This window comes from Hirundo rustica, chromosome 5, assembly GCF_015227805.2.
Source record: "Hirundo rustica isolate bHirRus1 chromosome 5, bHirRus1.pri.v3, whole genome shotgun sequence".
NCBI lineage: Eukaryota > Metazoa > Chordata > Aves > Passeriformes > Hirundinidae > Hirundo > Hirundo rustica.
In genome coordinates, this window is record NC_053454.1 from 4,427,808 (window position 1) to 4,493,735 (window position 65,928).

The 65,928-nt window shown below is 41.3% G+C and overlaps 1 long non-coding RNA gene across 1 annotated transcript; it reads right to left on the reverse strand.

Moving 5' to 3' along the window:
- Window positions 1-40,430: 40,430 nt before the first annotated feature.
- Window positions 40,431-45,678, reverse strand: LOC120753413 (uncharacterized). Its single transcript, XR_005701094.2, has 3 exons — window positions 45,640-45,678; window positions 41,079-41,233; window positions 40,431-40,979 (listed from the first exon to the last, which is right to left on the reverse strand). It is a non-coding gene; the product is annotated as an uncharacterized LOC120753413 (long non-coding RNA).
- Between the last annotated feature and the right edge of the window lie 20,250 nt (window positions 45,679-65,928).

Below are 65,928 nucleotides of genomic sequence, written 5' to 3' on the forward strand. Positions count from 1 at the left end.
GCAGCTTGTTAAAATGAATGACTTGTGATAAACAGAAGAATGAGACAAATGAACCATTTTATCAGCTCCCAGTGCAGTCAAGTCTGCTCCCATCTTCAAAGGCATTCAACATAATTGCTCACTGTTGTGTGAAATTTGTCCAATGAAATAACTTTAGTATTGTCTGCCCTCTATTACTGGTACAGAGTGTTATCCCACAGACAGGACATCAAAATGTGTGAAACCAGGAAATGAGCAAGAGATCCCTGTGGGCTCCTAAGTCAAGTGAGAGTTGCCCTTGATCGCTGTGGAGCAGAACAGCAGACAAAACCAGACACAGGTCCTGTGTGGCTTTGTGAGCAGAAGTGAAAGGTGGTGATGCAGACATCCAGCATTTCATTAATGGCTTTCTCCACCAGTCTAATGACTGCTCTGAACTAAAGATCTTCTCAAAGATTGCCAATCCAATGAGGCAGTTAATACCTTGCACTGAACAAGTCTGGAGTTTGATTCCTTCTGAATCCTTTCTGTCTGGACCTGTAGCAACATTTGAACTTTGGGAACACCAGGAATTCTGTGTCTGGTGAAGAGAATGGCAGCAACGCCACTGACCTCAGCCAGTAAACACACAGAGAAGCTCTGATTTCCCTGTTTGGCTGATGCACAGTCTGAACTCCAGTAAAGTACCAAGCAATGGGGAGTTTAAGGCACAACAGCAGACATGAAATCCATAAACCTGCTTGCATTTATAATAATATGAATGTTGCTGTAATGTCCTTGTATTGGGTCTGGCTGGGACAGTGTTAACTCTTCTCCTAAGAGCCCATGTGGTTCTCTGCTTTGGATTTGTGACTGAAACAGTGCTGGTCACACACCTGTGGTTTAACTATTGCCAAACAGTGCTCACACAGCTTCCAGATCTTCTCTGTTTCTCAGTCTGTCCCCTTAGCAAGTGGACTGGGGGTGTGCAGGAGGCTGGGAGGGGACACAGAGGGACAGCTGATCCACACTGATCAAGGGCTGTTCCATGCCATAAAACTTGATGCTCAGCAGTAGCACTGGGGAAATCTTTCCAAAAGAGCCACTGTTCAGAGACCTGCTGGTGGGAAGTAAGTGTCTGGTTTTGCATCACCTCTTCTTTTTGTCTTTATTTCAACCCCCAAGTTGTGTTTTTCCTCTTCTAATTCTCTCCCCCACCTGCTGCAGAGGGCAATGAGCAAGGAGCTGATGGGTGCTTGGTTGTGTGACAGAACCCACCACAGTTCTACAACCCCAAACTCAGCTCCTCTAATAGTATTTCAAGAATAATAAAAATGGAAAAATCCATCCCAGGCAATTCTATACCCAACTGACTGCTGACAGAAAAAGTAGCAAAGCTTGAGTGATTACAGAAAGTGCATTTTAGGGCAGAACTGGAGCTCTGTAAGATCAGTGACCCAGTCCTCAACATTACTTCTCAGTAGGTGCAGATAACAGGATACAAGAAATCCATACATGGGTGGGAGAGTCCCCAGAAATATCCTCTCTCTTTAAAATGTCTCAGCACAAAGAACAGAAAGTCAATACAAGGAACAATCTGTTTTTGTTCCCTTCCTGGCAGAAGCTAAAACACAATCTTCAAAGTACAGAAATGCCAACACAATCTTTATGCTTGTACACAGTTATTTTAGAGAGTGATTTTTAGGAGCATGTAGTGGATGCAGGTGTGCAGCTCCTGTCAGATTTTTGCCCCTTAATGCTCCAAATTGCAGCACTCAGAAGGTGCACTCAATAAACATCACAAAATACCTGTTACTGTGCCTTATAGAAGAGTGCTCTCTCGTGACCTGGCTGTTCATTGTGGCAGCTGGATGAGACAGAGGAAATAGTTTCATATTTCAAAGCTTTTCTTTCTTCATGTCAAAAATACATGCATAAAGAAAAATATCTCCTCTGGGTACTACAGAAGCCAAGCAGATCTTGAAAGTTGGGAATATAGCAGTCAGTTCTCTTCCCTGGGCCAGAGGATGAGAAGATTCCAACCATTGTTCCAACCAGACATCACAGCACTCTTGCCTTGGGCTCTCTGTGAGCAGCATCTCCTCCCCTGGGCTGCTGCAAGTGCTGGAGAGCCCAGCCCGTGTATCCAGCCCATGGAGACCTCACAGCATCAGCAACAGTTCCTCAGCAGTGCTCTGGTGACAGCCAGGCCTGGGAGTTTGGCTCACACTGACCAACAGCACCTTTTGAAGGACCTGGTTAAAGCCAGGGGTAACTCAGGGTCACTGGGACCTGTGAGGGCACTGGCATCTGTCCTGCCACCTATGGGCTCCTCACAAAAAAGTGATGCCAAAGATAATTCTTCCCTCCGTAATATAAATATCAGGCAGCTGGAAAGCCAACAGAAAAATGAGATTGCTTTTGGTGAGTAGTACAAAGCTGAGAGGCCATAAAACTGAGTTGGCTGAGCTGGTACGTTTCAGTTTTCATTGCAATCACAAAATCGTTTCTTTTAAAAATTTCTTTACTTTTTAGCAGCAAATACTAAGTCCCTGAACTGTGGTTGGTTCTGCAACTCTCGTCTCCATCTCTCATCCTGAGTTTCTGCCTAGCAACTTTCTTGGCATTTAGCTACACAGCAAAATCAGATGCCATATGAAAAAACACTTCCTTTTGCCAGTGTTGAACATGCTATTTTTCAGTTTTATTCAATATCATCTCTCTCATGTTGTGAATCACAGAGGGCCTAAATTCCAAATTTCTTTCTTGGATTATTCATTATTTTATATGTTGTTATCAGAGCCTTTTTTATTCAGTCTAAAGAACAAACAAATCTCATCTGTTCTGTTTCTCTACACATTCATCATTTCAGAGTTTGCGCTGTTAAACTTTATAGGAAGAAAAGTCTTTTTTTCTACCTCCTGTCTGGAAGAATGGGAAGCACCATACAGATTTTCAGCTCTGGAGAATGATCCAAAGAAATAATTTTTTAGGATTTTCTTTACTGTTAAAATGGATGCCATTAACCCCTTGTGATATGGCAGACTAAGAAATGCCCACTGCATCTGTCGGAATTCTCACAGAGGTCTTCTGTTTGTAAAAAATACATCTGGGTGGGGATTGGGTTTTTGCCTCTGTTTGGTTTGTTGGTTTTTGGTAGGGTTTTTTGAGATTTTTGGGGAGGGTTTTTTGTTTGTGTTTTTTTGTTGTTTGGGCTTTTTGTTTATTTGTTTGTTGTGGGGAGGTTTTTTTTGGGGGGGAGGTGTTTGTGTGTATTTTTTTACTCTTTCTCAGCTTTCCCAAAATTTCTTCCTTGAGTGTTTTATTTACATTCTATAAAAATGAATCAGCTGATGAACACAAGGCAATGTGAAATATCTTATTCTGCATCATCTGAGGATTGTGTCATTCCCTTGAGCCCAAACTCAGAATAATATTTAGAAGATTCTGGCTCTTGAATCCAGATCAGACCCCATTTTGGTGGCCCTGCTGAATTTCTGGGATTAAAAACTATTCAAATTAAGGTTTCAAAGTACTTTTTCACTATCTGACCAAGATTTTAATTCCTTTTAAAGTCAAAGCACTCAGACAAACAGCAGCTTCTGAAACCAGAGCAATGCATGTTTCTTCCTTCATATCCTTATCCTGGCAAGGTAAGGAACACAACCACTGGAACTTTGGAAATTGGCAGTTCTATGCCAAAATTCAGGTGCCCTGCCCAGCTGTTGCTCCATGAATGTCACAGATTTTTGAATTCTGAAGCTCTGCCTCTAAATGCCTAAGTGAAATTAAACAAGAATGTTGAATCTCAGTATCTCTTCATCCCTTATGTGTGACACAGTTTAGCCTAGATTGGAATATCATCCTTTTATCACCGTTCCAAAGGCACCATCTGAAGAGTCATGAGACAATCACAGCAGTGTTGACAGCAGAGAGCTGAGGAGAGAGGAATCCCTGGGAGCTGCTTCAGTTTGGGGATGACTGTGGATTCCCAAAAGTCCGCCAGCAGCCCTTTGGAGGGGGGATAGGGCCAGATATGGAATGAGATTCCTGAGGTATTTCTGTCACAGATATGACATGATCAGCTCTGGCAGTTTACCTGCTTTAGAGTCCTGGGTTGTGCTTAAATAGTGTCTCAGCTCTCACAGGCTGACTGCTCCATTCTGCACGAGTGAAGGACTAATTACACTGATATCTGGAAATGGAAGGGTAATTCAGAGTGGAGAACAGTAGAGGGGCTGATACAAAGTCTGTGTGAATTAAAACCTGGACATTTACCTAACAAATTCTCTGAACAGAGCTGGAGTATCCTGTGCAGCAGTGATAAAGATAAAACCTTCTTCTTCCTAAGTGTGTGCACTTGTTCCCCACTGGAGTGGCATGACCTGTATGAATAATTCCAGCTGAAAGCCTAAAACACAACTTTCAGTTTTGCAGAGATGCTTTTGTAAACTCCATTTAGATCAAAGAATATTTTCATACTGGGTTTTTCCTTTAATTGAGCAGACAAATCATATACTAATTAGCTGATCTAACATAATAAAAATGATCCTAATCTTCTGATATTTTCACAGCTGAATGTCTCTTAGCAAACCCAACAGGGCAGTAGAGGAAAATTATATAGAGGAGGCTAGAATGGGATGTCTTTGGTATGTACAAATACACAAGACAAAATAAAAATGCTTGTAACCTCATGTACCTGTGCCTTTAGAGTTTCAAATGCATAAATATATAGGGAGAGCATATGGCTGTTCCTGACCAATACAAAGGAGAAAAAAATGTGCTGTTCCTGTAGAATATTTACCACCTATTCCGAAGATTTCACTGTTTCCAAAAACAGTGTAAAAATAGCATTTACTATTTAATGTGTCTATTTATTTGCTATGTTTGTACATAGAGAATTTTAGCTAATAAATTTGATATATCTGTGAGTGTAAATTGCGAACACTTCAAATTAGTTTGATCAAAGATCAGACATTAGGCTGATAAAAATCCTATGGCTTCTGGAAGAGGCTGGGGAAGCAAAGATAATAATGTCCTCAGAGACCAGCACCTTGCAGCCTTTTTTAGGGCCATTTACATGTAAATAAGGTATTTATAAGCTCACACAGACGTTAGCAGAATCTGTATTTGGAATATTGTTCTCAAATAAATAGTAGGATTTGCATTTCTGCCTCGGCTTTTTCAAACTGTTTATTTAATATTGTTTGCATTGCACCTCCTGCTGAGATCAATATCTTGTTATGCTTAGACCCTGTACGACTGCACAGACCAAGGAGGCTGATTACACAGAGTCTATAATCTAAATTGCAAACGTCCATGCCATTATTGCGTACTGTGGAAAAGGCAAAAACTATTTTTGCTCTCTGGTGACACTGCAGGAATCAGATTTATCCCTTTGCCAAGTTTTAAAAGCAAAGGAATGCTAATGGATGGTTTGCATTTCTGGATTGGTTCTGCTCAAAACTTGCTAGCACAGGTAGGTGCTGAGTTTGCTTAACTATAACATTTTTGCTTCATAAAAATAGAGTTTATATATATATGAAAGGAAACATAGAAAAGAGCCTGGGTCAAATGGATTCAGCAGGTAAGTGGTGGGGTCAGTTAGGCTCTGCCCGGGTAATGTCTTGACAGAATTCTTATCTTCACAGCTCCCTCCAGAATTTTACTTAATCTGCCAGGCATCCCCTCTCCTCCCCACTCCCAGCATCTCCCTCCCACCTGTGCTGGGATAAAGCACCCTTGGGAGTGACCCCTCAGTCCCAGGGAGAAGAGTGAAAGCCACAACTGCAATGATGCCTGTTTTGGACAATCAATAGCCAATTTAACATAAAATAATTTTATTTTAACATTTTAAAAATAATAACAATCTGAAACAGCCACAGTGAAAGAGACAACCTCAATCCCGGGTTATCGAAGTTGGGTGAGCGTAGAGACGGTCACGAATGAACCAGTGTTCCTTGTTCACGATCACCTGGATTCAGTGGGCAGGTTTTATACAGTTTTTCTTCCCTGAGGCAGTTTCATTGTTAGTTTGTATCTGCTGCACATATTCATGTGTTTTCTTTCTCTGGCTGCTTGGTTCTGAATGCTTCTTCCCGGCAGAATCAGGCGCCTGAATGGAGTTCCGAGAAGTCGGCATTGGGATGCTGATAGTGACATCTCTGGGTCTTCCTCTTCTAGATTGGTATCATGTGTTAATCACCGGAGGAGGCAGGTGGCTCTTCCGTGATGGATGGGACATCTCCTGTTTGGCCATTCCTTTTGGTTGTTAATTTGGGCTTCGCCCCCCTATTGTCTGGAATCTCTATGATTGCAAATCAGTCTCGGCAAGCAGGAGAGTTTCCACAGTTTTGTGGAAACCCTCTGCTTGTAATACAGTTTATAGTTTATAACATATAAAACACAAATTTATCTCAAAACATATATCACAATGCCCTTGGCTTTCACCCTGCATTTAATGTTGGTATTTTGTGGGTTTTTTGTTTTTGTTTTTGTTTTTTTTTTTTCTTTCTGAACAATGACTTCATGATCACTTCAGTTGCATCATCAAGCTCCAAAGGGGTGAGTTGGATTCTTGTCTCTGATCCACCTTTGGAAAAGTTAGCAGAGCATAGGTTTTTAAAACTCTTTGAAAGACATTTAATTTCCTAAATTCAACTGGAGTGAGAAGAAATAAGGACCTAACCATGTTTTAAGGTTCTAAGTCCAAACGACACACACAGTGCAAGGGGTTTGGAGGGTACTCAGGAACTGTTTCTAAGTTTCCTTTGAAAGAGGAAGTTATTAGTCTCTCTTAATTAAAAGTGAATCTTTTTCAGGTTATTCAGGATGAAACAAAGCCTTCTGAAATTTCAGTCCTGGGTGAATTATAACACAAATAAATTTTTCAGATCAGTAATCAAATTTGCCAGTATCAATGCTAACCACACTCTTCAAAAATTGGAGAGACATTGCTTTTTTTGGAAAAGAAGCTGAGACAAAAGGTTTTTTATTTACAGGAGAATCAAGAAGAGCAAGAGGGAGAAAGTGAGGTTTTTCACAACTCTGATTGTGTTTCCGCCAGGTATAATCACCTGGAGTGAAAGGCTGTTTTTCAGCACGCTAATGGGTACCCGGGGAGCAGCACAAGATTTTTATTATGTTCTTTCTCCTCTCAATCCTGCTTTGTTTCCTCTACAACAAGGATATCTTTGAGGGAAGTTGCAGTTTTTGGGAGGCAGAGGGGAAATTTAGAAGGTTTTGGGTTGGTTTGGGTTGTTTTTTTTCTGGTTGGGTTTTTTTTTTTTTTTTTTGGGGGGGGTGCAGTTTCTTTGGGGTTTATTGGTATTTGTTTGGGTATTTGTTTTCTTTTGTTTTTTTCAAAGGCTCACTCTGGAACATGACTGAACAGTGTATCAAATTGCAAATGGGACACGGGAATGGGCTGCAAACCTCAGTGCTTGCCAAAGTAAAGGGATATAGATGGGTACAGAGAATTCATCAATACTCCCGCCCTACGCCCACACAAACTGTCATCACAGATCCAACCAGAAAGGGACCAAGTTCACAATTCTTGCTGCTCCATCTTTTTCAGAAACTAAGCTGAGAATGTTTAAGTAACAATGAGCGAGGAAACTGCAGTCGAGCAAATAATTTGAGCCACTGACTTTCAACTGGAGTTTCAGCTGAGTTTTGGCAACTTATCCTTTGGCAGAGCTTGCAAATCCAGCACACAGCCAAGCACAAGCACCCCTGGGACTAACTCTAAGCATCAGTTTAGCATTGCTTTTTTGTTGTTGGAGCTATTTTCCTACTTTATACTTTGCCTTTAACCTGTTTATTTCCCAAGATGTGTTTGGTTGTAAATTAGCAGGATATAAATCCCCTCCCACAAGCACAAAGGAATGCCCAGGCAGAAACACCCAGGAAAAGTGTTTCAAATGATGCAGGAGTAGTGAAACATTTCATAATTTCAGCTGCATTGTTCTTTCCAATACAGTGCATGCACACATCTCTTTTTATCACACATTTTTCAAGTGCTGTGTATAAAATAATCAGAACATTCCCACAGGTGAGGTAGGGTGAGGCAGCCAGGCTGAAATCCCAAAAGGGTACATTTCACTCAGTTCACTCAGCACCAGTAACATTTCTGAGAGGAAAATGTTCCCAGCCACTTCACAAGCTGCTTTTAGAGCTGTCAGTAGTCCCATTTGCACCTTTCTGAAGGGAAAGCCAGGATGCTGCACGACCAATCTGATACAAAAGCCTGTTAAAGTGTGTGATGAAAAGACTTTGTACTCACTCTAAAAAATTATCAATTACAGTTCTGAAAAGTTAATTAACTGACCTGCAATTGCTTATCAAAGTGGCTTAAGTTAGCTATATAATTTAAGTAATTAATGTGTGAGAAATCTAACAAGAGAATTGCTTTTATCAATACTTTTACATGTTTCTGCTTTCTTTTCTGTAGTATTCCCCATGTATACGACACTGACTGCTCAGTTGAAAGGCCCATCTATGCCAGCAACTTGTGTCTAATAGTTTTTACCATTGGTCACTGAGGGGAAAAAAAAAAAAATACATATACACATGCCAAGTAGATACTATATTCTCCCCATTACTTCTGCTGTCTCAGCCCACAAATATTTGTAGCTCAGAGCCAGTGTTGTACTTTATACATGTAATAGTTCTCAATGTTTTTCCTTTAACTAATTTGTCTACTTTCCACTTGAACATTTTACTTTTTAAACCTGATTGGCTACATTTTCTTATAAGGAGGTCTCCAGCTTATCTTCACAATATATCTTAATAATTTCTGCCTTACTTAAATCTGATTTCTAAATAGCTTTCCATCATCTTAGCCCCCAGGATTAAATTGGAGGTGGGTACCAAGTTCTCCAGTTGAACATAAACCATCGCCTACTCACAAAGGAAGAAGATATTCTTACTTCTTAAAAGGTTTTGATTTGTGGAAATAAATAGCTACTTTACAAGAGAGAAAAAGCTAATTTTCAGAAATTACCTGAGCTTTTACAGATCCAAAAATGCAGGAATTTCACTTCATTTCAACCTGCCTTCCTGTCTCACAGAGGACTAACCACTGCTAGGAGATTCTCTTTATCCTCTCCAATCTCCATGTGCAGAGGTCCCACACCCTCCTCAGTATATCCCAAGGCTTCTCTCTCCTCATAGCTACAAAAATTCCCCAAATTTTGGCTGCTCTTGGAATTCAGAATGGGTGAAAGAAAGTCAACAGGCTCAAGCCTTCGAGCTTGAGGGCAGCAACGACTGAGGAGTTTGGATAAATTCACTGGATGCATTGGCCACTGTGGGCTGCACCCATCACCTCTTCAAAATAAGGTAATGAAGATGGGAGTCGAGCTGTAAGAGGGGGGTTACCCAGTTTGCCACATGTAATGGGCAAAGTGTGAATAAACTCTTTACACAAGCGGCGTTTGCAAGCTCACGGTGCAACCTGCTGATGTTTCCCACTGGTGTCCAAAGTGTCTGGACTGGGTGGAGTCAGGGGGACTTGGAGCACAGGAGCACCCACCCAAGGGATCCCTCTGTGTATTTTTGCCTCCAAGAAAATTGGGTCCATCTTTCTCCAGCAACAAAAGAGAGGCACGTAAATTCAGAATTATGTCAGGATTATCATACTACAGAAGCAAGTCTGAAAGACCATTAAAGAAAAAATATTTCACTAGGGATCCATCCCTGTGGAAACATTTTCTCTTACCTCTGGAATATCCTTCTGAAAACATATGTGTTTGAGTCCAAACCAGAAAGATGATGTTGGTCACTGTGACAGCCAAAATCTACCGTCATCTATATCAACACCTGGCAGGTTGATTTTGGGATGAACCACACAGTTTTGGAATTGAGTGTACATCCTCTAGAATAAGGAGAACCTCAAGAATAGTGTCAGATTTGACCAGAACCACCAGGAAAACACCTGCTGGCACTTCAGGAGGTCTGCTGGACCTGTCAGAGGGAGCGGTGGGAGAAGCAAATAGAGAGAACACATGCTTGTGGTGACAATAGAGTAGTGTGTGGAAATGTGGACATTCTCTATTTTCAGATAAAGGATAAGTCACAGAATAGACAGAGTCACATTGGGAAAACAAAGACTGACATCTCACGCAGGTGGCAAGAAAGGGATCAAGTCCACAAGGTACATATTGCAACAGAAAAACTGAAGGACTAAGAAATAGAAGGGAGCGGCAGAGGAGCCTCACTTGGTTTCATTTAAAATTTTCCCTTAAATAGTTTCAATATCCTAGGCATGATGGAAATTTGGGAGCAGAAAGGCATTCCAATGCCAGGTTACAAATTTCAGCAAGGAGCAAGGAGACTTTGCCAGGGTTGGGGTGAGGGAATAAAGTCCTGTGCTAAAGCAACCTTGGATGGAAAACAATGTTAACCGCGCAAGCAGCATCGATAACACTTAATAAAATGTGTTCAGTGAGAAATCACACAGAAAATGACAGCTGGAAATGCAGCTGGAACTTTAATAACCCATCTTCAGGTGAGGAAAAACCTTATCAGGACATAACCCAAGCAATCCATGATTAACACAAAGGGGTGGCTAGGGAACCCAAAAGAGAGGATAACAACCCTTTAGTTTTACAAGATTTAGCCCAGGAGTATTCAGCTGAAGGAACTGTACCACAGTTTGGTCTCAGTAAAGTCCTTTGTTACAGCAACACACTCCCAGGGGAGTACACAAAGTACAACAAATCCACAGGACTTAAATTCATCTTCAAGAACAGGAGCCGCAGAAAGAAACAAAAAGCCCTTAAAAAGTGGTTCAGGCTATATAAGGGAATAAAAACCTTAGAGGGGACACTTAACAGAATCAGCCCATGGGTCTGAACATAAGGTCTGGCCTAGAAACAAAGCAAAAGTGCTATTATACATGAAAGATTATCTGTGAAAAGCAAAGGGATCTAAAGAAGAAACAAACAGCAGTCAAATTCTAGCAGATTAAATGTGAAAATGCAATAATGGAGGGTCCCAGAAGGAGCCAGTGCAACAAATGAAAGGAGTATTAAAGAAAAAATAAAAGTATGTTTTTTAAATAACGTATTTCCTCAAATATATCATAAAGAGCACTACTGCCACAAAGTCCACAGCATCAAGTGGTGAGAGGACTTTTCATAGTTTAACCCCAGCTGGCAACTAAGAACCACAGAGCTGCTCATTCACCCTCCCTTGCAGCAGGGTGGGGAAAAGGAACAATGAGAAAACTCTGATGTAAAAACCATTTAATAATTTTAAACAAACAAACAAACAAACAAAAACCAAAATAAAAATATAACAATATTTTTTTAAATTTTAAAATATATAAAATAAAATAAAATAATTTAAAGTAAAATTGAAAAATAAATTTAAAAAATAAAGTAAAATAAAACAAAATACATGGCAATTAACAGGAAAATAACAAAAAGAGAGAAAAATAAATGAAAAAAAACCAAAACCACCTCAGTGTTACCAAGAAGGTTCACAGTACAAATCCAAACCACAGATCCTAAGGTAAAGAAAATGAATTCTATCCCAGCCATAACCAGCACAGGACCAAAAATGTAAAATTCAAGAAAGGACATGAAAATAAAGCAAAACTTTTTATTAATATTCCCTGCAGGACAAGGTGCAAAGATTTCAATGTTCTCACTCTTATCTTTCTGAAACTTTTGAAGTGGCTTTAAAAGAGGTAACGAATAGATTGGCAACATGAATGGTAACAAATCTCTAGAACTGTTAGAGGTAATCATCATGAAATGCACAAAAAATTATTGCTATCCATCAAGAAGTCCTCAAAAACATCAAGGATGAACAAGGTGTTTTGCTGCAATTACCAGAGTGTAGTTTCTTTCTTTTTACTAGAGGACTAAAAAAGAGAGAAAATAAGAACACCAAAGAAAAACAAATCTGAAAAAGTTTTGAAGTGACACTTAAGGAATAAGCGAAATTAGTGGAAACTGTAGGAAGGAATAGGTCAAGTGGACCTTTGTTTAAATGTGATACACTTTGAAACTGTCACTGTGGCATTTGCAAATTGAAGTTCTGCCATACAAACCTTTTGGAGTTTCTTAAATGGGATCAACAAATTTGCAGATAACAAAAGGTCTTTTTGGATTTTGAAAAGCCTTTTGAGAAAGTCACTCATCAAATGCCTCTAATGAAACAGCAACTAGAAATGAGAGAAAAGGTTGAAGTAGGTCTGAATTACTGAATAAAATACAGACACAGTAGGCCTGTAAGTGGTGGTCTCAAGTGGAGTCCTGCAAGGACATGTTTAAACTTGAGCTATTTAGCTTATTCGTAGAGAACAGAAAAGGAGAAAGTAGTGACATGATAAAATTTCCAGAGTCATTTAAAATAGTAAGGATGGGGACAGGGACAGAATTCCAGAACTTTGTAAGACGAAGAACTTAGTAATAGAATGCCAGCTGAAACCCAATTCAGATAAAATCAAAGTGATGCTTATGGGGACAACCAGACTTGGCTTCACAGAAGTAACCAGATTTCCTTACAAGCATCAGCTGAGTGTTTAGCAGGATTTAAGAGATCGAGTTTAATGAAGGAGTGGGGACTTGAGGGAAAAGAGAGGGTCTGTTCCATGGACAGCCTGGAAAATTTATATTGCTCCAGTTCTGTCAACTTAGGGAGGATATAACAGAACTGTATGTGGCTCAGAAAAGAAGCGTGATCATAGGTCTGGAGTGGTTTTCATCCAAGGAGTGAACATTTGTAGAGAATAATCCAGGACCCCTCAGTGACACAAAAAATAAACTGAAAAATAAAACAAAAATATTAATGTTTGGAAGGATTATCTGACTTCTCATCTTGCCTTTCCTTACCAGTCCTCCAAGGAACACTGCCAGGGTTGCTGTATTAGATGAGCCTTCTGTCTGACCTCTACAGTTCTTCTTACATAATGCACCAGCACCCAAATTAAACCCACTATTTCACATGGTCACCAGGCACCAACACCAGCAAATTACCAGTATCTCGTGGTTTGATATTTGCTACTAAAACAGATTGAGATTATATTGTTGAAAAGGATATTACAGGTTAAAAATAAACAACAGCCCATCCAATATGTGCTCCTGTTCCGAGCACAGAGTCAGCAGGCACCAGGGTTTGTGGGTTCAGCTGCAAGCAGGGCGTTGTCAAAACAGGGCTGCCTGGTATGATAACAAGTTTTGTATTTGCTAGCCCTCAGCCAGCCTTTACAACTGCTTTGTAAGACCTGCCTAAGGTGTCAGAACACACTGCCAAAATAAAAAATGGATAAAGAAAAAAACTTCTTTCTACAAGAGCATCATCTTTTAGCAATAACTCTGGTGTTTAAATTGGCTCAGAGTTGTTTTACAGCACATCTTACCAGTTTCAGACTGACTGTGGCCCTTTGCTTGAAACAATAGAAATGGGTTTGGTTGTCATCAACAGAAATGTATAAGTCAGGCTTTCCACATTCCCAGATGTCTTTTCATTGATGAATGGAAAGGGAAAAAGTAACATCATGTGACTTTTACAATTAATCCTTTAAAAAGCCAGGCTGTATGTTGTACTTGCAAAACAATGCGCCTCCACCCTGAGCATTCTGAAAATCACTTTCAAGGATGGCAGGCACTGGCATTTCCTCCTCATTGTGGAAATATTGGGGTCTAGGATAAAGCAGGGAATTATTATTATTATTATTATTATTATTAATAATAATAATAATAATAATAATAATAATAATAAATAATTCCTTTGTATACCTATGTGAACTATCATAGAAAGTTCAGCCAAAATCTGGCTCCCTATCAAGGATCAGTTCAGCCCATGTGACATCATGGTAGGAACATGTGTCAGAAAACATGGGGTCCATACCTGTTTGCTATTTCCTCTTTGCCATCCATCTCCACAAACTGTGGGGTTTCATGTGATTTTAAGCTACCACAGGTTTGCTCCAGATTTTGCAGATCTCACATATCTTTCAGGTACCTTGAGTGCAGACAGAGCTCCTCCTCCAGGACACTGCTGCAGTTCTGCACTGCTGGTACAGGATGAGAGCAATAAAAATTATTTTCATTTCAACAAAAGTGCTGTGAAACTTCCCCTTCCTTTCAAAATACTTCTCTCTTCCTCTCTTAATGCCCTCCAGTGTTTGGGTTAGCAAAGCAAAGCAGTACCAGGGAGCCTTTGAACAAGTTACAAAACCCATTTATCCTTAAAACATTCTTTGCAGATGACACTGCTGTTTTTATTAATACATCAGAGTGCTAGCTGTGCTGAGGTTCCATTAATGACTAGTCATAAAAGTGCTGTCCAGTGAGTGGAAAGAACATAGCTAGAGGAAGCTGCAGTCAAATCAACAAAGTCAGCCTGACCCCTTTAAAAAAAGGAGACTCTTTCACAGAATAAACACCAGGCATGCAGAACAGATTGTTCTTCAAGGTGAACATCACATGCACAAACAGTGGCAAAGACAAATCTTCAAAAGTCTTTCAGTGCCTAAGAAAAAACAGACTACACCAACTAGAGCAAACTGTGCACACTGGTGAAGGAAGGAAGGAAAATTTAGAGTTTCTTCCTTAGCCAGGTGTGCATCTGCAAGAACAAGGCACAGCCCTCTGTGTGATCCGGGTTCAGCTCAAGATAGCTCAAGAGATCCTGGGGGAAAAAATGTACAGACAGATCAGATAATTAATAACTATTCCCTGGCAGCAGACAGGTCACAAGGAATTAATTTCAATTCTATCCCTTCCGTGACTAGGCACTAATAGCCTGTCTCACACACTCCTTGGCAGCCTTTATTTAGTGTTGCCTCGGATAAGTAAGCCTCCATCTCCTCACCTTTAGCCAGGCTGAGTAGAATCCAACTCTGTAAATCATCTTGTGAACAACTCATGGAATAAAGGGGTCACAAATCATTCTGCTCAGGTTCTTTTGTGTCTTCATCTGTGAATAATGAGGAACGGCAGAGCCACAGGTGGGCTTGCTGGATGAAAATGCTTTAAATGAGGAGAGGTCACAGTGTCTAAATCCTCCCAGTGCTGCTGTCCAGACACTGGATTGAGCAGGGAAGAAGACAGGCTTTAATATTCATGAAAGAAATCAGAATCATGGAATGATTTGTGTTGAAAGAGGCTTTAATGATCATCTCATCCCACCCTCTGCCATGGGCAGAGACGCTTTCCACCAGACCAGGTTGCTCCCAGTCCCATCCAGCCTGGCCTTGGACACTTCCAGGGAAGGGGCAGCCACAGCTTCTCAGAGTGATTTCTTCCAGTGCCCCATTCTCCACAAAGAAGTGGTAGGAACAACTTCTTTACTGCCTTGGAAAGAGAAACATAAAATTCATGGAGTATGGGGTTTCCCAGGACATGAGCCTTCTAAAGAACCTTGCAGTACCTGTGTAGTACTGAGGTACTGCAAGCTTTCCACAAAGGTTTTCTGTGATTTAACTATTGGACTTTTACCCAAACCTCAATGAAAAGTTAATATCAGGGAGAACAACAAAGAAAGATAAATACTGAAATTCCTGTTACAAAACCTGTTTCTAGGACTGGGGCTGATGAAAGGTCTTCTGTGGAAATCTTGCTCCTCCTAAAGGCTTCATTCATGTTACCTCATTAATGGACATACATAAACACTGTCTTAAAAGAGTTTCAGGTGTTAATTAACAGCATTTATTTCGTGTTTGCATAAAGAAACCTCTATTTCCACTTTCTGATCAAAAGAAGGAAATGCTAAAAAAAAAAAATCCCTCGAAGTAATACATTCTGTTTGGCTCAGGAATAGAGCTGTCTCCAAATAACCAAGAGATGAATATTTGCTTTAATATGGAAGTTACACAGGGAATGAGGCTGAAAAGGCTTTTAGACAAAGAAAAAATGGGAAAATATGAAAGTTAATCAGGAAATTCTAAATTTGTCCATGACATTCCTCAGCTACAACTGTAAATAATATACACCTGGAGTAGGAAGCCTAAAAGTTCTTACAAATGGCTTAACATGCCTGTCATTGAAGTCATTAAAATCAGGAAGGGAAGTAGATGAAAATATTCTATCTATTGTTCTTATTCTTAGTTCATCTCAAATATAGGATTTATCCTTCAGTTTCTCCCTGTCAAAAATAGGAACTAGTACTAGTATGGCTACGGCTTTGTCCTTCTGCTTTTAAGGCTCAGTTAATGGCTTAGGAGTAGTAAAAAGACTAAAAATTTTACATCTGGTTGATATTCATTGCTGTAGTAATACTCTAGCTCAGGTTTGCTCAGTGGTTAGAATGAAAATAGTAAGGAACTCTGACCAGGAGACATTATCCTTCAGCATTTATGTTTGCATCTATTGATGTACACAAAGTCATCAGATATTCCATTCAAATATGTTATTTCAACATTTCTTAATTAATAACTGGTTCTATTGTCTTTATCTGGATGGAGTTCTAGATATTTAGTGTCATTTTCCTTTTAAGATGGTAATAATGTGCTTATATTTCAAACTAATAAATAACAATTTACAGTAGTTGTTTGTGAAACTCCAAAGACCCCAGCTGGGTTTTTTGGGTTTTTTTTTTGCCTTAATTTGTTTGTTTGTTTGTTTGTTTTCTTCTTTTTAGGAATCAGCTGTATTCAGTCACTGGCACCACCAGGCAGCCCCAGACACTCCTGGGGTAAGGTTAAGGAGTAACGCAGATCCCAATCTTTATTACTTCCTTATATTAACTTTACAGTCCATATTTGCATCAGACTTGAGTCACTGGACTAAATTAGGTGAGGAACTAACCTTTGAAAACTTACCACCTCGAAGCATCATACAAAATCAGGAAGTAATGGCACGGAAATAGACTTTGTTTTTTGGAGAAATAAAAGTGACAAAACACCCTCATTCTCTATGACCTACAGGAGAAACTCAGACTGGCAAATTTGCTTTTGGTTGCTTGTTTCCTAAACACAGCATTTTTTCAAAACTAAAAACTAAGATTTATATTTTTTCTTCCTTAATAATTTAAAAGATGGCTTTCTCCCTGGAAGCTTCATCACTGAAATGGGAAAGAATGAGAGAAAAATCAAAGGCAATGGGTCAACTTGGAGGTTATCATCAATAATTCATTAGGCTCTGTGGTGGTGTTCTGGCCTCTTATGAATACCATTTATTTCATCTTGTAATTATATTAAAACTAGCTGGGAAGTTCTCAATATACCTCAGGACCTTTATCTTTGGTGAATAATAGTATTGCATGTATAATATATATTATTTGCAGTATAATTATGCAGGTGAACCATTAACAGCCAGTGTGCTGTTTGTTGGAATTTTATTATCCATTTCCCTTTTTGCCTATTTATATTTTTAACATCGCAAGTGATAGGAAAAGGAAGTTGGCAGCATCCACCCTGCTGGCAAGTCGTGGCTGGGTCCTAAAAACGTGGAGTTGGCCAAGCTGGAAGAGCAGGGCTCTTCTGTGCCTGTTTGTGCTTAAATAATGGTCATCTATACTTTTATAATTTAATTTTTTTTATAATTGAAACTCAGCTCTAGTTCCCTGAAACAGACTGAGAACACTGAAGACCTTTGTGGAAGAAGAAATGCCAGTCCCACTGGTATTATTGTAACTGGCTGTGAAAATAGAAATTTACAGATTCTTAGTCTGAAGGCACAGAAATCTTCGCATAAAAATTAAACCTTGCAGCAACCATGACTGAAGATCATCAACACACCACTGCTGCAATACTGGAAATGCGCAAAATCAAATGATGGCCAATTTCCCCCATTCCAACCACAACTGATGCTCTATAGCATTAACAGCATGGTATATGTGGCGTGCAAAAGTCATTTTATTTGGTTTATCATGTTTTGTGTAAGCAGTTTACAGTTCTATAAGAAGTTTATGTAATGGTTTGTTCCTTGTACCCCTGTTCTCCCCAGTGGTTTTTCCCCTTGTGCCCGTTACGCAAGTTTCAGTTAAGTGTCAATCACCCGACTCCTCACCTGCTGTTGTCAATCCTCTCTCGCTCCCCCTCGAGCACCCTGTCTGTCATTCTGGGGCCCTTCCCTGGATTCTGGAAAGCTCCAGGGAGGGCGTCGAGTGACAAGTTGGTGCCCTGGAAATCCCCTTCTCCCCATCGGTGGCTGCCTCCCCTGTTCTGTGGTTACTCCGCCGCTTACACCCAGAGTTTTCCCTATTGGTTGTTGTACTGTTACCACCCCTTGGTCCTCCGCTGTTTTAAAACTCATGCTCAAGCTTTGTTTGGGGCTCTCCTGAGCAGCAGCGGTCTGGTGTGGAGCTCACTGTTGGGTCTCACCCACAATAAAGTCCTTTCACCCCTGCTCAGAGAGTCGCTCTCCTGTCCGTCGCCGTGGTTGCAGCAACATCAAGTCCTACGCTGGGTGTGGGGAACCAAGTACCCGCGGGGAGGAGGGAGCTAGTGCGACTAGCAACCCCGACCCATAGCGCGTGAGCCGCGGTGAGGCTGAGCTAGCCCATGGGCCAGCGCTTCCAAACGTGTGAGGGACACCATGACAGGTATAAGAGAGTTTACAGAGGCTCACAAGCTCCAAAATTCAGAAAAAGCCATAATAATCCATCTCTTCATGCACAGTTTATCTCCAAACAGAATCCTGCCTTGATTTCCAGTTTAAAGGTAAAAAAAAAAAAAAAAAAAACACAACTCACCAAAAACAACACAACTCACCAAAAACAACCAAACCAAAAACAACAATCAACAAACAAAGGGGGAAACAAACAAACAAATAAAAAAACCACTAAGAACATAAACCCAGCTTATGGCAAATTTGCTTCTACTGATCACTTTCCATGACATGATAACTCACGTCACAGACACCCCACTGTGTAAATTAAGGTAACAGTTGTATTTTGGGAACACGAATCCTTAGAAGTGGCTTCTCTTCTAATAAAAGTTTTTTAATTATATAATAGGTTCAATCTCTACTGCAAATAGCTATCAGTAAGGCTACTCTCTATTAAGGTCTAAATTAATAATGAAATCTACACAAGATTTCTAAAAGAACTGTGTTTTCTTGACCTGATACTTTCTTTGGGGCTTAGTGGCAGATATTGGCAGCCAAGAAGTTTTTGTTGCAAGGTGTTTGCTCAGTGAAAATTTAAGATCAGCCAAACCTATTTCATTGAAACCAGCCCCAAGTATTTCTCTTTGCAGTTAGAGCTAATCAGGGGGAAAAAATAATTGGCCTTAAAAGAACACAATCAACAAAACACTGCAGGCGGTTTTAATGAAAGCCTGAGTTGCTAAAGAGGCACCAGTCATACTAAGAAATGATTAACAAAGTCATCTGCCCTTAGGTCAACACAATCTCCTAAAATGAAAGATTTCTTTGCACTTCTCAAACATGTATCTAATAAACACAAATGTCAAAATCCATGGCAGAGAAGTATTACAAAACTCTTGTATGTGAGCACCAATATGCATTAATAGATAAATGTATAGAGCTTTGTAATCAGAAATTAAGTCAAAGCCTAAAAGTCAGTGATTTTTAATATCTATTCATTGTTGTCTCTATTAAAGAGAGTATGATTTAAAATAATTTAATTGTCTTGATTTCCAAAGGATGGAAATGTATGGTATGCCAGGTTTTCAGGACATTAAAATCATAACTTTTACTCTGATTTTGTTTAATGTCTGCACTTTAAAACTTTTCTGATCAAATACACTTCAGAAAATGTGCGTACATATACAGTATCATATATAAAATACGACACACACACACAACATCATTACAGCCAATTGGTGTTTTTTACCTTTATTTATTAATTTTTCTATGGATTCTTTTGGGCTTGTTAAGTACCTGACTAGCTGTCTTTGAGAGGATTTTTCCCTGCACTAGGAGCAGTCATTCCCAATTGCGTAGACTGAACATTCTCCTCCAATGCCAGTACTTCTGTATCATTTCAGAACCCAATTAAAAGGTGTTTCTGACGCAAAATTCCCAAGTCAGCAAGAGCAAATTGGAGAAAAACTCTCTTGACCAGTCTCTGCAAAATGAAAACAATTGATCTGATTCACTTATTTCAAATACCATTTGCCTTATGTCTTTTCGTCCTCCAGCATCACAAGCGAAATCAATAGTGCTCCAGGTTTCCTGATTAGTTTACAGAGGTAAAAAGTTCCCTGGTTTTGTTAGAAAAGTTTTGTTTTGCAACCATTCCTTATAGAATGTTCTTTTAAAAGAACAAGGAGGTAGCTACAGAAATTAAGCTCTCATGTCTATCACATTAATATTAAGCTTACTATCTACTTTCTTCAGTTATTAAAACAAATGAACAAACAAACAAACAAAAAAACCCAAATCATCAACATGAGAAACCCAAAATCTCAACCAAACAAAACAAATTTAGATGGAAATTCTGCTATCTAAGCACAAGACAATTTTTTCCCAATTTTGGGCCACTCCTAATCAGGAAAAATTCCCATTGAACTGGAGGTATGAAAATTTCACTACATCAGAAAACAACCTCTGACTCAGCAGCCTCGGATGAAGTTTCTGCAATCCAAAACTCAAGTGACAACTCTGATTCCTGCCTGTTACTCTCCAGGTAACCATAAATCGCAACATGAGAGACATTTCAGGGAAAAGAGGATGGTGAGTTTAAGAGGGGATTAGAATGACCAGTGGAGGGATAAATGAAGAGCTCAGAAAACCAAAAAAAAAATAATTAATGGCATGCAGCCACTGGGTAGGCTGGGGGTGCACAAAGAGTTGGGAGGTGACACGGCTGGGAAGCTGGAAGCTGCTCCCAGCTGGACAATGGGATATTCCAAACAATGTGGGATCCTCAGCATATAAACAAGTGGAGAGGCTTCTGGGAGTGGGTGCTGACCAAGGACTTGTTGATCATCAGTCAGTTGGTGGGGAACTGTTGCATTGCACCCCCACCACTAAGTGGATGTTTCCATACAAGGAAAAGAGTTTCAGTTTATGTCTGAACTTTTAAGAGAGAAGCACCAGAACCTTCTGTGCTTCTCTCATCGTAATTGGCCCAGTGCCAGCACAAAGGCACCTGTTGGATCTTTGAAATGTACCTCAAAACCTGCAGCTGTTTCTATTGGGCAGCTAGCAAAAAAACCCTCCTAAATCATTATGTATTTAAGAACAGGCACAAAGCACCTCAGTGTTTTTTGGGGTGTCTTAGCAGGTGTAAGGAGCTTCCCTGCACTGTGTACCGCTTTTGTTCTTTTGTATAGTTTATTTTCTCTTTTATTGAATCCCTTTTGCTTTTAAAAAACACACCCAATCAGCTGTCTCGCTAATTATTATTAAGTCATTTCTGGGAGATCACTGGTCAACCCTCAGAACTTGATACACCTTTGTGGGGCTCGTAACACGCTGGCGCCATGCAGTATTGTATCAATGAGCATTTGGTTTTATTTCCTGCACTTGTCTTTCTTGGGTTTTATGTCTCTCTGTGTTTTTTGTTTGTTTGTTTGTTTTTGTTTGCTTGTTTTTTATAATTGCTAAATTATTTATATCTCAACTAGTGACGTTTTCTCACTTTTACCCTTCCAATTCTCACCCTCATCCCATTGGTGGGCCGTGAATGAGCAGCTGCATGGGGTTGAGTTTCTGAGTGGGATTGAATCACAACACAGAGCCATGCTGAAAAACAATGCAATATGTAACTAGTAATTGTTGAGTTCCCTTTTCCTGGGGTTAATCCTATTCAAAAACTTGATGCATTTTGTGTTAAATTCCATCTTAATTTCCCCCTTAATTGGGCTAATTACAAATCCCACCCAGGCATATTCCATTCAAGTATGTGTAGATACAAAGAAATATTTGGACACTTTCTCTCATTTTCAAGAGTTATAGAATTAAATCTACAGAAGAGATATTCTTGAGGCAGTTACTGATAAACAAGCATCTAACTGTGCCTGCTACTTGTAAAAATTATTCTAAATTTCTGAGACGGAGAGATAAAAGTGACTGCCACTACATCTGTAACTGAAATTCCTCACATAGAAGTGTTCAAAAGGTTTGCAAATATGTTGCTTGGGCATAAGGTTTAGTGGTGAACATGAAGTTGTTGGATTAATGTTTGAAGTCAGTGATCTTGGAGGTCTTCTCTAACTCTAGTGATGCTGTGATCCTATGAAGTCTAAAACAGGATACTGGGGCAGCAACAGCCCAGGAGAGAAAAATTAGGCTCAGGTGAATGTTTGAGGCACCTTTTCCTTATTACCTCTTCATTCAGGCCTTGGGTGAAACTCAGAAATAATGGAATTCATAGACCCTCAGAGTCTTTGGCCTTTGCAGAGTGATTGGCAGTAAGATTTCCTTCTGGTACCGTGTTTTTACTCCAGAGTTCTTTGCGGTTAGTCTTACAGCGATTTCAAGAGCTCTAACAAAAAAAGAAAAAGCAGAAGAAAAAAAAAATGAAACAAAACCACTATTTTTTTTTCATCATCCATGACGTCCTTACTGTATTTTAGATCCATGAGCTAAGTAATGAGCTTCTTAATGTAAAAACTGATTACTTTAGGTCAGATTTCATTGTTGAAGCTCTTTACATTATTACAATATTTACATTATTAAATGTAATTATTTACATTATTACATTATATGTAAATATTACATATTTTTCACATTATCAGTGAATCTGATACCTTCAATCCCTGAACAGTTTGTTTGGGGTTTTTTGTATTGTTATTCCAGCACTTCAGTCTGTCAGAAAATGAGCTTGTTTCAGTGTGTTTAGATGAGAATTAACTTGTTCACATGCTCCATACAGCACTAAAGATTTGAGGGAGTTGTTTGAACATCTCTGGTTCCTGCCAACACAGAAATACAGCCCTGCATATAGACATCTGTTTCTGCTGCAAGTTTGTGCAACAGAAAAGCAAACACACCTGAAGGCAGGGGAGAGCTAAACCACTCCAAATCCTCTGCAAATTCTCCTGTGTGACATCTTTATTTCACCTCTTAAAATGTAATTCTCCCTAGCACCACTAAATTATTTCCCAACTCTTTCTAAGTCTTGGCTCTGAGGTTCTCAGCAGGATTTTGTAATGTCTGTTTGTATTGAGGTGGAGAGACTCAACACCTGGTCTATGTAAACTTGGACTAAAAGGGGGAAAAAAGCCTGAGGGAGCCTGGGTCGTTTCTGGAGTCTCAATGGATCTTTGGAAAATTTGACTGCACCTTTCCTCCTGTACTCAGTGAAGGTAATTGTCTCACTGATGGTGATTCTTTTATTATCAGGTTCCTACACAGATCGATTCTGATTCCAACAATTATTATCCAACTTCATTCCTAAGGCACACTATCACCCATTTCCTTCATTTTTCATGTACTGTCAGCATTCTAATGGCCATCAACTTCTTTCCTCAACACACAACTTAGAAAAACTGCAGATCAACTTTCCTGACAGACATTTTCAAGCAAGGAACTTGGTAATTTTGTGAAACCATTTCAATGGAATGTTGACATTAACTTGTATTTCACTGTCTCATCAGGACAGCACATCAATTTGGAAAGGTTGTCTCAGGTATGGAAATAACAGTGATGGGGTTTTTTTCCCTATAAAGGAGTGAAGCAAGAACTATTTATGACCCAAACTTCAAGAATATGGCTGTATTCTTTCACCCACAAAGCAAACTTGTTTGCTAAATCCATACTTTTCTTACCAAATTTTGCATTTTCAAAGCTCATTATTTTCTTGGTCCTGTCTCACCACATGGTCTAACCTTTGAACCAGCTCATTTTCTTAACAGCTATCAACTTCTCCAATGTCAATAAAAATGCTATTAATTGCTCCAGCACAGCTTTTGTGCCTCTCTGTATTATATAATTTTAGACAGCATTTCAATTTCCTGATATTTATTTTGTGTGTCTAGACTTTTTCAGTATTTTCCTTCAGAAAACAGGAAGTGTTTTACAAGTTGCTGAAATCACGCACAAAAATTTTGGAGTTGTTAAAGCCAACTTTTAGGTCTTTATGTGTTTTTTCCAAGAAGAATCAGTAAGTACAGATATAGACAAACCCTGGAGACTTAACACTTACTTTTTTCTCTAACTACAGGATGAAAACACTGCTGTCTCACCAGGCTGTCCTTACTGCTTCAAGTGGAATTTATTCCACCCCTACATGGCCTCTGAAGTCCCATTTCTGTGATAACACATAGATTTTTAATTACCTCTTGACAAAATGCTTAGTACTAGTGGTTTTTTAATCCCACTCCAGGCAAAATAACCAAATCCTAACATCTATGCATCTTTGGCATCCTTTTCTTCTAGAACAATATGAGATAAGCAATATTTAGACCAAGATTTTTTTTAAAAGGTTTCTAAAACTTCCAGAAAGTAAAGGTTCACCTAAGCCAAATCCCAGACTTTTTGAAGGTCCTTTTCTCTGGAAAGGATGACTACGTCTATAATTATTTTCCTTCCTGATACCCAGTCTTACAAAAACGTCTTCAGAGTAATGTCAAATAGTAAAACAAGTCCAACCCTTTCATTCTAGATGCAGAGCAATATTTTAGGGTATATTTTTAGCAGTACAGGTAGATAAGTTTCTGTTTTCCTGCAGATACATCACATTGCACCCTTCATGCATCACTTCTTCACTCACAATCACAGGCTGCACCTTGTTTAGATCCTTGCCTTGAAAGAAAGATCTATCTGTGCAGCCAAGATGATTGTTTCCAGTATTAAAATATAAAAATTCTTTTGACTCAGACATAAGAGAATTACAATCCTCATTAAAATGAGGATTTCTGCATAGATTACTAACCCACATCAATTTGTGTTTTAATCTCAAATTTTTGAAATGGTCAGTTCAACTTTGTTTCTGCCAGATGAAGAACGAAGTCTGACTACCAGCGGCATGGAAATGAAACCCTTGTTTTATGAAAAAGTTTTATTGGTTCTGTGCTGTGCTGAGCTAATATGATGTTGTATTATATTATATTATATGAAATATTATAATGAATTGTGTGAGGTTCACACTAGTTTGGAAGCATTCTTTACCAAGTTTGTGCTACCTTCATTTACAAGTCAATACAAAAAGGAACATAGCAGTAAAGCTAATCTGGTGTGCATTGCATTGGTCTCTTTCTCATTAGTGTCAGAAATTAATTGCAGCATACACAAATAACTCAGGACAGTTCTGCTTCCCTCCTATAGTTAGTGAGTAAGAGAATATTCACAGAAGGCCTCTGAGGGACTCTGCCTTGCACAAAGCTCTCAACCACAGAAAAGAGAAATTTCCAATTAATGCACTAATATAAACATAAACATAAATAATTTATAACTATACCTATAACTATATATATATAACTATGACTAAAACTGATATAGATGAATATAGATATAGATAGATATAGAGATATAGATGATATACATATACATATAGACATGCACATACATATACATAAATAATGTATTTATGTATGGCCCTAGGAACACTCCAACTTCAGAACTGTGGCAGGGAGCTGGGAACAGAGTGACACTATGGACCAGCCCTGAGACTTGGATGTCCTCCCTTGAGTCTGATTACTCAACACAGAGGGAAAGCTCTCCGTTTTCATAATGTGTGTACTTTCTTACTATTGGGTGGGGGGCGAAGTCATAGATAATAGCAATAATATGAAAGAAATACATGTAATTATAATGATTATATAAATTAAAACCTTTGCCTCTTTAACACTTAGAATTTTCTGCCTTCACAATAACATCATTAGATATGAACAACTTCAATCCACTTCTTCCCTTTCAATTCCTCAACACCTCAAAAAGTTTTCACTATGTTCAATTAATCAGAGTGATTTCCAGCGCTTGTTTTCTTTATTGTTTTAAAGACTTTCTGTCTGGATGCCTCCGGCACTGGACATCTTGGCAGTGGCCATTTCTGGTGGATGGACCTCTTTAATCATTGGAATTTAGCATCTCACAGTGATCAGCATTATCCTCCTGTCAACCCCATGACACTGGGCAAGATCGATGCCCCTTCACTGCTGGCCCCTGCTCCTGGATTGCTCTTGATTTATTGTGTCTGGAGCTTGGCAAGGGGGTGCAGATGGCTTTTAGTCAATCAAATGGTGGGGATGGAGTTGCCCCACTGTACAATGTGCTGCTGGTCTACAAACCCACGTGCATCAAGCACCAGAGCAATTTCAGTCACCAAATGCAGAAGCAAGGAAATATTCCTGGGTCAACCCCACCCCCCAGAGCACGTTATTCACAGCTAAGCTGCAGAACCCCACAGAAGGGGGAGGCTGTTGGTGAGGCAGTGCTTGGTCTTTGATTTTGCAGCTCATGAAATGCCAAGACACAGACGAAGTGTGGATTACAGCCACGGTGTGGTTTATGTCACAGGTTTTGTAAAGTCACCCCATCTCCAATGTTTTCCAAGCCCACAGTATGGCAGCAACTTCAGAAGGAGGCATATAAAGGTGACATAAGAATGAGCAGGTCTAACATATATTTAAAATTATAATCAGTGTTAATAATAGTGTAGTTCTGATTATATAATGTAATAATGTCAATTCTGGCTGTTTTACTTTTATAGTCCAATAGGTAAAATACCCCAGCTGATTCTTACACTTTTCTCAGGAAACATTTGAAAACAACGAATTTTTCTAGGGTGCACCACAGGAACATGGAACACATAGCTTGGAGCATTTAACGCTTTCTTTCTGATGAGTTTTTGATTCTTACAGATGAGGTTGGAGTTTTTCTATGTGAGTCTTTTTGTTGCGTCTCTTACACTGACTTTTCTGAAATCTGAGAAGAGGCTAAATCTATATTAAAAAAGCTGGAGCTATAAATGGTAATTGGCAAAGAGAAGCACCCACACTTGAGAGCTAATCTTTATTCAGCACATGACTTGGAGTTATTAGACAGTTCTCAGTACCTTCCTAAGTTTCTTCAACCTTCACAGCTTGACCCAACTAATTTTTTATACCCTTCAGGATGCTTCCCACTGTAATTGATGTGTCTAGGCCTTGGTCTTGATTTGATATGCAACAAGAAAAACCATAAGGTGTGATTCACTTTGATTCATCTCCTCTTCCTCACATCCTTAAAATGTCGGCTGCACCTAAAAACTCAGCAGGGTATACAACAAACAAAGTTAAACTTGACAAGCCAACTTCATCTCAGATGTTTACTGATGCCTCTCTGCTCCCTGCCCACATTGTCATCTTTAAAACACACAGTTTTTATGTAAATGAACAGTAAATTATCTTAAAACAAGATTCTAGACTAGACTTTTGCACCAGTATGGTGCGCAAAATGAAGCTTAATTGTAGTGGTGCAGAACTGTTTTATTAGATTTTTGTAAGAAGTTTATGTTATGGTTCGTTTCACTGTATCCCCAATTCTGTATCCCTTTTGTGTTGTCTGTATAATAAGGTGTTTTGTGTCAATCATCCCATACCTCACATGACATGTAACATCCCCTCTGCCCCAACCCCCCTCTCTGGGGCAGCTTGCCTATCACTCCCGAGGTCCCTCCCGGATTGTGAAATCTCCGTGAGAGAGCTTCAGGTGATAGGTAGCCTGGGGGAAATTCCTTTGGCTCTGGATTTTAGTGGTCTGAAGCTTGGGGGTGGGCACACCTTGTTACCCCCTGAAACCCCTGATTTGTGGTCTTTTTTGTATCCTCCCTGGGACCCTCCCCCGCTTATAGGGGGTGGGAGGGAGGAGCAAACTCTCTCAGCCGCGGGGTTCTCAGCCTGGAATCTCTCAGCCGCCAGGTTCTCAGCCTGGAAGCTCCGAGCCGCTCGCCTCGGAGCTTGGAGATCTCTGCTAATAAACATCCTTTAACCTGCTAAGCTGAGAGCCAGCCTTTTCTCTTCTGCTGCTGTTGACTGTCACCTTTGGGTCCAGCTGCCAAGCCGAGAAGCCAAAACGAACTGGAAACTTTGTGTCTGTGTTGACCCGAGCTAGCTGGAGGTCAGCTCCCACCCGGAGCGGGGACGCAACCGGACATAATTGGCGCCCAACGTGGGGCACACCACGCCGGCAGAAGCAGCTTGGACCACGTGGAGCACGGCTCCACGGTGACAGAGCGTCCAGCGCCCACGCAGGGACCCCCGGAGACGAGGCGGACCCTGCGAACGGACTGGGGCTGATTTAGCCCGAAGAACAGTCTCTGGGCGTCACGCACCTCTGTGAAATTGACTTTTAAAGAAGGCAAGTTCCAGGGGAAAGAAGGGGAGCTTCGAGCCCCGACCGGAGTCCTTCTTGCAGCAGAACAACCAGAACCACGCACCCCCCAGGCACAGGAACAGGTAAGTATACCCACAAAGGGACATACTTACTGGTTTTAGGGTTCCCCCGAGGGAGGGGGATCTATTGGGGAGGAAAAAATCCTCCAAAAATAGCTGCGCAGCTAAAGGGTTAAACCTCCTGTGATTTAGAGCGAACGGGGTCCGCGGGGGGAGTGCTTTTCATCTGGGTTTGGGTTCAAAAGCAACTTAGTATCGAAAACATGGGCGGAAAGCTCACTATTGCTCAGAAAAGGTTGTATTATAATTATGCGTCAGTAGTTAACGAGGCCAAATTGAAAATCTCAAAAGGCGAGTTAAGAAGTTTTGTTCGCTGGGTTCATGTGCATTTTCCCCAAGTCTCTCCGGACAGTCTCTGCAGCCCACATTTCTGTGGCACTGTAGAAAAGGAATTAATTAGGTTGATTCAAACTGGGGACAAAAAGGCTACAAAGTATTTTACTGTAGCAATGAAGTTAAATTCGGCAATTCAATTTCAAAAGGGAATGCCGAAAGAGCCCAACGGAGAAACGTGTTCTCCCCCTCCTCCCCCCACCTCTTTTCCCCGGTCCCCATGTCCCCGGGAAAGCGTTCTCGATGGAGCGGCAGGGGTCCCGCCCGCCCGCTCTGCCTTCGGGGCACCCCAGCCTCCACGCCGGTGCTGGCCCGGTGGAGCCAGGAGGGAGATCTCGGGCAGCACTGGCCATGCTGCATGGGAAAACCCTCCCTCCCCGCTTTTAATCGGGTCCAGGTCCGCGTGGTCCTCTCGGGGTTCCCAAGATGGCGGAGACCGCATGGCGGGGGACTCCCCCCCCCCCCCCCCGCGCCGCCCACCCCTCCCTACCCCGGTGGACGTGGTGCCCGCAGCGCGAGGCCCCGCCCCCTTCCCCGCCCCGACTTACCCCTGTGACGTCGGGTGCCTGCCGCGTGACCCCGCCCACCCCAGCCCCGCGCCGCGCGGCTCCCGCCCCCACCCCAAGTGGCGCCGGCCCCGACCCGCGCGGCCCCGCCCCACCCCACGTGGGCGCCCTGCCCCGAGCCACGCAGCGGCCCCCGCCCCCACCCCAACGTTGGTGTCCGGCCCCGCCCCGCGAGGACAAGAACCCGCCCCGCGTCCGCCGCGGGCCGGCGCCGCGCTGCCCACCCCCAACCCTCCTGTGGCTTGCGCGTGCGCACTGCGGCACCCCCTTCCCCCCCCGCAGCCGCCGCGCCGCCGCCCGCCCGGAGCAGCCCGGTCCCGGTCCCGGGCCGCCGGGGCTCGATCCCGCTCCCCCGGGATCCCCCCCGCCCCCCCACTCCTCGATGATGTCACCCCCCGGGCAAGCCGCGGCCCTTGCAGGGACTCGGTTGCCAGGCAACCAAGTGCCTCAGGGCACAGGCGTCCCAGCTCCCTCAAACCCGGAAGTGCCCGGGCAGAGAACGGGAGCAGAGACAGCTGCCAGCTCCTGCTCCATTCCCACCCTTGCCCCTGTTACCTTCCGCAATGCCCGCGGTGGTAACAACAGGGCAGAGTATCACCCATTTCCCCGAGCCACCATCAAAGAAATCTGCAAAGCTCACAGGATATATGGCCGTGATGGACCATATTTCAGAGGGCTTCTCAGAGCGGATCTCTCTGCAGAGGAGGTGGTGCCTGCTGATTTAAAGTACCTCTTTTCTTGCTTGCTGAACCCAACAGAGTACATCCTATGGGTCACAGCTTGGAAAAGGCTGCTCCAGGAGGCCTTACCAGGGCTCCTCAACCATGTTAACACCAGAGTTGATGCTCAGGGAAACCCTCTCACTCTCGACCACCTGGCTGGGGAGGGGCAGTGGGCAGAAGCCACTGACCAAGTGGTCATTCCTGTCCAGTGCCTCCACGTAGTGAGAGAAACAGCCCTGACTGCATTCTTCAGCATGCAAACACAAGGTCCTGCGATTTCTTATTCGAAAATCAGGCAGGACCAAAGTGAGTCTTTCACAGATTTTGTGGAAAGGCTGTCCCGAGCTATTGAAGCTCAGGTCAAAAATGAAATGGCTCGGGAACACATTTTATCGGAGATTGCGTTTTCAAATGCAAATGATTTATGTCGTGCTGCAATTTTAAGTTTACCCCTACACCCCAAACCAACCTTACCAGACATGCTTCAGGTATGTCACGTAAAGGTGCCTTGTATGAGCTTCTTTACAGGTCCATGGCCCAAACCTCATCAAGTTGCAGCCATGGAAACTGAAGATTCCCGAAAAACACCGAACACCGGGAAGAAGCATTCTGCGCAAAGCTCCCAGAAGTGTTTTTTGTGCGGGAATTTGGGGCATTGGGTTTCCAAATGCCCCCTCAAGAAAGAAGTAGAGGACCTCAAAAACAAAAAAGGGGGAGGGGAAGGGGAAAAAGGGAGAGGGTTTAAACCCTCACAAAAAAACTGGTGAAAGAGCGCAGGTCCGCCCTGCGTGAGGAAAAAAATGGGGTGGACCGGGCAGGAGGGGAGGGGAAAGGGAGCCAAGGGAAAAAGAAGGAGAAGCTGCAATGCCCCATTCAGGGTGGCAGCAAACATAACACACTGGAAATGACTTACACGGACCATGACATGGCACAACCAATTTTGACAACCAATTCTAAATATACCCCCTACAGGTTGCAGCTCACGGAGGGTTTGCACCTGAAAGACGACAACTGGAATTTTGTGTCGGTTGACAACAGTGAGCAGGGTACCTGGCCAAGGGTCAAAGGTAAGCTCATCGTTGTGGGAGACTGCAAACACACCCCAAAAGAGATCGAAATTCTTCCAGGAACATTTGATAACAATCCTGGAAAATTCGTTCTCTGGCTACGCTGCACTCACCCACCAACATTCCTACCTAAAGGGCAGACAGTTGCCCAGATCATACCCACCTGGGAACACCTGGAAGAAGACAACATACCAACAGCTTGTCCCGTGCACAACATCACAGAAGTGAAACCCCAGGTGGGATGTGAGTTACAGGTGGGTGATGAGGCCATCAACATCACAGGCCTGCTCCACACGGACATGGACGTGACTGTAATCCCAGCCAAGCACTGGCCGTCACGTTGGGCCTTGGAAAACGTGGCAGGACACGTGCAAGGAATAGGGGGAATGCAATTGGCCAAACAATCAAAGAGTGTGGTGCAAATTAAGGGGCCAAAAGGGCAGTTGGCCAGTTTACGCCCTTTTGTTTTGGATTATAGGGAACCCTTGTTGGGGAGAGACCTGATGGCCCAGTGGGGAGTCACGATTGACATCCCAGACCCCCCACAGGATTTTTGGGCGGCGGTCGCTGAGGAGCGCCCTACCCACAAGCTGAATTGGAAAACAGATGCACCAGTGTGGGTTGAACAGTGGCCGCTTTCAAAACAGAAATTGAAGGCGCTCGAAGAGCTCGTGGAGGAGCAGTTAGCTAAGGGTCACATTGTAGAGACCACCAGCCCTTGGAATTCGCCGGTTTTTGTTATCCGGAAGCCGGGGAAGGACAAGTGGAGACTCCTCCAAGATCTCAGACAAATTAATAATGTGATAGAAGACATGGGCTCTCTTCAACCTGGGATGCCTACCCCGACCATGCTCCCACAAAATTGGAAATTGGCTGTTATAGATATAAAAGATTGTTTCTTCCATATTCCCCTACACCCTGACGATGCACCACGTTTTGCATTCTCGGTTCCCACTGTTAACCGAGAGGCCCCGAGGAAACGCTACCATTGGAGGGTTCTTCCCCAAGGGATGAAGGTGTCACCTATCATCTGCCAGTGGTATGTGGCTTCCTTGCTATCCCCGGTCCGCGTAGCCGCAGAGAAAGCAATCATCCATCATTTTATGGATGATGTGCTTGTGTGTGCTCCCACCGATGATGTCTTGTCCCACGCACTTGACCTGACAATTAATGCATTGGTTGTTGCAGGGTTCGAGCTGCAGGAAGACAAGGTTCAAAGGATGCCACCTTGGAGGTACCTGGGCCTGGAAATTGGCAAGCGGACCATTGTGCCGCAAAAATTGGAAATCAAGGCCAAAATTCAGACCCTTGCAGATGTCCATCAGCTGTGTGGGGCATTGAATTGGGTGAGACCCTGGCTAGGCCTCACAACTGAGGACCTAGCCCCTCTTTTCAATTTATTGAAAGGGGGAGAGGAGCTGAGTTCTCCCAGGGAACTAACCCCGGAAGCGAAGGAGGCGCTGGAAAAGGTACAGCATCTCATGTCCACTCGGCAGGCTCACAGGTGTGATCCAGACCTGCCTTTCAAATTTATAATAATGGGGAAATTGCCACACCTCCATGGAGTCATTTTCCAATGGAGAAATAACATCAAAAAGGACCAGGGCAGAGAGGACCCACTTCTAATCATAGAATGGGTCTTTCTCAGCCATCAAAGGTCCAAGAGAATGACACGTCCACAGGAACTGGTGGCTGAACTGATCCGAAAAGCCAGAGTTCGGATCAGGGAATTGGCAGGGTGTGATTTTGAATGCATTCACATTCCAATTGGATTAAGATCGGGCCAGATTACAAAGGCAATGTTAGAACACCTGCTTCAGGAAAATGAAGCACTGCAGTTTGCTCTAGATTCCTTCACTGGGCAAATCTCAATTCATCGGCCAGCCCACAAAATTTTTAATCAGGATGCCAAATTCACACTGAATTTGAAAGATGTTCGGAGCAGGAAGCCTTTAGAGGCCCTGACAGTTTTCACGGACGCGTCCGGAAAGTCCCACAAGTCAGTTATGACTTGGAAGGACCCTCAGACTCAGCAGTGGGAGGCAGATGTTGCCGAGGTGGAGGGATCACCTCAGGTTGCTGAGTTGGCCACTGTTGTCAGGGCTTTCGAAAGGTTCCCCGAACCCTTCAATTTAGTAACGGACTCCGCTTATGTAGCGGGGGTGGTATCGAGGGCAGATCAGGCAATACTGCAGGAAGTGTCTAACACCGCACTGTTTGAGCTGCTTTCTAAGCTTGTCAAGCTTGTCTCCCACAGGGAGCAGCCATTTTTTGTGATGCATACAAGATCACACACCGATTTGCCGGGGTTTGTAGCTGAGGGGAACAGAAGGGCTGATGCTCTTGCTGCTCCTGCAGCGATGGCCCCATTGCCAAGCATTTTTGAGCAGGCAAAGCTCAGCCATCAGCTTCATCATCAGAACGCGCCTGGCCTTGTTCGCCGGTTTCACATAACCCGGGAACAGGCCAAGGCAATTGTGGCTACGTGTCCCTCATGTAATCAGCATGCACTCCCCACCTTGAGTGCAGGGGTAAACCCCAGAGGTCTGAACAGCTGTGAGCTGTGGCAGACTGACGTGACACATATCCCCCAATTCGGCCGATCTAAATATGTGCACGTGTCTGTGGACACTTTTTCCGGTGCAGTTTTTGCTTCTGCCCACGCAGGGGAGAAGACCTTGGATGCGATTAAACACCTCATCCAGGCTTTCTCCTTCATGGGCATCCCAAAAGAATTAAAAACTGATAATGGCCCAGTGTACCGTTCCAAGGAATTCTGCAGCTTCCTGCAACAATGGGGAGTGGGTCATAAAACCGGCATCCCTCATTCCCCAACAGGCCAAGCTGTAGTGGAGAGGACCCACAGAGAAATCAAAAGGGTCCTTAACCAACAACAACCGGTGTTGAAAACAGAAACACCACAGACCCGATTGGCCAGGGCTCTATTCACTTTGAATTTTTTAAACAGCACATTTGAGTTTTTAAACCCTCCCATTGTTCGTCATTTCGGGGCAAACCCTCAGCTAAACATCAAAGAGAGGCCGCCAGTCATGGTCCGGGACCCTGAGACTGGAAGGACAGAGGGACCTCATGATTTAGTCACGTGGGGCCGTGGGTACGCTTGCGTGTCCACCCCCACGGGGCCGAGATGGTTACCATCAAAATGGGTGAGGCCCTATGTCCCGAAGGTCTCGGGGGAGAAAAAGAAACTGCCACAGGTTACTCAGGCAGCTTTTAGGAGGAAAAGGAGGGAAGATTTTTCCCCGGATGGTTTCGCTTTCCTGAATGACCCCTGCTCGAATGCTGATTGTTTGTTTTAGTTCTTCTAGTCCCGATGGAACCTGTCCGGCGCCAATCCCCTGTGCTGAGGAAGTTTCACCTGCTCCTTGGTTGGGAACTGGGGAATTTCGGGCTGGGTGGGTTCAATTTTGAAATCAGTTTTGTTATTTTTGTTTGTTATTCTGTTAATTTTAATTGGATTTGGTATCATCAAAAAAATGTTAAGTAGATTAATTTCTAGCACCACACATGCCCCCTCTGTGAACCGTGTTGCTGTATCATCCGTGCCTGGATGGGAGGAAGACGTGGAACTAGAGGAAGACCCAGAAGACAGAAGACACCCAGAGGATGAACCTCAGATGGAGTGGCCCACTCAGCCAGAGTGGCTCACCGAGAGTTACCCGGACTTCGAATATCATCCTCCTCCGTTCCAGCCCTCCTCCTGTCATTAAAACAAAAAAGGGGGAGATGTAGTGGTGCAGAACTGTTTTATTAGATTTTTGTAAGAAGTTTATGTTATGGTTCGTTTCACTGTATCCCCAATTCTGTATCCCTTTTGTGTTGTCTGTATAATAAGGTGTTTTGTGTCAATCATCCCATACCTCACATGACATGTAACATCCCCTCTGCCCCAACCCCCCTCTCTGGGGCAGCTTGCCTATCACTCCCGAGGTCCCTCCCGGATTGTGAAATCTCCGTGAGAGAGCTTCAGGTGATAGGTAGCCTGGGGGAAATTCCTTTGGCTCTGGATTTTAGTGGTCTGAAGCTTGGGGGTGGGCACACCTTGTTACCCCCTGAAACCCCTGATTTGTGGTCTTTTTTGTATCCTCCCTGGGACCCTCCCCCGCTTATAGGGGGTGGGAGGGAGGAGCAAACTCTCTCAGCCGCGGGGTTCTCAGCCTGGAATCTCTCAGCCGCCAGGTTCTCAGCCTGGAAGCTCCGAGCCGCTCACCTCGGAGCTTGGAGATCTCTGCTAATAAACATCCTTTAACCTGCTAAGCTGAGAGCCAGCCTTTTCTCTTCTGCTGCTGTTGACTGTCACCTTTGGGTCCAGCTGCCAAGCCGAGAAGCCAAAACGAACTGGAAACTTTGTGTCTGTGTTGACCCGAGCTAGCTGGAGGTCAGCTCCCACCCGGAGCGGGGACGCAACCGGACACTTAATGTTACAGCCCTTACAGATATTCATGGGAAAGGAACTTTCCTAAATAAATCAATTTTTTCTGAAGTTTTTTAGAGGATGATGAAAAAACAAACCTTGTAAAAGAACACTCACGACATCTATGTTCAGGACAAGATACAGGGAAAAAATTTAAAACTAAGAACAAAGAACATAAAAGGGAGAAAATAATATTTTATCCACTTCAGTTTGCCTTGTGTGCTGATTCAGCCATGGGTGCCAAGGGTTCTCATGGAGCTCACTAGCTTGGGATTCTCCCTCAGCATAGAAATCAGAGGATAATCACCTGCAACTGAGATTGATCTCTGAACTCCCTTTCTAATCAGTAGAGAGAAACAGAGTCTTTCTTGGAAGCCATTTAAATCACCCATCTTAAACATCTGAATCCTGGAATTGCCTGTTTCTCTGTCCATTAGAAAAGAAAAAAAAAAAAAAAAAAAGGCTGGATGAGTAGGCAGCAGGATCTTGTCTAAAGCTGAGTGCACAACATACACCACTCTGATACTAAACAAATCCATGAGAGGAATTTTCATCAGCAACTGAAAAACTTTTGAGAATACAAGGATGACTCAAATTCCACTCCAGCTTTTCTCCAGACAGGCTGGATTTGTTAGAAAAGTTTTATTCCCTCCCATCCCTTCAACAGAAAAATTCTTACTGTCATTAAAGTCCCTTTACAAAAAGGCTGATCATCATAATTGCATTTCTGCATGAAAAGTGGATCCATCTATAAATTGAAATAGTGCAAAGGCGCCTGGAAACAGACTAGACTAAAAGAGGAGAGATTTTCACTAGGTATTAGAGAGAAATCCTTCTCTGTGAGGGTGGTGAGGCTCTGGGGCAGCCACAGCTTCTCTGGGAACCCTGTGCCAGGGCCTCACCACCCTCACAGCAAAGAGCTTCCTCCTAATGTCTAATTCCTTGATAAAATAAACTGAGCTTGATCACATTTAATGCTTCTTAAATTTAGTGAAATTAAACCATTTTGGATGCCATGAAAACTCTGTTGCTACAGACCCTGTAAAAAGAGACCATCAAAAATGTTTCTGTGGGCTTAAATAAGGAAAATCTTTGGAGGAAGTGATAATATAACAAATTCACAGTGTGAGAAGAACACAATAACTCTGTGCCACCTCTGAAATAATGCTGTTTCACTGCTGACAGAAGAGAAGATTTGGCAAAAACTAGTAACAGAGGAGTAAGTTTCATTGGCAGTAATCTAGAAAAGAAATACTGAGAAAATCAGATGCCTTCTGAACAACATTCCTGATAGTGTTGAAATTATTCCTCAGTGCAAAGTTTTTATTATGTACTATGTAGTATCTCTATCCACCACAGAGGTAAAAATTACTATTAAATACAGGTGTATTTGTCAGACACAGTTAGTTTTACATAGCAGCTGTATTCACAATATTTAATCTGGTGTCCAGAATACTGATAGAGGGCATTTCTGGATCAGTACTTCTGATGAGTAGGAGGCTGCTTGTTCTGAAAGCACTGCCATCCACCAGCCAAAAGCAGATTGCACTAATGAGTGACATAAAAGATAAATTAGTGGAACCTGCAAACCTCATTTCTTCCAATCCACACCTCTTTCTCAGGAGGAATAAAGAATTACACTCAGCACTAGGTAGCTCTAGACCAGCACCACTGTGGTTAGGGCAGTGGGCAAACATTCTACTATGAAAAGTTTACCAGTGCAACACTTCTGACAGCAATTTCAGTGGAGCCCAGGATCTCCACCTTTGATTTGTCAGAGTGCTCTTCTGCCCTGGTTGCAATTTGGGTGCAAAGTATTACAACAACTATGTTACTACAAATTATATATATATATATGTATATATATACACACACACACTTAGATACATGTGCTGCTCACAAGTAACAATAGTAACAAACAAAGTAACAATTTATTCACGTGATTGCTCTGTAAAATGTTAAAGGATTTCTCATCAGTCAACTTGATTTAAGCAGGGGATTCCCTTGCTCTACCTCCTCATATATTTCTGACCAATAACTAACGTTGCAAAAGTCATGTTCTGGAAGAAATAAACTCTTTTTGTTAGAGCTTATTTTTGCAGCTATTGCCATAGTCTCCTATTTATAAGTGCTTACTGGTGGTGTAAGCTACAGGAGTGCATTACCACTTGTGCTGGTTACACAACTGTTAAAAATAAAAATTGGTCTTTTTTCCTAATATCCTGGTTATTTTCTTTTAATACAGGAAAGAGAAAAGAACCCATTTCTAAGCATTATTTAAATGAAAGATTTAGTTCTTTCTTGATGCCCCTTCCATTCCTGGGGAGTATCACTTCTCCATTTAATTTTGGTTGTTCCATTAGCATAAGTTGTTCCTCAAGGTTTCACTCTTTTTCCAGAGCTTTTTTTCCTTCTGCCAGATGATCTGGCTTAATTCAAATTTCCATAGGAACTGTGGGATAATTCCCTTCAGAGGGCATTGATCCAGCATGCATGAGCAATAGTTGGTTCCTTCCCATGAGCAGGGTTGTTGATTCACAGGGTGTAAGGACAAAAGGAAGCAATTTTTCTAAATAAATCTCTTTATTGCAGAGTGCATATCTTTTGTATTTGTCTTGGTCTTTAACTGTGTTGCTCTCTGTATTCTACAGGCTTCTACTTCAGGTTTTAATTTCAATCCTCTGCTTTGCCTCGTTTCCCCACTCATTTTGAGGGAACTAGAGGCTCTTACATTTGGCTGGACAACAAAAACAAATAGTCTGACAGCTTTACAATGATGCCACCAACATATACCAGTTTCAAAAGTCAATGTTTTAGTAATTTTGAACTCTATGGTCATTTCTTTCACATGATTTTCCAACCATTCTGCTTTCAAAAAGCTGCTTTGGCCAGCCAGTAAATTTTCACCACTCATCCCTTAGTATATCTACTGACCAGGGCAAGTACCTCGAATTTCCAAATGTTTATTTCTACATCCCAGCATTTTTAGTACATATATTAATCTATAAAAATATAGAATAGGAAAATGTCTTTAAAAACCCTCAGGATTTTCTGTCATTCATGCTCTTTGCTACTGACCACAATCAAATTTTTTTATACTTACTCAAAAAGAAATATGTATTTTGTTTTGTGCTGTGGCTTGCAGGTTTTGTTGTTTTGTTGCTTATTTACAAAAGAGATGTGGGAATTCTTGATTCAACTGTGCATAGAATAAAACATCAAACAATAAGTTAGAAAACTTGAAGACAAAAAAGAATAAAAGTAGAGGAAAACAGATTATGTGGTAGATAATGGATAAACAAAGAATGGAGGAAAGCAGGAAAAGGAATTTGAAATATTAAGAATAAATCTGGAAAAAAGGTATCATATAAGAAACACAAATTATAGAGGAAATTGAGTTTGTATGTAAGGAACAAGGAATCACTCGCTATCAAATCTCAAAATACAGGAACTATTAACAAAAAAAGAAAAAAAAAAAATTACTTTTCTTGCCTCCATATTTCACGTTCAGAGCATTCCCATCTTGAACCACAGTGGCCAAAAATATGACAAGGCTCATGAAGAAATCACTGAAATCAATGAAAGTTGGGTAAGTATTACCCAAGTGGTCCTAATGTAACCTCTGACCAAAAAGATCCTGAAATAGCAATTACAAAATAATTGAGATGGTATCAAGAACAAACCACATTCCCTGTTTCTAATATTAATACTATAGACATCTAAAGATCTATCTATAACTAGATCTGAAAATCTAGTTTGTTTTTTCCAACACCTTTGATCCTAAATACAGTACGTCAGAAAATTTCGTAGATTACTCAGCACAGACATTCCAATGCATTTCCTGAACCAACCACTCCAGACACTGGGGTTTAAAGTGCCAGAATTATATAAATGGACATGTTAATTTAACAAGCATAGCCTGAGAATAAAGTGGGACCAAAATCTGTCAGAAAAATATTTTGTGGATTCAGTTACGACTGACGCAAATTTTTTTTCCACGTGGCTTCCTGGAGAGGCATCCAACCAGCCCTTCATAGAATTAATTAAATCGGAACTCAGTATCAAACTAACATCTTAACCACTGGACATTTCTTCCTTTATAGATAGAGCTTTTGGGAAAGTAGAATAAATAGCCTCCTGGAGAGACCAGGCCCCTCTCCAGCATGAAAGAGATGTACAGCTGCAAACCAATTAGGCTGAAAAGTTCCCATATGTTTAGCCAAAAAGAACTCACTCCACTAGCTAAACAAATCCATTGACTTAAAAACTCCCAGGATCTTTACTTGAAAGCATCCATACCTAGGGATCTCTTAAAAGATATTAAATCAGCGATCTTTAAACACTGCACATCCCTTACAAATGTCAGCCATTTTTCTGCAAGCTGTGAATACTTCAGATGAAGTTCAGCTGCCCAAATTCACCACAGCTGCCTCCAACCAGCCATAACAGAAGTGAGGCTCAAATCTCACAGTTATTACACACACAGAATCACAGAATCCCCACAGAAACCCAGGAAGAGACCTCCAAGGTCATCGAGTCCAACCCATGCCCTAACACCTGAACTAAACCATGGCACCGAGTCCCACATCTAATCTTTCTTTAAACACATCCAGGAATGGTGACTCCACCACCTCCCCAGGCAGACCATTCCAGTACTTTATCACACTTTCTGCAAAAAATTTTTTCCTAATATCCAACCTAAATATCCCTTGGTGCAGCCTGAGACTGTGTCCTCTCGTTCTGTCAGTTGCTGCCTGGAGAAAGAGACCAACCCCAGCTGACCACAGCCACCCTTTAGGAAGTTGTAGAGAGTGATAAGGTCACCTCTGAGTCTCCTTTTCTCCAGGCTAAACAACCCCGTTATTCTGTGCAGATACCACCAAAGCAGGTGAAGACAACCCAATAGGTTTATTCCAGATATTCCAAGTAACTTAATGCCTCAGTGTCATGACCCATGGACATGACCCAGGCACAATGTTCATTATAAATTATCCTAAGACTGAACACAGGCTCCAGCCCAGTGCCAGGGAACTCTTATACTTTTATTATAAAGTTGCCTTAACTCCAGCAATCAGCCCACTATTTATTCTCAAGGAGGTTGGCCAACAAGACATTAATTTTTTAAGGACTTAATCAAATTCCCCACTTCTCCTACAAACTTCTCAAAAATTCTGGCTAACAAGCCCTTAATATTTTACAACACATTTCCACAGGGTACCTAAAATTACTTCTAATCACAGTTTTCCTGGTGCAACACTCAGAATGTTTGAGACAAAACACCCTTATGCCTCCACACTCAGCACATTTTCATTGCCTTTCAGCAGCAGCAGAGGCACAACCAAAAAGGTTCAATTTACAAATCCACTTTTCTTGGTCTGACCATGAGTGTTGGGATTCAGTTCTTGAGGCCTCTCAGAGAATTATTTCTTTTCAAAAAAAAATCCTCACTTCAGCTTTAGAAAGTGCTGGTGGAGGAAGAGATTGCTTTTATGGAGTGAAATCCACAATCATGCAGACTGGGATTCTAGGAAAGCATTGATTATTTTGATCCACCACTCCTTGGGTCAAGAGCGAGTGAAGTTAAGTCATGCTGCTGCTTTATGTGTGCAAATAATAAAATAGTAGATCTTCTTGTCCTTCAATCACCCAAAGCATCTGGGGCGGGGGGGAAAAAAAAAAAGTTATCTTGTTGAAAACTCAACTTCCAAAGGAAAACATACAAAGACATTACTTTGAGAAATGTAAATGGCTTACCTTTCAAATCAAAATTGTTGTCCGAATTAAGCTAATTTTTTATTTAATTCCATATGTGCTGAACCAGTTCTGAGGTAAAACTGGAAGACCAAAAAACATAGCGTATGTGGGGTTTGCTTTTTTCCCTTCAGTCTTTAGTTTCTGCATTTTTGTTCCTGGAGAGTGGGGAGGGAAGAGTCAGAAAAATCTGTGGCTTCTAAATAGAACAAAATAGAAAACCAAGAAAATATGAAAGGTTCAGGAGGATGGATGTCAACAGGAAAGAAATTAATATAGTAAAAATTCGTTGTATTATAATGAATGGTCCAAGGTCCATAAAGAGAAAAGTATGTGGTTCCTCAGAACATAGTAGCTGGGAAAATAGAGGCTTTGTGTTGCTTCCTTTGATTAAAGATGTTGTTCCAGGGACTCTGACTTAATTTTTTAAGGTGTTCCCACCTCTGCTAGATTAATTCTAAGACAGGAAGGAAACAGGTCCTTCCTCTACAGACATGAGTGACACACAGCTCCCAAGGCTGCTGGTGACTCTCTCAATTTCTCTGCACAACTAACACAGCACAAGGGACCTGGAAGCCTCTGCAAGAGTCATTCATAAAGCTTTATTCTCATTTACACTGCACCCAGCTTTAGCAAACAGGTATGGTGGAGGGAGGAACCAGCCCACCAACACAACCAGGCAGAAAAGAGTAACGAGTCTCCTTCCTCTCTCATTATTGCCCACACAGGAAAACATTCCTTTCGTTCTTCCTTGCCCTTGGAGCAATGGGGAATGTGCTGAAGCAGTCCTACAGTAGCTTAATTACTTATCACAAATCTTTTAAATGAGTTTATTCTCATTAATGTGGCATCTGGGAAATGGGCATTAAACCATCAATGACCTTTTCGCTGATAAAAGGCCTCAAAGCTTGTTATTTGAAGGGTACTTCTCACACAGAGATTTACCTCCACATCAGGTTAATCAGATCAGTTTTTCTTGCTGAATTTGAAACTGCCAGAAATGAGCATACAGTGGCTCTATTTAGAAGATGGTCAGGTACACAAGCAGTGCTGCTGCTTTATTCTGCTGGTATGTTTTGCCCTAGGTGACCCCTCTCCACACAATTTGGGTATATCTGTGCTGCCATTGAAGAAGTAACTGCAACAGGCAGGTGACAGGAATGGTGACATTGTAGAGGAACTGGGCAGGAAATTCAGTTCAGTGTAGCTGCTGAGCTGTGCAGGTAGGCTAGTGAATGGTGCTGAACCCTTGGGTTGTCAGTCCCAGATCTGTCCCACCAAATTCAGGTGTGCCTGGATCCACCACTGCATCTTAAACCTCAGCTGTGCTGGCCTGGTTTGGGTCACAGTCTGTTTAGACAATCACAACCCATCAGGTTCTAAAGTTTATCCATTTTTAGCTTGCCAAGGTAACTAGAACACTTCTGGGTCACTACTTACATAGTAGGAAATTAAAAGGCATTTGCTGCAAGAATCTCTCCCGTGTCAGAATCAATGTATTTTAGTTTAGTTTTCTAATAATTTTCAGTAAATAAGAAGGAGACCAGAGCAGCCTGCAGCAACCTCTGGAGAGCACTGCTTGAAACAGAAGGAGAAGAGTTCCTGGACTGCCGACCCACTGTTATATCCAAGTTTTTCTGTGATTCCTATAAAGCCTCCTTTCAGATCATTCAGCAAATTAAGTAAGAAAACCAATCTCTTTTTGTAAGCATTTCCACACTGTCTGGGCAAGGGTTCACAGACAAATAGGATCTGTGTTGAGACATTCAGCTTCTTCTTCCCTTACAGTTGCACAAAGTTGCAAAACTTACACAAATTCAGTGACAATTCAGTGACAATGTCAAGAAATAAACGGGGGGGGGGGGGGGGGGGGGGGGGGGGGGATGTCTGTGTGAATATAAAAATGGAAAGGGAAATTGTGCTGGAATCTCCTTTCTAAGCATTCATCACCAGGTTAAACTTGTCTTTGTTCACTGAAAGAAATTACCTAAAACATTGAGCAAGGATGCTAATGGCAATGGAACAGGATTTGTGCCCTGGTGTCTTTCTCCTAAGATGAGTCAGGCACAGGTGAGCCCTCACCAACTCAGCCTTCAGCTGCAAGCACAATTCTCCTGATTTATTTCAGGATATTGAGACACAATATCCATCATTTGTGTTAGCCTTAGGGCCAGTTTTATGCTTCATGGCACTCTCGGTGTCAGGTTGAAGAGTATGTTGGTGACTTGGAATCAAGATACCAGGAATGGGATTAATCTGAGCAAAAGCAGACATTCCTGGTGTAGATAACTGCACTGTATCTTGTTGTCCTGCACTCCCTTAATGGGTAACGGAGAGGAGGAAGAGACACTAACGGCGCTATTCGTCTTGTGCTGAAACAGGCATCTAAACCTGGGCAGATAAATCACACTTTAAATTGTTCTTTTTTCACACTGGAGGCTAAAGGAGATGAGTTGGACAAGTGAAAATACCTAGACAGGGGACAAGGGCCTCAGCCCTGGAGTGCACTTAGTGCTTCTTGCAGAACAGCATTTTTTCCACCCTGTTGTCCATTTTTTCAAACATCCTGCCTTCCTTCCAGTGTAAGTGGAGGTGGAAAAAGCAATAAAACTGTTTAGGGACAGCTGTAACAGTGTGACCAGGTGTGACCATTCCAGGTATTCTTCAAACACAGTGCTGGATAAATCAAGTTTGTGATGAACACAAGGTATCTTAATTGTCACAGCACTTCTTCCTGCTACGTAGAAGGAACGTTCTCTGCAAAACTGTAGGTAAAATTATTAAATGTAAAGCAAAGCTTCCTTCAGGCAATGCATTCCTGTCTATCTGTACAGTGATTTCATCTTTTCCATTACCTGTGACTGACAAGTTACAGTGAGGAAATGAGTACATGTCCTAAAACGTCTAGAAAATTCCTTTCCAGAATTCCATTTCTGATGACAGCAAAGTTCAGAGGGGAAAGGAAATAAAAATTAGAATTGAAGTGTGTGTTCCTGTTGTGACAGCCATTGAAGGTACATTTATCAAACACATCAACTGCCATCAAAAATCAGACTTCCAATCTAAACTTGTAGTACCTTCTGCAAAAAGAGGCTTTGTCTAGGAATCCCAGTAGACTCAGACTGACTAAGGGAAGGAGGCTGTATACCAGACACGTTTAGATGGCTAAATTGATGGAAAATGCTGTGAAAGAGAAGTTTAAAGAACAAAAAACAATCACAGGGGTTTTTTTATTTCCTGGCAGAATCTGCTACTTTAATGGCTTTGGACAATCCTGATGGTCTTGGAAATAAAGCATCAACATGCAGAAGGAGGAAAGGGCTTTTAATGGATACAAAAATATTCAAATGTGTATTTGCTATTCCTGGTGCAAGTAATAACAAGCATTTCAGTGCAAGGAAAATGCCAGCCAAATTAGGAAGCACTCTTAATGAAATGTTGACAGTGTCCTAACTAACCCCCAAAACATTCATCTTTGCAATGAATACACAAAACTCCAGAGACATTTAGAAGGAACTGGCTTCCCCTGGTTCAGATTTGCAGCTAACCCAGAATGAGTCACAGGCCCACTGAAAAGCAAATGGTGGGAAATAGCCTGAGTCACTGATGGGAAAAGTGGTAGCCTAAGGTAAAGTTTTACTGCAGTGCAATTCTCACCCTGATGGTTCTCTGAGGGTTTTTGTTTTTTTCCTGTGTGAGGTCTGCATCTCAATCTAAACCCACCCAATCAGTGAACACACTAAACACAGTGCTTACATTAACGCATGGCATCAGTTATGGCTTTATTTTGACAATACTTAATTAGGTATCAAGATAGAAGTAAACATCAAACCCAGGGAATGAACACAGAGATTAATGCGAGCAATAACTGGAGGTGGGACTTATTTATAACAACAGACTATAACAAATCCACAACTGGCACATTGTTGCACACCTGTTATTTTGCTGCAGGTCATAATAATCGAGAATTTCCCAGGCCTAAGCTAAAAGAGAATTACTATCAGTTGTTCATGGCCTAAAGCCCTTGAAGCATATTTAAGCCATTCCAATAGTTCCTGCAGAGAACAAGGAGATTCCCCAAGTTATTTCCTTTGCTGACCCTCACAGATATTTACTGTGAGCCTTGTGCTTGCCAGGTTAGCATGGCTCATGCTCATTCCATGTGGAAGGTAGAACAAGATGTTTGCCTCTCATGGCATTTCCTCACCCCTGCTCCATTTTGGAGCTGGAGCATGAAATTCTCTTTATGCCAGCATTCAACTGTTGCAGTAGCCCTCTTGCTAGAGGTTAAAAATTAGCTAATACACAGACTGCCTGTTGGCCACAGCATGAAAAGAGCCTTGGTTTATTCCTCTGTACAGCTCAGCCATCCTGACTCCAACTATTCACTGACCCTGGCTGTAGCAAGCTCCTACTGGAGGCTTCCCTTGCAGTCTCTGTTGATTATTCCCTGTTAAACTATGACTGCAGGTATCAGTTTGCAGACTGTGACTGCAAGCTTTTACCTAGCTAGATTGTGACTGAAGATTTCAACAATAGTCTGTAAGTGCAGACCCAGACTGACCTCATAGCAGTCATTGTTCTTTCCTCAGGATTCTTCTTCATGATCCCCCTTACCAGCTCACCCACTCTCTTTAATCACACTTTTCTTTATTGGATACAGCTATGACTCATCAGGGGCAAGGCTGTATTGGTAATTAACACAGCTGTTACTGATCAGGGATGAGGTCACCTATACTCCCTTCTACATACAGCCCTGGACAAAAGCAAAGAACTGGACACTATAGATTCATGTGTTACAGGGAAAAAATATATAATGAAACATGAGAGAAAATGCAGCAACTCTGCTGAGACTTGAAGCTAGCTATGGAATATGTGTGGACCAAATGTGGGACAGGAACAAAGCATTTTGCCCTCCACTGCTGTCCTGAGGAGGTAATGCCCAGAGAACTGCAGCTGGGTCACACACATGCCACAAATGGATAAGCTGGAACCGTTGAGGTTAAATCCATTTATCTGTCTCACCTGTGTACAAGGTGGTGGTATTGGAGGGGGGCTGGCTGTCTGGGACAGCTGGGAAGGAAGTGGGACTGTTTCCAGGCTGTGATTAGTGCAGATCAGCACTGACTTCAGTCTGCACTGCTGGCAGGAAGTTTGATTCTTCTTAAGGGTTTCTCCCCATCCTCCTTATTTTTGTGAGAGGAATGAAAAAAGTAAGAGGGATAATACTTACAATGAACCAGTGGAAAACTGTTGGGTCATGGGCTTCTGCTGAGTAAAAATCCAGGTAAGCAAATGCTGAGTGTCACCCACAGAGGAGCTACCACAGCATATCTCTCTGGCTATAGCACTACTGAGAGACCATTTCCTTCTCTTCTTTGCCTTTAGACATGCAATTTCGCAAAACACAGTGGCCATGCTGTTTGTGAGTGACACATTATTCCTCTACACCTACAAGCAAAAACTTTTTTTGTCTTATAACCTACCCCAGCCCTCAAATGTCCCTGGAGTTACTGCATACAGAACACAGATTCACAGTGGGAGCTCAGTGGGATTGCATGATCCTGTGTTCAAAATGCATAGGTTTTTTTTTTTTCCTCTCCTTTTAGAGTTGGATGTCAGGTTTATTGATTTCAATAATTAATGTGTTTCTCACATCTGTCCCAGACCCATATACCTGTATTCTTTCCCATCAGCTTAAAGGTTATTTTAGACTGGGCACTTTGATATGTGTGCCCTGATTAAACTGAATTTTTTAAATTCAATTTGATTGCCTTGTGCAGCAGTCTCTCTGACTTCAGATTTTTAATAATTTTTCTGTTGCCTTTCCCTCTGTTTGTTGTATTTTGTTGATTGTGTTGTGTAGTAACTGTAGAATTGCCCCATTTTCTAACACATCTCTCCAAGCGTGGATTGATTCTGACAGGCTGGAAGTAACCATTCCAAAAATGAGGAGAAACAAAAGAAAGTTTAACTGCATATCCATTTGAATATAGAAATGTGGATAGGTCAGCAGTAGATACAGATGAATATATATTTGTATTATTTTATAACATTAAATAGGCTTTAAAGAGTTGCTGCACCCACTCTGGTTACCTACAGTTCCAGGGTGAATTAGTGTCCCTGTATGCAGTTTATGCATTTGTTTTATATTGCACATCAATAAAAGAACATCAAATTCAAAACCACTCTCATTTATGGATGGAAACTTCGAGGCAAAACGGTGCAGCAGCTGCCTTGTTATGAGTTATAGGGCAGCTATTTGTTCAAGTCAAAGAAAATACTGCTGCACTTCCAGCTAAGCAAGTACAAAATGTGACCCCACATTTTTAAGCCAAACTCCTGGCTTAAAAGTAGCTAGAAAATTAATGAAATTATCCATTCTTTTGGGGGCAATCTGAAAAGACAGCAACCCATTAATCTGGTGTGGCTCTTCAGCTACAGAGAGCTGTTAATCGCAACTAGAAATCCAAAGCACAATCACGTTGTATTGACTGGTCAGGATGGATGTGGTGCTGTCAGATATGTAAAAACAAATCCACAAACGTCCTGCAGTACAACATCTTTCACAGTGGGGGAGAAAGGAGGATGTTGTCTCTCCTCTCCTTTGTTCTTCTCAAATCATAAAGTTGACATTCTCCTGACAGGTTAGGTGATTTTAGCCTTTTGAGTTCAGTCCATTCAGACATACTGCCTGCTTTGATTGTGGCAAACATTTAGGGAAGGGCATCCTCCACGGTGAGCAGCTGTCTTCTGGAGCGTGGTGTGGACACTCAGGAAATGAAAATGTTTTACAAAATTCTTTGCCCATCTCTGGTCTTGTAATTGTGGGATAGAGGCACCTGTGGGACCTCTCACTGACAGCCTCGTTGCTACAAGGAGAGAACAGACTGCAGTTGTGGTGATCCACCAGAATACTTGTCACACAGAATGTCAGCAGGGTGAGGTGGAGAAAGAATGGAGCTCCTGCAGATATCTCTGCATGCTCTCCTCCCTGCTTCACTCCTCGGAGGCCCTTTGAGCCAAAGCATGGCAGGGAGCAAAAAGCCAAAACAAACAAAAAGTTATAGAGCTGGAGAACTTCTCCTATGAAAACAAGCTAAGGGAGGTAGGGTTGTTCAGCATGGAGAGGAAAAGATGTGTGGAAAATGTGGCATTGGCAAATGAAATAAAATTAAAATAATGGCTTTAAGATGAGGGAGAATAGATTTAGATTACATATAAGAAAGAAATTCTTCCCTGTGAAGGTGGTGAGGCCCTGGCAGAGGTTGCCCAGAGAAGCTGTGGCTGTTCCATCCCTGGAAGTGTCCAAGGCCAGGTTGATGGGGCTTGGATCAGCTTGATCCAGTGGAAGGTGTCCCTGCCCATGGCAGGGTGCTGGATGATCTTTAAGATCCCTTCCAACCCAAATTCTCTGACTATGATTTAAATTAGTATATATATATATATATATATATATATTTAAGTAATTGGAATAGCAATAGTGAATAAAAGAAAATGTTCCCCTTCAGGCTTCAAAATACTTTGCAAGCGTTATCTCATTAAGTGAGGTAAATGCACAGCGTTCCTGGGCTTGTTTAGTGCATTTGGAAGGGGTGTCTTTTTCCTCCTGTGTCTAGCAATTAGCATAATTTTACAAATGCACTTTAATTACACATAAAAATAGAATAAATATTTTTGCAGCATTTGGATTTAAACAAGCACTTAATTAAGCCTTATTAAGACCTGCCATATGCTTTGCATAACATAGGTTATTCTAAGTGCACCTCTTCTGGAAGTTTTCAGCTTTGGAGGAATTTACATTACTTGACATGGGTGGCCTGGTATGTCACTGATTCAAAATTACAGATGGAATAAATAATTATGGTTAAAAGCACATTAACACTGTAATAACTGGATGGTTGTTTAATAAGCCGCTGTACCTGCAAGGGCATCAAGCAGCACTTGTGAATCACTGAGGATCTGGCAGGACTGTAAGTTCAGTGTTGTTTAAAAAGTGTTATTATTCAAGTTACTGCTGATTTTTGAGGCTAGGATATGCTTCCTTGCCACTACTCAACTCTCTCTGTGCCAGCTGTCACAATGAAATCTTCTGGATTTGTTTGCTTCAATCCTAAAACTTTCTAAGTTATAGAGCCCAAAAGACCAATACCTCAAAAAGATGATTTTCCTTTTCTTTAATTTCACCCAGTTCCTGTGAGTTTTAACCTAGTATTTCATGCTTGACTTTGTGCTTGACTAAAGCATAGATTGTTTTTGACAGAGCAGATAGAATGAAACCTAAAGGTTTTTTCCTGAAGGGACCTGGGGATGCTGCTCTTCCTGAGAGAGAATGAATTAAGTCCTAGTTTTAGCATTATTTAAATCATCAATTAGTATTACTTTTCCTTTCATCTATCACTTTTTCTTTCTCTGAATAATCTTTTACCTTATTTTTATTAATTTTGGTCTCTATCCATTGAAGGAAAAAAAAATAAATATTTGCTTTCATTTGAACAGAAAAATTTTAAAGACTTGTATACACACATTTTTGCAAACACTATGAGTTTCTTGAATCAGTACAGATCATATCTTCTTTCTTATCAACATTTTTATAACATTTACTCTGTCCAGATTTTAGCAGAGGTAGTGTTAAAGCTTTGCCTTCTTTTCCGTGGAGACGGAAGCAGCATATAAACTTAGATTTTCAAGTCCAGTAATGAAACTGGAAAGGAAAATTCCCTCTACCCATTCTGAGTGTTGAACTCTTTCTGGGATGATTCAGTTCCCCACTCTGTTTGTATGAGTAGATATCCAAACTGTATTTTAAAAATGCAGTGTAATTCAAAATCAATTGGTGTCAGAATGCAGTGGGTTCAAATCCTTCCGTTTGGCTGTTGGGAAAATTTCTTCACCAAAAGGGTGGTCAAGACTTGGCAGTGGTGGGGTCACCACCCCTGGAGGGATTTAAAAGCCGTGTGGACATGACATTTGGGGACAGGTGTCAGTGGTGGCCTTGGCAGTGCTGGGGGATGGTTGGACTCAATGATCTCGGGGTCTTTTCCAGCTGAAATGACTCTATGAATTCTCTGTCAAACAGGTTGATTTATCCATGGGATTAGAGCTCCATGAGCAGAGCTGTCTGTCAGCAGAGGTGTGAAGCCAAGCACATAAGAAACCTTCCCTTCTGGCCCCTCTGGGCTGTCTTGGGACACAGCTTGAATCCTTTACTCCTCCTGACCGACCCTGAGTGCCCACCTTGGGCTTTAATTGGCATCAAGCTCCCACAGCAATCGCAGCTGCTCCCTACACTGCTCTCTGGCCCTCGTGTTTTCTTCCTCCAGCTTTTCCCTGTAACATGACCTGGTAAATCTCAGCTGGTAATTCCTGAGTGTGGGCTTGTGAGAACACTGCTGTGGTTAAAACTGCCCAGAGACATCATGGAGAGGAGAAGCTTGGTTTGGATTTTTTAACTCATTGAAAGGGAATCGTACTGGTCAGTGTTACATCTGTTGAGACATCCATCTCACAAAGAAAAATGAGTAGAAAACGATGAACACAACAGATGAATGTTACCTAAATATTTTCTTTCCATAGAACAAAGTCTTGTATATGCACTTGCCAGGAACTCACCCTATGGAAAAACCTTGGCTTGTCAGAGGCTGCAAGTCCTCTCAATACCTTTCAAGCCCTCAAGCTTGAAATGGTGGAACCTCTGGGTCACAGGCTTTGGACTGGCATCTCACAGATGAAAATCTGTTCACCTATCCAGGAACAATGCTACAGAAATGCATGTGGACAGACACATGGGAGAAGATTGATGCTAAGGACAGGTATAGAACATTTTCAAGGTCTTATAAAGGTAAAATCATTACTCTGTTTGCCTTTACATTAATTAATTAAAGGATTTTTAGTCCCATGTTTCTTGCCCAGTGAATATTTTATTTTGGATTTTTATATTAACATGCAGACTTCAGTTGTTTGGAGTCATATCAGTAATGGGGAAAGAGAAAAACATTTTCTTTAAAGTGATCAAGCAGCAGACAGAGTTTGCTGAACAAGGTTTGTATCACATAGAATAGCTTAGCCTTATTAAAAACATCTCAATTCCCATGAGCAGCAAGAAATGTCTTTTGGGGACAGCCAATCTATGGTGTGACTTTTGAAAGGGAATCAGTTCAGTGCAGAGGGTTTCTGGGATTTGACAAAATAATGATTCACTTCAGCTAACTAGTGTACAATTGTTCTGAGCTTAATGGAAAAAAACACAGAGCTGATCACAGGCTTCAAGTCCTAAACTGGCATAATGTGGTGTGTAACCAAGAGCTTCTCAGAACTGAAAACACCACAAAAATGAGTAACCCATTACTGCAATCTTTAAAAAAAAAAAAAATAAAAATAAGCAGCTTTTTGCTAGAGGCAATTTCATTAAATGCAAGGAAACTTTTTTTTCTCTGTAAACGTGTCTGACCTTCTATAACTTCACAAATGCCACTGAGTGCAGCATGGAGTGGAACACGAATGAAATTCTACTGTCACTGCACCAGCATAAATCAAAGAAGACTTCATTTAAGCAGGAGAAGTTTCAGCTGTTTATGTGACAACTACGCTGTAGATAAAATTCTCTAAACAGTCCATTACCCTGTAATGCTTGGCTGGTATAAATCAGTGTAGCTTTCTTAGCTCTAGCAGGACATCTCCCAGTTTGTACCAGAAGATATATGGAGAGTGGAAGAGGTTAAAAGAAGTCAGCTGCGTGACTTTGAACCTGGTTCTAATCATGCTCATATTTTCAGCATTTTAACTCCTGCTGGCTGTGCTGTATGGCTGTTGGAAATGTCTGAGTGTTTCAAGTGACAGGTGTTCACAGTAGCTGCTCAGAGAAACCAAGATCAGAACAGAAATCAGGAGAAATAGACATAAGATAACAAATAGCTTTGATCTAAGTCCTGAACAGTGATCAAATTCCTGTATAAAAAGTGTTGTGTATGTATTTTATCCTAAATCCTTCTGTCTGTGTGGAGAGCACTTCTGTGTAGCACCAGAAAATGTTCACTCTGTTGAAAATCTTGTTTGTTCAAAAGTTGTTTGAACAGAACTTAAAAGACTGAAAATGTGACTTCAAGCCCCGCATTTTTCCAATGGAAATACTGCAAGGGCTCTCCTGGAACTACATGAAGTTGATTTGCAGTCTTGTCTTCAATAATATCTTTATTTGCTCATGAAACTGCAAAGTTCTTTCAAATGAAGGATCATGTCTGGAGGAAGATACACAGCTCAGGTACTTCCTGCCTGGATCCCAGGGGTGTTCTGGTAACAGGAAACTCGCACTAACACTATTTCTAACCCACACTGTAAAGTACTTGAGGTGTTCATTCTATAGGAATTGTCAATATGACTTAAGAACAAATTACTTGACCTATGCTAATTTAAAAATCGTGTACCTCTGTATTCTGTCTTGACAGTGTTGTACCACTCTGAATCTTTAGTGAGAATTGTGAGTACATCGGTGTGAGAGGATACATTTTACCTTCCACGGGCACCAGTTACTGAATTCCCATTTTCCACAAATAATGTTTTTGCCAGAGCTTTTGTATACGTGAACAAGGGCAGAAAAGATAATGTCACAGGTTTAAAAACTTGTGTGTTATTTTGAATTTTTTTCTTTTTTAACTGCACATAATATATATTTTCCCAGAAAAATACCAGGAAGACATTTTCCATTGTCTCATTTTAGAAGTGTAATGAATTATTATTTACTCTGAGGAGAGAAAAATTAAAAGAAAATACTGCATTTTTGTAATGCTGAAAGGAAAGGCTCTGTGAATGAAAAAAAACTGGACTTGCTGCAGGCTAATTGCCTCTCACACAAGCCACACAGAAGAGAGTAATTTTTGAAGAACAGTATCAGAGGTTCCTGATATCAGTCTGCAGAAGTGCCACCAGATTATTCATCATTCATTCAGCAGATAAAATAAAATTTTACAGAAAACCGTAACATCTAAAGGAAGGAAAGGAGAAAAAGGCTCTCTAAGCTTGTTGATGTATGAGAAAAGCAGGTAGAAAACAAATTCAGATTTTAACAGATCATGGTGTGGAACTATCTGATTAGCAACAGTGGGGATTCATGTTGCCTACGTGACCATTGTAAGAAAAAGTGATTGTGTTGCTGGAGTTAATGCTTCAAGCTCATACTTTTTTTTTTTTTTTTTTTTTTTTTTTTAAATTTGAACACAATGTTTTGAAATTGGTCATGGATTGACACATCCTCTAATCTCCTGTGATAGCTAAAAGGTCAGTAATGTACCCAGCTGTGTGGAGTGTGTGCTCATAATTGAGATGCATCCAAGCACTCGAGTGCTTCCTCCAGGGGACATTTAATGGAATAATTTCATTGTGTACCTCTCACCTGCACCAAACAATGCTTTGAATTCACAGGAAAATTTTTAAATATTGCTTGTCAACAGCAAAGTTACCATGGAAACTGTATCAGTTTCAATCCTGTCAGATTTAAGTTAGATTCTGTTTTTATTAATTTTCCATTTAGACTGGATACCTCTTCTTGATATGTTTATTCAGAGGCCCGGCTCCCATATAATGTGGTTTGTGGGGTTTTTTTTTGTTTGTTTGTTTTTTTTTTTGTTTTGTTTTGTTTTGTTTTGTTTTGTTTTGTTTTGTTTTTTTTAATAGACCAATCCTTATCTTGTTTCCTTGTAGTTCCAAGGGAGTCAGTGTTGCTATTTTGAATTGGTCCCTGATTCTAAGACGTCTGTGCTCAATAGTTAATTCAGGTGCACCCTGGAAAGCATCTAGTGGAATTTGAAATTTTCTAGGATAAATTTTTGGTCCTTCAGCTGTCCTGCCCCAATTTGTGTTGCTCCTTCCTCTCACTCATCTGTTCTGGTGTGGGTCCTCATATCCACAGGGGCTGCAGCCCCTTCAGAGATATCTGCCCCACCCTGAAGCATCTCCTACTCCTCTGACCTTGGTGCTCCCTCTGTTCTCTGCCTGTGATCCCCTCCCACTCTCCCAGCATTTTCTGCTCTTTTTCAAATACATTTCCAGAGAGGCACCACAAAATTCCCTGGTGGGTTCAGCTTTGTTCTGCAGTGGGTCCAAGGGCTGTAGTTTTTGCCACAGGGCAGCCCTTGACCTCTTCTCACAGACATCTCTCCCAGAACCTCCCGTTATGAACACCACCTACACCCGATAGTGTAGGATCTGAAATTTGCCTGTAAATAATTTCTATCCTCTATAATGCAGACTTTGCTCTCCCTGGGACATGATGCAGGATGTGTTAGAACTCTGTGAAAATGGTTTTGGTTTTGTTTCTGACTTGCAGCATGTCCCAAAATAAAGTAAAGTAACCATTCTAAATTCCTTTCAAGTTGACCTAGGCATTGCATATCTCACCTGCCTTAGGCCACTAATTATTAAGACATGAGGGTGAAATTCATCTTAAAATCAAACCTGCTCAGAGATTTCCCGGTGTGAGATAGTGGGGTTGGTTTGTATGCCCTGTGTCTTCGCAGGAAATCAACATTACATCTCTTATGAATATCAGGGCAACTACCTCAAGTTCTTGGGAGATGCTATTTAAATAGATGCCCTATGGACAGTAGAAGTGAGAGATTTTCACAGGGCACTCCAACATGCCTGAAAATGGATGCCTGAGACAGCTGGAATGAATCATCTACTGTAAGTGAATCCTTTCTCAATGACTATGGAGATGAGCAGCTTTAAATCCACTTCCAAATTTCTTCTGGCTCAAGTTCAGATGGACCTGAGCCCTTGAGCTGACACAGAAAGGTGCTCACTTCATGACAAATTCCTGGCATTCTGAGGTAAGTGAACTGGCAGAAGACAGAACAGTGTGACTAAATTAAGAGACAGAAGCTCCCTAATTAAAATAGACTGGCAGTACACATTTCCATGTTCAGGAACAAAGAGATAAAGAGGAATGAGTGGGGCTACAGTGCAATGTTTGTGTCTTCACTGCAGCAGAGTTCTTATCCACAATGCTTCCATCAGTTCCTCAGTTAGGACACACAGTCTGGTTAAGTTCTGACAATGGCAGGGTGATTCAATAGATATCATTCTCTTTTCACCCACTCCCTTGCTAGAAAAGCCAAGCACATAGACAAGGTGCAGCTCGGGGAAGAGCTCTCAGCCATGAGACAGAGCAGGGGAGGTACATGTCCTCATGGTCACTCTGGACTGCAGAATTAAATATTTGTTCAGTGAGAGGACTCACTGTCTGATGTTCCCTTTGAGAGCCATATTCAAAACACAGAAGTGGGCTCATGCAGTTGTGTATAGAACCTTTTTTTATTGCATGGCTTGAAAGCCAAAGTCAGAGGAAGAGATTTTCTTGCCAGTGGCGGTGGAACAGAACTAAATCTTCCTCCTTTACATCATTTCATGTCAGGAGTAATTGGGAAGAGGTGCCTCATTCCTTGGCAGTGTGGGCTGTTTTGCTCTGCATCTCCGGTACGTGAAATAGAACTGCTGAGGAGATCCTGATGCACTGAACCAGACATGGGTGAAACCATGAGCCACAAGGACATTGGAAACCACCGATGTCTGCTGAAGTCCTCTTGTCTCTGGTAAATCACAGAATCATTGGAATGCTTAGATTGTACTGGACTTCAAAGATCATCTAGTTCCAACCCCTGCTGTGGGCAGAAATGCCACCCACTTGATCAGGTTTTCCAGACCCCTATTCAGCTTGGCCTGGAAAAATTCCAGGGTTGGGGCAGCCACAGCTTCTCTGCACAAGTGCCAGCACCAGTGCTTCACCTCTGTCTGAGCAAAGAACTCCTTCCTAACATCTAATCTGCAACTCTCCTCCTTAGTTCAAAACCATTCCCCCTTGTCCTGTCACTATCTGCCTGTGTAAATCTGTATCCACTAAGGACATTGTAAGTGCAGACACTGGGGAAACAGGCACAGAAATTTGTAATTTACACTGAGTTCTTTCTGCTCCAGAACACTCTTTCCAAGCCATTAGGAGTTTTACAACAATGGTCTGTGACTGACTGTAGATCCAACAGATGAGCAATAGCCAGCTATCAGTACCTCCTAACAACATCCCTGGATTAGGAGAGAGTCCCAAGAACATTATGACACTGAACTGAACAAAAAAGGTGAGGATATTGCTTGTATAAAATTAATATTCTCTGTAAAACCTACTTTGTTGTTATTAATCGAAAAGCTCCATTAACTTAAAAGGTGAAAACAATGGGCGGTAAATTATTTTTTTCCAGGGTTAATCTTCCATAGAATGGAAAGGGCACATTATTTGGCTTCCATTAAAGTGATATTAAAGTTATATTTCTAAATGTTTGCACAAAAGCGATGTGGCGTGAAAAAGGAGGTAGGACTTGATACCCTTTAACTGGGAATTTATTTTGCACAGCTTGAAATGATGTGGGACACCAGGGTTCCCTCCGCAGCATGGGCAATATTTTGAGGCAATTCAAAATTGACACCTTATGAATGAAAACTTCACGTGCTGCAACTTCACGTCTCCTTAGCGCATTCATGCAGCCGTTCTTGCTACAAAATCCTGGTATTTCATGGAGTTTCCCCCATAGCAAGTTTAGCAATGAAAAACCAGAACCACAGGTCAGTTTGTAATTTACCCAAGGTCAGTCAAGAAATGTCTGTTTGGTAATCGAACTCAAGCTTCTAAATTCCCTATCTAAGCTATTGACTATTTAATTCCTTCTCTAGGAGCAGTTTTAGATAAAGTGCAAAAGCAAACTGGACCATGTTTTCAGGGGATTTGCACAGCATGTGAGACTACAACAGTTTCACAAGCTGACATGTGCCAATGGAGCCATGTAAATTATTTTCCCGAATCCTTGTTACCTGCTCCAAATCTGATATTGTATTTATTCTGGCCTGTTACAAAAGAGGATTACACTAAATTATTGCCATCAAGTAAGAGTGTGTACATGGGAAACATTACACTCCCTCACCTAACAGGTGCTGACTTCTTTGCAAGCCTCCTGGAAACCTGTGGCCCCTGTTGCTAGATCAAAAGTTCATAAGGATTATTATAAATGTGACAGCTGAGAGCAGACAAGCTTCAAGTCCCAGTTGTACAAATAATGCAACAAGGGTTTCTACGTGCCTGAATTTCTTCACAGTGGACAAACCACACTGAGGATAGAGCTGTCATGCATATAAAGTTGTTAGGGGCAGGGATTTCAAATCATAAGTGTGCTTTGATATCGTGAATAAAAATGTATGTCCTTAATTTCAGTATTTATGTATTATTTGTGTTTGTTTAATGTATAGCTGCAAAACATGCTTCAAAATGCAGAGAGGATGTGAGAAGCAGAAGAGAATGTGAAGAGAAGGACAGAGATCGTGTTTGGTGAGGAAGAATATGGAGAACAGAGCTGGGAAGAGAGCAGAGGGCATTGAGAATGAGAATAACATAGGGCAAAGAAGCAGAGCAGAAATCTTTCGCAAGAGTCAAAAGGTGCTTGATGGCCCTGGTGATTAGTACTATGGTCAATCTAATGCCTGGCCCATCTCAGATGTTCCTTCATGAAAGGTGTCTGTCGGCAATGGTGGAAGAGGAAGTAGTAATAAATGAATAATTACTCTAGACTTTAAAATTTTGAGACCGTGTCATCACTGGGATCTTAAGATCTGAGATCCATCACTGAGATGGATGAGGACAAGCACAAGATCTGAACACAGAAGAGCATCTGGTGAAATCTGCATGATTCTTTCATGCACTTACTCCAGTGGAAACGAGAGCAGTTAAGTTTCGAAGACAGATAAATGCCTTAAAGTATTTGTGCAACTGCTGACTTCAGTTTTCTTGGTGTTCTCTTCTCAGATCATATCAGATAAGGGTTTTTTTTTTTAAGTTCACTTTATTTTTCCCCTCAAGAATTGTTCTCCCAAGTGGTATGGGTAAGAATCATTGTGTCAGCTGTTGAAGTTTATATTGCCACCTGCTGAGTTTGATGTGTCCTAAGGAGAAAGAATGAAAATCCGCTTTAGGAATTTCCTTTTAAACTGTCAGTAAAAATAGAAAAGAAAGAGATGCCAGGTTACCCAAGCTTTTGTTCCATATAAACCTCTGGAGTCAAATTTGACAGCGACTTCTTTCTGTGCAAAAAGGAGAAGTGAAAGTTTGCATTTACAAGTTAAAATCAAAGGGATTTTTTTATGTTTCTTTTTAAGATGGTGAACACCTCAAAATGTGAACTCATGTCTTTTTTTATCTGAGACACACAAGGCAGAACAAGATAGTGGGGACTCTGAAAGCAAGGTGAGGGCATATACTTGTCCTGTAATAGCTACTCTGTCTCAGGTGTGAAGGATGCCAACTTCATGTCTTTCCTGGGAGACTGCTCAGTCACAGCCTGTGCAGAGGAGAAGTCGGGGTAGTAGATTATGTCTGATGCCTTCTTCATTCATCAAAGTGGAAGGTCAACATCTGATGTTCTCTTTCCACTGGAACAAAACTTGGAGAGCAGAGCAGAGCAACTCAGCAGAACAAAAATGAAAACAACCATTTTTGAAAGGACTTAGGTCCAAATTTTGGAGGTTACAAGAAATTGAAGTCACTAAAAGAAGACTTTTTTTTTTCTTTCTTCTTTTTTTTTTTTTTTTTTGCTGAAATACATAAATGAAAGGGCAGAAATTTCGTTCACAAGCCAAATGCCAGACTTTTCTCCAGGCAACAAGTTACTAATTTTATTTACCTTCTTTATAAAATATACATAATTTTCAAGAATTAAATCACTCCGGTAATAAAGAGAAATTTAAAGAAAGCAAAGCATTAGAGACAGAAATGGTATCTCAAAAGCAACATAATAATCAGTGTGTGTGTATATATATATATATATTTTTTTTTAATCTGTTGCCAGGGTATAGGGACAATACTTGTCTTACATTATCTAAAGCATCTCATCAGTTTCACTCTGGTTTATCAGCTACACAAATCAAAGGTGTTTCAGTAATTAACAACAAGCCATGTTCCTTTCCCCTGCCTCCACAAATTCCTTTCATATTTTAAATCAATGTGTTTTACAAAGAGTTTGCTTTCTTTCTGTCTGCTTTAAATTGTTTTACGGAACTTAATAATATTTTAATAATTTTTCCATTAAAACTTAATATTTCTTTTTCAGAGAGCAGGAAGAAAAATTAGCATTTTTTTCAAACATGTTAGCATTGTACAGTTTCATAGTTGAAAAACTGAGAGAAAAAGATTCTGTTCTCAGTTCAGTTCACTCCTTCCTTCATACACTCAGTCTAAAACCTGCCATGTGCTGACTTATTCTGTCAGCATTCTCTGCCACCTTTGCCATCTCTGTCACTCAGGGCTGATCAAAAGGCAGGGATTTGCCATTTGGCTTCCACTGGACTGAAAAGAGCTGTGGAGCTGCCTGTTTCTTCCAGCTCCTTCTACAAGCTGTGGAGATTTTGGGAGGGACGAGTCACTTACTCATTGAAAGTACAGTTTTGGGACAGCCTAAACAATTTATGATTTAGGGTTGAACCATCCATGGAATTTTGAATGAAAGAAAACTGGCAGTGTATTTCAGAAGTGTCAAAGCAGTTCACTCACCAAATCAAAAATGTCATGCAGCTCATATCTGTATCCCCTCAAGTGTTTGGTGCTCTCAGGCAGCAATTTTCAACTCTGTAATGGTGCATAGAGATCACTGCACAACTGGATTTATCACTCTGCCAGATGTGACAAAATGGAGCACAGCCTTCTATTCTTTTCCCTGTCTCTTAATACTACCAAGTCATTAAAAAAAAAAAAAAAGGGAAAAGTCAAATTATTTGAGCTAGATTTTTCAAACGCACTCAGCATTTTTCTGAGTCATCACCCGTAGAACTTGATGATTAAACTCTTGCTGATTTCCATGGCAGCAGTTATGCTAATTCCTACTACTCCTGGACATGCCATGCTTAAATGCATCTGTGACATGTGCTTTCTTTTCATCTGGGGTTATTTAGCACCCATTGATTCCTTTTCGCTTTCCCTTTCCTTCCCTGCATTCTGGTTTTCAAGCTAGTAAGTCAGCTGGATGCCTCAGTACAACAATTCCTGATCAGAGTGCTTTAGGAAATAACAGCAATTCTCCCATTCATTAAAAAAAATTCAAAATTGGGAAGTAGTACACTGTAGAAAAATGTTATATAGCTTGCTATCAGCAAGCTTATTTTTAAACAAATTTCAGACAAATAATAGCTCCTACGATGCCATTCATTACCTTGTGAAAGTCTTTACTTTTATTTTTCTGCTGGCTTGTTTGTTGTTTCTTGAGCTGCAATAAATCTGAATAGTTTTATTTTACTCACTAAAATGCACTTCAAGGGGTTGTTAGCTTTTTTTTAATGCAATCTATTTATAAGCTGGGTAGGGATAAAAATGTACCCAAAGGATCATTTTTACTAATTTATCCTTCTTTCTAAGTTCTCTGAGTCTACTGGAAAAAATATTGGTGCAATTATATATATATATATATATATATATATATATATATACACACTTTTTTTTTTTTAAAGACAGAAATTTGTTTTATTTTTTGGGGACGTGGGAACGGCTAATTGTAATGCATTACATTTTAGAGCTTTGACTCACATCAGAATAAAGTGCAGAAAAAAAAAATTGATTTTTAGGTGTGCAGCACATGAAATTTAGGGCAAGTGGGTAATTATGATTATGCAGAGATCGGCTACAAGGATCCCAAGGCATTTTGTGATTTCCCAAGTGCACTGCAGCAGTCAGAGTTTTCCATCAAATCCTAATGCTAAAGCATTTTGCATTAAACATAGTAATATGGGGCTGTAAGGGGTTGGGATTCCTTTGTCACACCAGTGCTCCTGGAGCACCAAAAACGCCTTTACCTTCTTTTCTACATCTCACCAGAGCAGGTGTAACACATAGAGCCAGGCTGGCTCTGCCTCAGAAGAGTTATTGCATGGCAGAGAGAAGGGCTGGGGACAGAGAGACGCAGGAAGGTGAATGTCTTGGGTTGCAATATGTAACCAAAAGTGTGTATTCTATTTGCCGTCTGTTGAAACTGGTTGGGAAGGGTTTTCTTTATCTCTTGTATAACCCGTTCCTTATAACTCCAAGGGGGAGTGGGTGACTGCCTTCTGTTAATGGGCCAGCTGTTAAAACCAGGTACAGCAATGGTCCTTATCTCTTCCACACCCATCCTCCCTCCAGGGGATATCTCCTGTTAATGGGCCATCAAGGCTCACTGCATGACTGATACAATTACATCATTCCATTGTGAGATGCTCCATCCAATGGGAGGAGCCAAGCATTCCTACCTGGGTAAAACCTGAGATTCAGAACACCAGGACAGCCTGTTTGCACTGGATTCCCAGAGAAAGAACAGACCCATCTCACCACCACTGGACCCTTCTACAGGATCAGCTCTGCTCCAACAGAACCACATCTGTCACTCCAAGAGGACTTATTTTGGACTGGTCCCAACACCCTGACCAACAGGGTGTCAGGTCATATTTCTGACTCTGTCAGTGTTTCTAGGATTTTTTTTTTGGTTTTTTGCTTGTTTTGTTTTTGGTTGGTTTTTTGGTTTTTGTTTGGGTTTTTTTTTTTTTGGTACTACTACATTTGTGTTTTTAATATTCCTAATAAAGAACTGTTGTTCCTATTCCACAATCTTTGCCTGAAATACCCTTAATTGCAAAACTCTAATAATTTGGAGAGAGGGGGTTTACGTTCTCCATTTCAAGGGAAGCTCCAGCTTTCCTTAGCAGACACCTGTCTTTCCAAACCACGACAGTGAATTTACTTGCTTATAGTGGCAGAGAAAGGCAGTGACAGAACAGGCTCCAAAACACAGGAAATGGGACCAAAGTTGAAGTCAATTCCTACACCTCAGGTGCTCAGATCCCACAACCAAGACTGGCCACACTTCAGTGACCAGCTAAAGATTGCCTAAAGTTCAGGATTTCCTCAGCATCCTTGAAAGCTCTCAAGTGCCTGATCTGAAGAGTGTAATTGTGCCCAGGAAATCTCCTCTCAGAAATCTGTAGCCTGGGGTGAAACACGTGGAATTCCTTAGGTGTCCATAACAAAACATAAGCAGGCTGTACCCACCCAAGCTCAGGAGGTGCCCCAGCCTCCCCTGGCCCAGAGGCCACCTGCACTGTCTGGTGGTGTCCTGACCTTATCCTTGTATGTGCTCTCAGAGCTGTTTCCTGAGAACCTGAGAGGCTCTGGAAAGGACCAACAGGTCAGGAATTTTTCCACTTATACTCCCCAGAAAAAACAGCTTAAATACTTGCACTTAGACATCTGTGAGTTCATCAAAGGCTGCAGCCTCACCTCTTCATTCCCTGCGACTGGAGGAGAAAGGAGCAGGACCCACCTTTAACTGGGAGCCCAGAACAGCAAACAAGGGACCAAACTCACAGGTGTCCTCATCCCTGGGAGACACCAGTCCTTGTGACCCACCTCTGAACACCAAATCTGGCCACTGAGTGAGCTCTTTCCAGACCTCCAGCTCGAAACGCTTGTGGAGTTCATACACCAGGAACCAGCATTCAGCTTCACTTCCCCTGCAAAGCAGACCAATATCTATATATCTTTAAAAACTTGGATCTAAATCACCTCACAGGGCATCTGTCTTCCTCTTAGGACTACCTTCCACAGATCAGATAAATTTTCAAACCTGTTGGAAAGTTTTGTGGCTCTATTTTTCTCTTTTGTCAAGCCTGCTGAGGCAAGGGGACAATATTTCTGTCTACGTTGTATTTCACAGGAACAGTGCAATAAAACATGTACCTATGAATTGTCATATCTCTGAAATATATGAATTCTCATAAACTCACCAGATGTTTTGAAGCAAGCACTAGATTTTAATTGGGACATTTAAAGTCAAAAAGGCCAATCTCCAAAAGCACTCTGACTCTTATTTATTTCAGCCTATTTACCTTTTATAAAGGAAGCAATAGAAAGTTTTTGGTCCAGTTTTAGAGAGGGGGGGGGGGGAAACAAAAAAAACAAACAAAAAAAAAACAAACAAAAAAAAAAAAAAAAAAAAAAGCCACAAAGTTGTCATTCCATTAATACTTCTTAATAGAAAGATGAAAGTAACAGAAAAATGAAACTGAACTATTTCAAAGAACTTTAGTGCAACAAAAACAAAATACCCAAGAGAAATCCTCCATAAAGTTAACCACAAACTATTTATGGCCACAAAGTAAGGATATTCTTTTCTGAAAAAAGGAACAAAATATTTGTAAATTAGAAGCATTAGAATAAAGGTCTCTCCTGAAAGGGCTGGATTGATTATAAACATATCAGCACAGCAGGATGAAAACAGTTAAAACTAAAATTTCAAAATTGCAATAGCAAAGTGACACCTGTACATCTGCTGGAGTTCAAAAGAAGTCACTGAGTACATCAGAACATCTAAAACAGCCCTGGGCACTTACCTTCAGTCCTGTGAATCCATCCCCAGGGCTCTGGTAGTCATTGTGAGAGTTGAGGCAAGCTGTTTATCTGCAAACATCTCTAAGTGTCTTAATTTTGATCTAATTCCACACAAGGATTCTCATCCATTCTGTAAAACCACAGCCCATAGCACCAAGCAGCATGTAAATTAAATGTAAATTCAATGTCAGTGCTGGTCACTGAACCTCAAAATTCCAAGCAATAGGGCTCAAAGAATTCTTGGGAGATCACTGATCCTGTCCTTTTACCCTGTGACATGGGCTCAATCCTACCTGGGATATTTTTTACCAGTGTTTAGCCAACCTCCCATTAAAAAAAAAATACCAAATGTGAAAATAGCACGCCCAAAATCTTTCACACAGAAGTCTGTTGTGATCTGAATACCCTGATGGTAACTTGAGATGCCTTTTTTTTACCCAGACCTGTCAGAGGTTCAGGTTCACAGCATCCCTGTAGAAGCAGATTGAGCACCAACTGCAGTAAAAGAACAGGAAAACTGAAATTCTTTTGCATCACTGGGCCCAGTGAGTGGTTCAAGGTCCATTCAAACACAAGTCACATATGCATCCATCTGATCTGACTCCACCCACACTTCTGCCTTTGCAGTGTAATTGCCTCGGCAAAAGGAATTTGGAAAATCCTGCGGGGACATTGGCTGACCCTGGATACATAACTTGGGATTGGCAGAAAAACCAAATATTTCATTAAGATCAAACTGACACTATATTTCTGCACAGATAAAGGTAAAAATGCTAGAAACTGGCTGGGAACAGGAGGTATTTCATGTCCGTCATGGACGGGTGGATGGATTGATGGATGAATGGATGGACAGATAGATACTGTACAACATATTCCCATAACTAGATTTAAGAAAACCCATAATAGCAAAAAGCAACCCCCAAGTAATAAGAAATACCAGAATTAAAGCGAGTCCATTTTTCTGTGCACTAAATTGGAGAACACCATTCCTAAACCATGGCAATGATCCTCCTGGACCTCAGTGTAGTGTCAGAACCATGTCATGCTTGACTCAAAAACAATCGAGAACTAAAATTTCAGGATATTATTTCCTTGTCAAGAGCAATTTTTAGCAGGAACGTGCTTTATGTGGATATTTTGATAGTAGGTTTTTGCAAGTCCTTCCCAAACTGTGACTTTAAAAAGGCTGAATAATCGCTTTTTAAGTGGTTGATCACAAACCACTGATAAACAGAAACGACCTGCCAACAAACCTTGAGTAATTCCTCTGCAAGACAGATGCATTTCTGCTTAAGAGTTAAAAAAAACCTCCCTATTTTTACTAAGAATAAAATACAGTATTTTTTCCTTGCCTTATTCTTGAAAAACATTAAACTTTCCTTGACATAATTTCCTTGCAGAATTAATGTCCGAGGCAGACACCTGGCATGAGATATTTCAGTCCAAACCGTTCACATTTGTCAAAGGTATGAGTGTCTGAAAACAGGTCCTTGTAATGGAAAGTGTCAGGCAACCTTAAATACACAGACCTCTCGGCCTGCCCGCAATGCAGCTTTTAAACGAAAGAATCATTTCATCGCAGAGATTTGAAAACCCAGCCTGCGTTCACTGTAAAATTTCCTCCCAGTCTTTCAGACAGGCTTTTGTGCTTTTGTGCTTTAGCCATAGGTCAAACCTGGGAAAAACACAGTTCTACTTCTCCAAATTTGTGTCTCATAATTACTGAACTGTGAAGTTTTAGTGGGCAGCAATACACAGACCTGGAATATTCTTTGGTAACAGCTTTGTCCAACGCAGGAGAAATTTTAAAGATGTCTCTTCCACTGGCTAAAATTATACACTGAGATTATTTAAATCAGCTTTTTCTCAAATTCTGCCTCCTTGCTTGCTTTCCTCTCCCTCTGTTAAAGATGACCTGCTCCATAAGGACTGACAGTGAATTCTCATGCTACTTAAACGCTGGGTAATGCCTGCATTTAATGCTTGCTCCCTGTCTTTAGAATTAAATCATAAGATTTTTCAAAGTCTCTTACTCTGACTGGGACATTTTTCATCTTCTGGAAATTAAATAACTTTAGCACCTAGAAATGTGTTCTAAATTAAAGCCAAGGATATCAAAGCATGCTGCATCAAGCCTCAAATTTTAACATTATTTCAGAGGTGAAAACTTCTGTATTGACTTAAGCTTGCTCCAGGTAAGCTGTCCTTTCCCTACAAGAGGATTTGAAAGACAAAAACTTCTTCCTTTGCCTACAGGTATTGCTTTAATGATTCATCTCCATCTATCCCAGTAAATATGACAGATGCATAACCCTCAGTGGTTTGTGCAGGGCAGCATTTATACGTTCTGCTCTCCAGAACAAGTTTATGGAGCTGAACTTTCTGTAAGCACATAAACCTGTGCCCTGCCATAAGTCT